This window comes from Silene latifolia, chromosome 2, assembly GCF_048544455.1.
Source record: "Silene latifolia isolate original U9 population chromosome 2, ASM4854445v1, whole genome shotgun sequence".
NCBI classification, from domain to species: domain Eukaryota; kingdom Viridiplantae; phylum Streptophyta; class Magnoliopsida; order Caryophyllales; family Caryophyllaceae; genus Silene; species Silene latifolia.
In genome coordinates, this window is record NC_133527.1 from 140711065 (window position 1) to 140783153 (window position 72089).

General features: G+C 38.4%; 1 protein-coding gene, 1 long non-coding RNA gene and 1 other non-coding gene across 3 annotated transcripts; 1 reads left to right on the top strand and 2 right to left on the bottom strand.

Annotated features, from left to right (window-relative positions):
- Nucleotides 1-20019: 20019 nt before the first annotated feature.
- Nucleotides 20020-23635, bottom strand: LOC141641389 (uncharacterized). Its single transcript, XM_074450052.1, has 4 exons — nt 23290-23635; nt 21289-22987; nt 20837-21191; nt 20020-20699 (listed from the first exon to the last, which is right to left on the bottom strand). Exons 2-4 carry the CDS (start codon nt 22780-22782, stop codon nt 20020-20022), a joined length of 2529 nt encoding a protein of 842 aa, XP_074306153.1. The 5' UTR covers nt 22783-22987; nt 23290-23635.
- A 1723-nt stretch (nt 23636-25358) lies between these two features.
- LOC141630418 (uncharacterized) lies at nt 25359-25880 on the top strand. Its single transcript, XR_012537483.1, has 3 exons — nt 25359-25454; nt 25577-25706; nt 25814-25880. It is a non-coding gene; the product is annotated as an uncharacterized LOC141630418 (long non-coding RNA).
- A 19371-nt stretch (nt 25881-45251) lies between these two features.
- Nucleotides 45252-45358, bottom strand: LOC141644512 (small nucleolar RNA R71). The gene has a single exon (XR_012544127.1). It is a non-coding gene; the product is annotated as a small nucleolar RNA R71 (small nucleolar RNA).
- Nucleotides 45359-72089: the final 26731 nt, after the last annotated feature.

Below are 72089 nucleotides of genomic sequence, written 5' to 3' on the forward strand. Positions count from 1 at the left end.
TCCTCGTGATCGAGTGCCATTGACTTGGATTAGCTTCCTGAGACGGTTCCCGGGACTTTAGCAACCTCCCATGTTCATGCTCGGTTTGGGGAGGTCCCTTTATTCGTGTATCTTGTGAGTTTTTCCGCATTTCCTCTCTTTCTCTTTCAGTTTGCATTTCCTTTCCATGTTTTGGTACAATGAGGGCATTGTACGGTTTGGTTGGGGGAGGTTATGCATCCATATCTGTGTCTGCATATTGTTTTTAATGCATTTCTGTTATCACGTTTTATTTATGTTTGCATTGTTGTTTATTTTTGTTTAAATGCATAAAATTCCAAAAAAATTGAAAATTCAAAAATTCACGTTTATTTTAGCATATAGGTTGAGTCGGAACGGTAGATTTCAATGATGAAATTGCACTACAATTTGTCTTTCTGCTTAAGCCTTGCAATAAACTATTATTCTTTTTAGCTTTGTTTTATTGCATGCCTACGAATTAATGTTTAAATTTAACTGAACGAATAGACTTGACCTGAAATTTTGGCAACCTACTTATAATTTCTAAGATTTAGAGCCTTATAAACTGGTGTCATTTGTGACCAGTTTCATGTAGGATTGTGAGTAGTTACTCCTTGCATAACATGTTCATTAATTTGCACGTATATGAAATTCAATTGCTTTTTGCCTTCATACATTCGGGTTAGTGGTTGGTGTCACATGCAGGGAGGTGCTTACATTCCCTTTTCTTCCATTTTTACCCATTTAACTCCACATTAGCCAAATTTGTCTGTTGACCTTTAGCTACATTCCAAATTTATCCTGCCTTGTCAAGCTAGTTTAGTGTATATTTTTCATTGTGCCATGTTTGGCTTGTATTTGATGATTCGGAGTTGGTAATCTCTGAAGAAAAGGAGGATGATGAAAAAAAAACGTGAAAAAGAAAGAAACCGAAAAAAAAAAGAAAAAAAAAAGGTATGAAAAAAAAAAAGATTACGAAAAAAAAAAAGATGTTGTTTGATGAGATCGGTTTCGCTCCTATGCTTTATTTACATTTTTTGAGGAGTAATTCCAGTTCGGTTTGGTGAGTTTTATGCCAAATGAAGGGCATTGTGCTTAATTCATAATTGCTTAAGAAATGGATGTTGATATATGGTTTTGTTTAGGTACTAGCTTGGCCGCCTATACCTCCACATTCCCATAAACGTTTTGCCTTTTCTTACCCATTGCCTCACTTTACCATATCTTTGTAAGCCCTCGGCTGTGACAGGACCTTGTTTGGTTGGAATGTATGTACGGTATCTAGAATTGTCTATCATATTAGGTGCATGCATGTTTATGTGGGTCGTAGTCTAGGTGAGCGACTATTTTTCTTTCTCTCTTACATATATATGTTCACCCTTTTCTTCATGAGAGAAGAGTGACCCGTGAGAGTCCATTATCAAAGGTCTTGCAAGGTCGACGGTTCAGCTTTATTATAAATATCTTATAACTCGTTTGCATTTGACTGTTTGCTATAAGTGTTAGTTTGCTTGCATTAAATTGGCTTAAGTGGGCATTTGTAGCTAGCTCTGAGTTATCTTTTCCGTTCCATTAGTTTGCATTTAGTTTACTCGAGGACGAGTAAAGGTTTGGTGTTGGGGAGATTTGATACGTGCATTTTATATAGTCTTTTTAGCCTATTTTATGCACGTATTTCTTTGCTTTTATCGTGGTTTTATGCTACGAAATGCCCCGAATATGCTACTTTGGGTTATTTTGTCTTATTTGCAGGAATGAACCCAAAAGTAATTAAATCAAGCCATTTACCGTCCGTTTTGCATACATTTGGAGGAAGAGTGGATTTGGAGCGGAAATATTGCTGTCTTGGGATGCGTGAAGCTATTTCGGGAGCTAAAAGGACAAGTCAAAGTCTATCTAACGTGAATAATGAGCCGCTGAAGTCAAGATCCACTAGATCGAGTAGTTTTCCACTCGATCGATGGTTTTAGGTTTAATAAATAGTCGCTCGAGCAGTTTTATGGTCGATCGACCAGTTCAATAATAGCGTTTACTCGATCGAGCACTAATCTTGGTCGATCGAGCAGTTTTTGGCTGAGTTTGCTCGATCGAGTGGTTTTATTCTACTCGATCGAGTGGATTTATCTACGGGCTGGGCTTTTTAGGTTTAATTCCGTCAATTAGGTTAATAAATCCTATTTTCTTATAAATAGGAGGGAGCACGACATAATTAAGGGGGCTTCTCCTCTCGAGTTATTCTTGACACTTTGTTACTGTTACTTTCTACTGTTACTTTCTGCCGGATCTAGTTCAGTATTTCTTTCTTCCCTTTTCTCTCTTTAATTCAATGTTTATTGTTTCTTCTTCTTCTTTATTTCTTATTCTTACTTATTCCATGTCTAGCTAATTCCCCTTAGTATGTTAGGATTAGGGAAGCCGTGGTAGTGATATGATAGGACCAACTTGATTAGATTAGTCTTGCGTTAATAATTGTATTAGGCAATATAATTGTTATTAGGTTGAATGAATGCATGCAGGAGACCATTTATCTAGTTAACCCCGACCTGGATCGAAAGATTGGAAGGGAAGGCTTGCTTTATTACAATAGGTGATACCTAATTAGGGCGAAAGCTAAGTTAGGAGAACCTAGGGCGGTTCAAGGACCGAAAGGTGACGACCATAGTTCTTCTTATCAATAGTTTAATTGACTCAGTTGACCCGTTAGTGTAGCTGCCACGGTAGACCGACCCCTAGCATATTCCCTTCTCTTACTGTTAATTTCTCGCATTCTTTTCCCTCTCGCTTTAGTCTCTTTAGTTTAATCAAAACATTTCAAACCCTCATTAGTGACATTAGACAGATAAAATAGACAAGTAGATAGTAAACCGCCTCCCTGTGGAGATCGACCCTACTTACCGCTGACTTCTGTTAGTAGTACTTAGGTTTTTATTTTTGGTACGAAACGACAGTATCAAAAACTAAGTAGGGGAATGATATGGTAGCTGAGTCAGCGGTAGATAGTAAACCGCCTCCTCTGTGGGTCAGCGGTAAGCCGTTTTGGATGACGATATGGACGAAGACAATGGTTATGGTGAATCCCTCATTTTCAAAGCCGAGCTGGATGCCTTGGAGGCTACGTTTTATGGGATATAACCCACAGAGGAGGGGAATGATATGGTAGCTGAGTCAGAGAATGCTTTTAGCACGAAAGAGATAATAAATTCTTTTATCAATGATTCCGACGTTAGGAGCGACCGACCTGAGGTAATTAAATATGATTTCATGATTATTGCTATGACTAAAAGTAAATTACCTCGTATGACTTATGCTATATATTTCAATACTCCACCCCATCCCAGTTGGATAAATAAGCTTATAAAGTTTCACCATATTTGTCATCGAAAATTTGTTAGGCTGAGACGGTACGTACTTTATATTGCTTTCATATGCTCTTTCTTTATTATGGTGCTACTTACAGTTTTGTGTAGCACATGCACAGTTGTTTGATCGGCTGCTAAGAGCTTTGAGTTGTTTTTATCGTGACTAATATGGGTGGGCTCGTGCCCACCCTGAAATTTGAGAAATAAATATTTTTGAGTGCATATATAATCATATTGCTAATATCGCTCAGTTGGTTAAGGATCAGATTTGCAAACAGCAGGTGCCATGTTCGATTCCTTGTGTTCTGTTTTTTTGTGCCCATCTCATCGCTAGTTATATTCTGTAGGCAAAAATTGATAGTTATGGGCTTCGAGCCTTAGACCTCAAGGTAGTAGGTTAACTTATTAACCATTGAGCCACTTGTGTTTATTGTTTATATTTGTACTAGAAAGTAATATAACTTATAATTTATCATTAACTATAACCTAGGTAGCACCAAAATGGACATGGACACGTGACACGGCATCCCATGAAATTTAGGACACGCGACACGTCATTTAAATTTAATAAAATATATATTTTATAGTTATATATGAGTGATTTTATTTTTGAAAAAGTATGTGAATATTAAATTTAAATAAGTGAAGGTAAAATTTACATTAATTATAACACATTCTCATTTCCAAAACCAAAAACCAACTTATAATCAATCTATTTCGACATCTCATTACTAGTCTAAAGAACATCATTTGTCTCCAATTTGTTGGAGTTAGTGTCCTCCACAATAGTGCGTTTACATAATAAATCTCATTAATGAAATATCATCAGATATTTAATTATTTGATCCTCGTTAGTCGATTAACGTAAATCGAGAACGGTTGGTTGACTAGAGTTTGACGTTATTGTCGTGAGACGGCGGTGATCAACTGACCCCTTTCGGTCACACCTAAAGGAACGAACCCCAATTGACAACTAATTAATTGTATGAGATACAATTTATTTAGTCCCTTGATTTATAGACTAAAAGGTTAGTCGATAATTGTTAGAGAGATTTCGAGTTCCGAACTCGAGGCACGGCAGTTATTATTTAATTATGTGATAATTGAATAATAAATTTTGGGAGACGGGTTTTAGTTAATTAATTGTTAATTCACAAAAATTGTACTAATTGATTAATGTGATTAATATTAGTACGTAAATAATATGTGTAGTGGTACACGTATATTTACGGAGTGATTTGGACGATTTAATTATGGAAGTATTTAAACATGAAACGATGTTTAAAATAAAATTACACATATTTGTGCGACAAATATAAGAACCAATATGGACGCGTAAATGGACAAGTGGACCGTGTAAAATAGAGTAGTGGATGATTAGGAACATAATCATTTCACCTTACTTTATATACTACCATAAGTTATCTTATATAGATTTTGCATGTGATGTAAGATTAAAAATATAAGACAAATTGAACACTCTGTAGGGTTATATCCGTATAAGACCCACTAAATTTAGGACTATAACGTAAATTTAATATGTGATTATCGTCATAAAACATAAATACAATAGAGAAACGATAAGGAACAAGAATTAACCTCGGGTCCTTTGATGCACGGCGTAAAGAACAGAAATCAAACGAGATTCCCTCCTAATTGTTGCACCCAAGATTTGTCCGAGATATGCCCTTGTGCTAGAACGTGTTCTCCGATTGCCTTGCAATATTGGGAGAACTTGATGTGAGTTTTTCTCGAGATGTGAGATCTCGGTTTCAGAGAAAATTTAATCTTCAAAACCCTAATTTTAATTCACTAATGATGATTAGGTTAAACAAGAGGAGGAGCTCTCCTTTTGTTCTCCTAATCTCGGTTTGGCCGAGTGGATCAAGGAGGAAATGGGCTTCCATTTTCTCCTTAAGTTTAACTCGTGGTTCGACCCGAAATCCGCTAAATGTATATGACACGGTTTCATTGTAAATCGTCATCGGTTATCGGCTATTAAAACATTAACTAATAATACGGGTTAGTTAAAGTATTAATACATGTCCGACAAAGACGATATTGTATAATTTATTCAATATACATTAATCAAATAAAAATCGCTTATATTTGATTTTACGAATTAACTGGTTAATTCGCCTTAGCCCATATAATTTAATCCGTATTAAATATAATATCTCAACATCACATTTTTGACTAATTAATAGTCAAATAACTCGGACTAATTGGTTAGTCAATTTTGGCATCTACATGACAGTATTTTCATACCGTCACATCTCTCGAACGTATCCTATAGGTGTGACTTTTAGGGACCAGTTGATCACCGCCATCTGTATGACAATAACGTCAAACTTATCTAGCAAGCCAACCGTTATTGATAAACGTGGATCAACTGATAATAATACCAAAAGTATGCCCTTTGATCCTTTTAGAGATTTATAAGTCCTTGCACTAACTGTTAAGGACACCAACCCCAACAAGCTCCCACTTGTCCGTACAAGTGTGTGTGCAATGACGTTATCCGCACTAACTGGAGGACACAAGCTCCAACAAACTCCCACTTGTCCGTACAAGTGTATGTGCGATAACCGATTCTCATATTCATTTAAAATTTCTCCCACTCAATGTAAAACAATTTGCAGATCTGGATCCACAAAGGTCGTATTTTACAATCGATCTGTATCTAGAGCGGTTTCCCCGACTAGAGAGTAACTTAACTGATAAAACGAATCCGTATCCGAGCATGGCCATGCATTTCGATTCTGACTCCTCGAGTGGCCCTGAGAAATATCGAGTACCCGATAAAGGCTGAATATTTCCTTCAACTCGACTCCTTCCGATCTAAGCACAACATGAAATGACTCAGAAAAAATCTACTTGGCCCCCTGTTACGGATGACCGTGAGAAAAAAAACCAAAGTCACCCAAAATCTGCCTTAGTCTCAAGAGACAGTCGATAGTCAAAAGAATCGACTCTTAGGATCACCATGGAGGTCCTATCCACGACCGGGCACGGAATGTTATAAAACATTTAGGACTCCACGTCGATGTCACAATAGTGTCCTACGAAATATCCGTATAAATCGCCTCTCGTGATTGGTCGACAACCGGTTGACTTATGGCTCGTTGAACCCACCATCAACCAACGTCACAAAATAATTGCCGAGTTATCACTCATGTGGGCAATTAAGGACTAAAAAGATATGATGTTTGTTCAGTTCACTTTGTGGTGTTCAAAATTGTCGTACAAATCCACATGAAAAACAAAATATATATATAAAATATCAAAACGATGATGTCGTATAGAGTACAAAGGAGAATGAATTTAATCCATAAAAGAGTACTACAACTCAGGAACACGTTTGATTCCCATGGAATTTACGTGCCCTTCATGCTTATCTTGTCGTAATGCTTTAGTGAGAGGATCTGCTATGTTATCATCTGTAGCAATCTTTTCTATCACTACTTCCTTTTGCTCCACGTAATTCTGGATTAGATGAGCTTTCCGTTGTACATGTCTAGACTTGTTGCTAGACTTTGGCTCCTTAGCTTGGAAGATGGCACCACTATTGTCGCAATAGATGGTGATCGGGTCATTCGAACTAGGCACTACAGATAGCCCATGTAAGAATTGACGCATCCATATCGCTTCCTTTGTAGCTTCGGACGCGGCATAGTACTCGGACTCGGTCGTAGAATCTGCTTTAAATGTGATTTGTTTCGAACTCTTCCAAATGATCGCAGCGCCATTAAGAGTAAAAACGAATCCAGATGAGATTTCGAGTCATCACGATCCGTTTGGAAGCTAGCATCTCACGAACCTTGCGCATAGCTTTTGTTCGCCTCCATAAGTCAATGCCCAATCTTTAGTCCTCCGTAGGTACTTAAGAATGTTCTTGACAGCCCACCAATGTGGTTCACCTGGATGCTGTTGGAATCGACTTGTCATACTCAATGCATATGCCACGTGCGGACGTGTGCATATCATGGCATACATGATTGATCCTATTGCCGAAGCATAAGGAATCCGTGTCATGCGCTCTTTCTCTTCCGGTGTCTCTGGTGCCCGAGACTTGCTCAAATGCACCCCTGGAGCCATAGGAAGAAACCCTTCTTGGAGTTAGTCATGCTGAATCTCTCTAGGACTTTGTCTATGTAAGACTCTGATCGAGAGATAACATCCGTCGTGATCTATCTCGATAGATACGGATGCCTAGAATTCTTTGTGCCTCTCCCAGGATCTTTCATCCGGAACTGGTTTTTCAACCATACTTTCACCGAAGTTAAGAGAGGTATGTCATTCCCAATCAGGAGTATGTCGTCAACATACAATATTAGGAAGACAATCTTGCTCCCACTCGACTTGATATATAGACATGGTTCCTCGACAGATCGAGTAAATCCATTTTCTTTTATCACTTGGTCGAAGCGATGATTCCAACTCCTTGATGCTTGCTTAAGTCCATAAATGGAACGCTTAAGTTTGCATACTTTCTTAGGATGTACTGGATCGATGAAACCTTCGGGTTGTACCATGTACAACTCTTCCTCCAAAAAGCCGTTTAAGAAGGCGGTTTTCACGTCCATTTGCCAAATTTCATAGTCATGAAAAGCGGCAATCACTAAGATAATCCGAATGGAACGCAGCATGACTACGGGTGCAAAAATCTCATCGTAGTGCAAACTGGGCACTTGAGTGAAACCTTTAGCAACTAGTCGTGCTTTGTAGATATCTTGTTGACCTTCCACAGAATGCTTTATCTTGTAAAGCCATTTGCATTGAAGGGGACGAACCTTAGCAGGTAAGTCAACAAGATCCCATACGTTGTTCTCATACATGGAGTCCATCTCGGATTGCATGGCCTCAAGCCATAGCTTTGAGTCAGAACTAGTCATGGCACCTTTATAGGTTGCGGGTTCACTACTCGTTAAGAGTAGAACGTCATCTATGTCATGTCCCTCGACCATACCAATGTATCTGTCCGGAGGAATAGAGACTCTTCCCGACCTCCTAGGTTCCTCAGGAATATTCACCGCAGCCGGGATTGAAGGAACAGGTTCCTCCAATGGTTGCTCGGTGTTTGGTTCTGGAATCTCCGACAGGTCGAAGGTTCTATCACTCTTTGCATTCTCGAGAAATTCCTTCTCTAAGAATGTCGCACTAGCCGCAACAAAAACGCGTTGTTCGGTTGGCGAATAGAAGTAATGACCAAGTGTTCCTTTAGGATAACCTATAAAGTATGTCTTGACCGATCGCGGGCCGAGCTTATCCTCGTGTCTCCACTTGACATAAGCCTCAAAGCCCCAAACCCGTATAAAGGACAAGTTAGGGACCGTTCCCTTCCATAGTTCATATGGAGTCTTGTCAACAGCTTTAGACGGACTTCGGTTAAGTATTAGAGCGGCTGACAAAAGAGCATAACCCCATAATGAATCAGGTAAAACCGTGTGACTCATCATGGATCGAACCATATCAAGTAAAGTTCGATTTCTCCGTTCGGACACACCATTCAATTGAGGTGTTCCAGGTGTAGTTAACTGTAGGGCAATCCCACAGTCCTTTAGGTGTTGATCAAACTCGTGGGAAAGATACTCGCCACCACGATCCGAACGCAGTGTTTTAATCTTTCTACCCAATAGGTTCTGCACCCTATTCTGGTATTCTTTGAATTTCTCAAAGGATTCACTTTTGTGCTTCATTAAGTAGACATAGCCATATCTACTCAAATCGTCCGTGAAAGTGATGAAATACCTATAGCCTTCTCGTGCGGTGATTGACATAGGACCACATACATCCGTGTGTATGAGCCCTAATAGGTCAGCAGCGCGCATTCCAACACCTTTGAAGGAAATACGAGTCATTTTACCGATGAGACATGATTCACACGTGCCAAATGATTGAAAATCAAAGGCCGAGATAGCTCCGTTCTTGATGAGCTGTTTAACGCGTTTCTCATTAATGTGTCCCATGCGGCAGTGCCATAGATACGTTTGATCTTTGTCACCAACCTTTAACTTTTTATTCATTACGTGTAATATTTCGCTGGTCTGATCTAAAACATAAATTTCGTTCATGGAGACTGCCTTGCCGTAAATCATATCGTGTAATGAGAAAATGCAAGTATTATTTTCTATTACAAATGAAAAACCAAGTTTATCAAGTGCAGAAACTGAAATAATGTTTTTCGAAAGACTAGGTACATAATAGCAGTCATATAATGACAACTCAAATCTACCGGGAAGTCGGATCACATATGTCCCCTTTGAGACGGCAGCCACTCGTGCTCCATTCCCGACACGCAGTCCACCTCACCCTTTACGAGGGGTTCGATGTTTCGAGCCCCCGCACATGATTACACAGATGAGAACCACAACCAGTATCAAGTACCCAAGTTCCGTAACTTGCGTGGTTAATCTCAATCATATGAATAAAAGTAGAAGAAGAAGAAGACATACCAACAGGTTTAACACGACCTGCCTTTAAGTCCTCATGATAAACAGGACATGTGCGTCTCCAATGCCCAGTCTTGTTGCAATGATGGTATTCCATGTTTTCATTCTTGCTCTTTGTCGCGCCTGATGAGGTGCTCGACTCACCAGGACCACTCTTACCTGAACCCGACTTCTTAAACTTCGCCTTACCTACTGTTAGGTCTGCTTTAGCTTTGCCCTTACCCTTTCCTTTGTTTGACACAACGAGAACATCCTGTTTCAAGCTCCCACTGAACTTCATGTCCTTCTCGGTCTGTACGAGAAGGGAGTGCAGTTCATGTGGGGTTTTCTTCAAATCATTCATATAGTAATTCGCTCTAAATTGCGAAAAACCATCGTGGAGTGAATGAAGCATGCGGTCGATAACAATGTTCTCGCTGATGTTACAATTAAAGGTCTCCAGCTTCTCGACATTCTCAATCATGCTGAGAATGTGTGGGCTAACCGGTTGGCCCTTCTGGAGTCTCGCATCAAAGAAGCGAGTGGTATGCTCATAGGTCACGATTCTCGGTGCTTTCGAGAATTCCTTGGTGAGCGTGGTGAAAATCTTGTTTGCACCATGGGCTATGAAGCGTTTCTGCAAATTGGGTTCCATTGCAAAAATGAGTACGTTTTTAATCGCACCCGCTTCCATACAGAAATCATTAAACTTGGTGATTTCAGCAGCTCTAGCCGTGGGACCTGGGTTTGCCGGGATGGGCTCTAATAGATATTTGAGCTTCCCGTCAGCAGCAGCAGCATTCCGTAATGCCGCCTCCCAGTCCGCGAAGTTTGATCCATCATTCTTCAGTCGAGTAGACTGATTCATCTGATTCATGAAGATCCGAAGCCAGGACTCACGGTCCAATGTGGCACTTGGCATTGGGTTATCAGTAGAACCAGCCATTTGTTATTAAGCAGTTTAAAAGTCGTGATCTACACTGAAAAGAAAGAAAAACAAAACGAAATAAGCAACTCATCGAGGTGATTTAAGTCTATTTAAAATACATTTTAACATGTAGACTCTCGCACTTGCATAATTGATCTCTCTCAAGAATGATACAAGTGATCCCAAGACTCAATTTCTGTAAATTGATAAGCCAACTGTTTAGCTAATTCTTCCGGAAGAACTCTTGGTCGATAGATTTCCGTAAATCCTATCTATAGTCCACCATAGTCACAGGATCGTACGAGTGACCATAGTGTTGAGATAAAATAGGTCAATCGGTTCCAACTTACCCGACGTAGAAGGGGTCATATTATGCCTACCGACGAAGAAGGGACTCATTGGAGTTTGACCTATAAAGACCGTTCTCAATTTTTGTTTATACGAGGAAGATCCCATCAACTTAATTATAATTCATTTTAAGTGAACGAATAACTAGCGTCTGCGTGAATGAATCAATTTGGGTGATGGCTTAAAATCGTGTGACATGAGAATGTCAATGAAAACTAACTCGTGACCTCTATATGTGTCAGTTTTCATGCAATAATTAGGTGGTTTGGTTTTTAGGCGGAATATGATGCATATTATCGTTACGAAAAATAAATAAAGGAATGCAATACGTAAATAAAATTCCTAGTGTGGCCTATCCTAGTAAAATAAAACATAAAACAACTTTGGAATCCACCGTTGGACCCGAGAAGCTTATCTTGATGTTCCATCTTGATCCAAGTAGCGGGAGTGAGCATCCGGTCTCCATCTTTGGTCTTCTCAAAAATTACAATTTAAAATTACAAATATAAACCTATTTACATTCTAATTAAAAAACTGTAATTAAAAGAAATAAAATTGAGATACGAGATCTCAAAATACAACCAAGACCGTGTTCCATCATTACGGTAACACGTTCTACTAAGGCCACACTAAGTTACAACCGTTTGCAAAAAATAAATAAATAAGTAATAAAAGCATTCAAAAACATTCATAATTAACGATAAATAAAATGCATCAACTAAAAACAAATTCATTCGTGACATAATTCCGTAATTATGTGAAATTTATCCAAACCACCTTTTAATGATTAAAATTCATGTGATAAAACCGCTTCTATCAATTTAATTTTAATCTAATACAGTCCGTTACTTTAAATACACGTTAAAATAACTTAATGGTACGTGTGTGAACCGTTTCACAATCATAGCGAGTGTACAATATCCGTATAAAGTACATTTTGTAGCCAAAAGAAAATTTAAAGCAAAAGGAATAAATTTTCAAAGTCATGTCAAAACAAAATCCTCGATCCAGGGACACAGTGTGCTCGATCGAGGAACGAAAGGGCTCGATCGATCAACTCGCAAGTCGATCGAGAGGGTTGCCAAACAGAAAGTGCTCGATCGACTAAACTGGTGGTCGATCGAGTACCTTTATCAGCAAATCTACTCGATCGAGTACGAGGACAACTCGATCGAGCAGTAGGGTTTTGAAAAGGGGTCGATCGAGTACAACAGGGACTCGATCGAGCAAAAACAAGACAGAGATGGCACTCGATCGAGTAGAAATACGCTCGATCGCATGCAAACATGGCTGAAAACTTCAAAACCCTCGTGAAAACAGTTTGTCGAGACAAAATCAATTGCAATTTTGATCAAAAACGCATCAAAACAATTTAACAATTGACAAAACTTGACATGTTGCTATAATCTCCGTATAAAATAACAACATGTAAAAGAACAAAATCGAAAAACAACCCAAGACAAACCGTAAAAAACAGCAGTAGCACGGTTTTAACAAAACGCAACATCCGTGTATACAAGGCACGGATTTCGAGACAAACATAGCCGTTTCAAAATCGTTTTATGAAAAACACATAGAAAAATTTACGTGGCCTCGCTCTGATACCACTTGTAGGGTTATATCCGTATAAGACCCACTAAATTTAGGACTATAACGTAAATTTAATATGTGATTATCGTCATAAAACATAAATACAATAGAGAAACGATAAGGAACAAGAATTAACCTCGGGTCCTTTGATGCACGGCGTAAAGAACAGAAATCAAACGAGATTCCCTCCTAATTGTTGCACCCAAGATTTGTCCGAGATATGCCCTTGTGCTAGAACGTGTTCTCCGATTGCCTTGCAATATTGGGAGAACTTGATGTGAGTTTTTCTCGAGATGTGAGATCTCGGTTTCAGAGAAAATTTAATCTCCAAAACCCTAATTTTAATTCACTAATGATGATTAGGTTAAACAAGAGGAGGAGCTCTCCTTTTGTTCTCCTAATCTCGGTTTGGCCGAGTGGATCAAGGAGGAAATGGGCTTCCATTTTCTCCTTAAGTTTAACTCGTGGTCCGACCCGAAATCCGCTAAATGTATATGACACGGTTTCATTATAAATCGTCATCGGTTATCGGCTATTAAAACATTAACTAATAATACGGGTTAGTTAAAGTATTAATACATGTCCGACAAAGACGATATTGTATAATTTATTCAATATACATTAATCAAATATAAATCGCTTATATTTGATTTTACGAATTAACTGGTTAATTCGCCTTAGCCCATATAATTTAATCCGTATTAAATATAATATCTCAACATCACATTTTTGACTAATTAATAGTCAAATAACTCGGACTAATTGGTTAGTCAATTTTGGCATCTACATGACAGTATTTTCATACCGTCACATCTCTCGAACGTATCCTATAGGTGTGACTTTTAGGGACTAGTTGATCACCGCCATCTGTATGACAATAACGTCAAACTTATCTAGCAAGCCAACCGTTATTGATAAACGTGGATCAACTGATAATAATACCAAAAGTATGCCCTTTGATCCTTTTAGAGATTTATAAGTCCTTGCACTAACTGTTAAGGACACCAACCCCAACAAGCTCTCACTTGTCCGTACAAGTGTGTGTGCAATGACGTTATCCGCACTAACTGGAGGACACAAGCTCCAACACACTCCACCTCACACACACTCCACCCGGTTTTCCCCCCTTTTATAGACCAAATTGTTGTTCATTTATCTAGTGTGTTCACTTGTACACTTTGAATGTGATATCTTTATTTGGTCTTCCTCTCTCTAAAATAATATACATCTTTACTAAGATTGTTAGTATACAAATTAATATTTACTAAGAGAGTTAGTAATATTAAAATATTATCAAGGGTATAATTTTAACAACTTTCTAGTTAAATACTTGTTATTATTTTTGGGTTAAGTTCTTGGGTTCATCTTGAAGGAGATATTCTCTTTGAAGATTTGTAAGGAGGATCATCCATTTGTTATAAGCTCAAAAACAAACTAGTAAGGCGTACTAGTTTGTGCCCATTTTACCATAAAATCAATGTAAGAAAATTGTTTTTCCTTAAACTTTCATTTTTATGCTTTTATATTTGCATTCATGTTACATAGATCACCTAAATGATAAATTATGAGAAAATTTAATTTTTATTAGAGTGTCTAATATGAATCTATGATCTTTCAAGTGGTATCAGAGCTTAGGCTTGTAATTTGCATGTTGATTTTAGGCATTTTAATGAATTTTGAGATAATTTATAAAAACTCAAAAATTGTGTTAGAAGAGGTTTTAGCATGAAATTTTTGGGGCATGCATACCTACTAATCTTAAAAGGTTTTTGGTTAAGTTTTGTGATTTTTGAAGTTATTTTGCTATTTTTAATGATTTTTGGTAGAAAACCGAGTCAAAATGCCGTATTTAGTTAAAAATTGACTAAAAATAGTTATAAGTTGATTCGGTCCATGGAATTTTTATGGCATTTCATGAATGTTTTCTAATGATTGTATGCAAAAGGTTGAAGGTTGGTTCGAATTTTTTGCATGTTTATTGATTTTATGAGATGAAAGTTGATAAAAGTGAAATAAAATAATCATAATTTTGAAACATTTGGTTCTGCCCTTGATAAGTTTATGTACATTTAAAAATATTATTTAAATGTTAAAAGTGAATTTCAATATGTGTTTTCACTTTGTTTTGATGTTTATTGGTTTTAGTGGTTAAAAACCAATAAATAATGATCTTTTATTCATAAATTTTATCCGTTTTTTTGGGGCCATTTTTATGACATTTTGGTGTTCTTGGGAGTGTTCCAGAATACTCAAATTTTTTGTTTCATTTTTTTGGGTAATTTTTCAATTATTTTGGATTTTTACTTAAATATTATGATTTTACCGATTAAATTAGCAAAATATCACCAAATCAAACTAATTATTCATCATAAAATTAGTGAGGACTAATTTTGAGGTTCAAAACAGTTTGGAAAATTAGTATGGACTTAAATGAGATTTAAGAGTTGATTATTGATTTTTACATGTTAAAAATCGATTAAATCCACAAAACCCGAGATGGATACCAACGATTGTTAGATAGGGCGATTTTGGCATGATTTTACAGAATTTTAAGCATATTTATTTAATTTGAATGAATAATTGTCATTTAGTTAAAGTATTTATCTTGTTGTAGCTAGTATGGCCTAGTTTATTTTTAATCGTTATTACCCGAAATGAATGGGAATATCGATTTCTTTGTAATTAAATATGATCTCGTATCGTCGGTTTGTAATTAATTAATAGTTTTATTTATTTTATTAATTAATGTATAATAGGAATAGCTATGTAATTCAATTGTAATAATTTATTCTTACCGGCGTTTCCAAAAGACGGATTACATCGAGACGGAGTCTATTTTTGGAAGGTATTCCAAATCCCACAAGAAGGAGCCACTTATGGAATGAAGAGGCAAGGAACCAAGGAGTTGGTTTCCGAAATGTAATAGACTAGTTTTTATTAACTAAGTGGCCATACTAGGATTTATTCATATGCTTACTTGTTTGCTTGTTTTATTTTCGCGCATGCCAAAATCGTCATTCACATGCATTTTATTTTTCCGCGGTTGTCAATTCACGTCATTTACATTCACCGAATTAATTCATTTATAAGGAATTTATGACTAAATTGACAAGATCTCTCACATGACTAAAATTGAGATTAGCCTTACCAATTAGTAACACATATGAATCTCTTGTTCATTAGAGCCACGCTCGCCCAAGCGGGGTGTTCTCTTTTTACCTTGGGTAAGTAGGGTGGTAAACGGTTATCACACGCTAAAACTGGTTGGACTCAACGGGATATAAGACGGTCTTGTGTTCTGAGGCTAGTAGATGGATTTAAGGAAATTCGTCGACCAAGAGTTCTAGAGGTAGAATTAGTCAACGTGACTTACCGGATTTACACAATTATGGGATGTTTCGCCCAAGCGATGCTCATTTTTTATTAATATTTGGGTCTTGGAATCATTTATATAATTTAGTGGGAGATCATTATATAAATGCTAAAACTTGTTAAACATGTTTTCATAAGTAAATTTTTTTAAACAATGGATGTTGATTTTTCCTTTTTGTTGTAGCATTTTAATTAGCAATGGCAACTTCATCAACTCCATCGACTACTTCACTAGGCAAAGATTATGGGTAAGGTCCGTAATGGACAAATGTATCTTAAAAGATGACGGTAGTAACTTTCTTGATTGGGAATCCAACATCAAAAGTGTCGCGTTGTCCGACAATGTGCTCTCACTTACTTGACCGATGCTCCTCCTATCGAGCCCGGTGCAAGGGCTCCATCGGCGGTGCGGACCGCCTATGATGACCATGTGAGGATGTCGAATGATATCAAGAATGTATTGATATGGTCAATGTCCCCAAATCTCAAGCTATCAAGCATTTCTTTAAATGCGAACGATATATTCACTCGTATGATCACTATGTTTTCACAAACACCTAAAGTCCGTCAATACGATGCGGCGGAACGCTTCTTTGAAGCTAAGCTTGAGAGGGGCCAAAAGGTTGGTCCCCATGTACTCAAAATGGTCGAATATGTTGACATCCTAGAGCGTCTAGGGTGTAAGATTCCTAAGACTCTTGTGGTGGATCGTATCCTCCACTCACTCCCCACCAAGTTTGCCCACTTTAGGGTAAACTATAACATGAATGACATGGATAAGAGTTACCATGAAATTCACGCATTCCTCACCCAAGCGGAGAGGGATATGGAAGCTAGTGGGAGTAAAAAAGGAGATATTTTAACCATGAAGTTAAAGAACATGTCCCTTGAAGTCAAGAAAGGAAAAGGGAAGGAGGAGTCCAAATTCAAGAAATCGTCAAAAAAACATGACAAGGGAAAGGGAAGGCCGTTGAGAATGGCAATCCCAAGGCAAAAAGTGTCAAACTCGCCGAGGCCGAATGTTTCCTTTGTAATGGGAAGGGGCATTATAGGAGGAGTTGTCCCAAATACTTGGAGGATCTCAAGGAAGGGCGTGTGATGCCTATTGGTATGATTTCCTCTCTCTATGTGATATACGTTAATTATGCATGTACTTCCACTTGGGTACTTGATACCAGAAGTGGCTCTCACCTTTGTAATCATTTGCAGGGTTTAAGGGGCGTGCAAGCACTAGCAAAAGGTGATGTGGATCTCCGCATGGGCAATGGAGCTAGAGTAGCCGCCGTTTCCGTGGGGACCTATGTGCTCACTTTAGCTAGTGGTTTAGAGTTGTATTTAAATAAGTGTTATTTTGTACCAACTTTAACTAAGAACATCATCTCCATTTACGCATTAGACGCGGAAGGCTTTTATTTTATGATTAAGGACAAGTGTTGTACTTTTTCTTTTAATGATGTGGTTTATGGCAAGGCCATTTCAATTGGAGGCATTTATTTTTTAAATGATGTTAATGACGTTTATCATGTGGAAACTAAAAAGCTCAAAACGGGTGATCCAAACGAATCCTACCTTTGGCATTGTCGTTTAGGCCACATAAACGAAAGACGCATTAAGAGACTTGCTTCATCAAAAGTGCTCAAACCATTTGGTTTCGAATCTTATGGTACATGCGAGTCTTGCGTTCTAGGCAAGATGACTCGTGCACCTTTTGCGGGAAAAGGGACACGAGCTAGTGAGGTTTTGGCCCTCATACATACGGATGTGTGTGGACCATTAACCATCACCGTTATAGGAGGTTTTCACTACTTCATTACTTTTACTGATAACTTAAGTAGATAAGGGTATGTCTACTTAATGAAGAACAAGAGTGAAGTTTTTGACAAGTTCAAAGAGATTCAAAATGAAGTAGAGAACCAATTGGATAAAAAGATTAAGACCCTACAGTCCGACCGTGGTGGTGAGTATCTAAATATTGAATTTGATTCACACCTAAAAGATTGTGGTATAGTATCACAATGGACTCCTCCTGGCACACCGCAATTAAATGGTGTGGCCGAAAGGAGAAACCGAACTTTACTTGATATGGTTCGGTCATAAGAGTCTAACTGAGCTTCCTAGTTCATTTTGGGGTTTTGCCCTCTTGTCTGCAGTATTTTCACTAAATCGAAGCCCGACTAAAGCAGCCGATAAGACTCCATATGAGATATGGACAGGAAAAGTCCCACATTTATCATTCATGCATATTTGGGGTTGCGAAGCGTACGTTAAGATCAAGTCTGACAATAAGCTTGCACCCAGATCTGACAAATGTCTTTTTATAGGATATCCAAGGGAAACACGTGGCTATTACTTCTACAATAAACACGAGAACAAAGTGTTTGTGGGTCGTGATGTTGTCTTCCTAGAAAAGAAGTTTATTTCTAGGAGACAGAGTGGGAGAAAATTTGAACTTGAAGAAGTTCGAGAGCCACAAACCGAGAATGAGGTAGAAGAGAACGTGGAGGATAGCATTCCCTCTTCCTCTGAAACGGCAAGTAGGATTTCTAATCCACCTGATCGCTACCTTGGTAACATCGAAGAGGATGGTGTTTTGTTACTTTTTGAAAGTGATGAACCCACTACCTACAAATCGGCCATGTCTAGTCCCGACTCCTCGCTTTGGCTAGAAACCATGCGGTCCGAAATGGATTCCATGTACGAGAACCAAGTATGGGACTTGGTTGATTTACCTGAGGGAGTGCGACCTCTTCAGTGTAAATGGATATATAAAATTAAGCTCGGCGTGGATAAACATGTGGATGTTTACAAAGCTAGATTGGTGGCAAAAGGTTTCACCCAAGTTCATGGTTTACACAATGATGAAACCTTCGCTCCAGTCGCTATGCTTAGGTCCATTAGGATAATCTTAGCGGTTGCCGCATTTCAGGATTATGATATTTGGCAAATGGATGTCAAAACCGCCTTCTTGAATGGGATTCTAGAAGAAGAGGTGTACATGATACAACCTGAAGGTTTTGTGGATACATCTAACCCTAAGAAGGTGTGTAAGCGCAAGAAGTCCCACTACAAGAAAAACTAAAACAGGCGACCGAAATTTGGCGACTGATATTGGTAGTCGCCAAATTGGCGACTGATTCACAAATTAGCGACTGAAATCAGTCGCCAATTTGGCGACTGATTTTTTTAAAAGGGGAATCTAATTTGGCGACCGATAATCAGATTTGGCGACTGATTTAAAAGTAGTCGCCAAATTGGCGACTGAATTTCAGTCGCCAAATGTGTTTTCGGTCGCCAAATTTTTTTATAGAAAAACGGAACTCCTCTCTCCTGCTTTACTCTTTCGAAACAAAAAAAAAAGGGATATTCTCACTTGTACCCCTTAGGTATAGACTAATCTCACTTATACCCTCACTTTTCCGCAAAACCCACTTGTACCCCCCAACTATATAATTATACATATTCCGTGACCATTACCTTACACTGTCAACATTAACGTTAAGTCACACGTTGGTTAATTAAAATAGCTAACATATTTGTTCTCATCCCCTCCCATCATTCCCTGCAAATTCCTTCATTTTATACAAACCCACTTTAATTTCCTTACTGCAACATTCATTTTCTTCCTTTCTTCCCTATACTTCATCTTTAACATTCATTTTTAACCATTCATTTATCATCTATCTTTATTTACCTATGTTTTCTTCATCCTATTTTCACTTCTTATAGTGCTTCTAGTGAATAACTATAAGCAGCAAGCAAAATTATACGATGGAATAGTAAAATACTTCGTAGTCAACATTAATGAGAAAACAGAATTTTTTTCAAACAAAATGCTTCACCATTTCCAGCCCAAAATTAACGAGCAGTAGCAATATTTGACACATTACAATGTTCTCAAGATCTATGCTAATAACGCAAGCTAGTAGAAAAAAACTTAAGCCAAAAAAAAAGGAATGGTGATTGAGTGCATATTTCCATACTTGAAAAAAACTTAAGCCGTTGTCTTCCTTTTTGTCCCCTTGCTTGAAGTAGAAGCTTGAGTGCATATTTCCATACTTGCAGAAGCTGATTTGGTAATCTTGCATAGCATCTGCCTTTTCTCCTTTGCGGTGTACCCTCCTTTACACGTCCTTGTGTTGTGTCCAAAACAATTACATTTCTTACACTTGACTGTAGTAGACCTCTTCCCCTTTCTTTGTTCCCCGGGTTCCCTTCTCCGGTTTCTAGAGGGTCTCCCAATCGACCTTTTTAACGTAGGTGGTTCCAAGGTAGGAATATCGTCAAAGGAAGGCCATTGCTCAGAATCGGGAATAGGATTAATGCATAAGCTATACGCTTCCTTGTATTTCCTAACAGAATACCATTCAGAGACATACTTATTTGGATCCTTATTAGCCACCAATATAGCTCTAACGGCATGTTTGCAAGGTATGCCACTAATTTGCCATAAACCACAAGCGCAAGTTTTGTTAGACAAAGACACTGAAAATTGTGTCCTACCATCAAGTACCTCATACTTGCCAGGGCCAGAATAATATGTTTGACATCGTCTTGAATTTTTTCTCACCTCTTTCAACCACTTCTTTACATTTGGACATATTCCATCATCAGGCCAAGTTTCAGCAACGTGTTGTCGAGTGGCATGCCTCACCATAGATATTCTTCTTACACCTACATGTATGAAATTTTGTTAGACAACTAAAAGACGTTAACCGAGTCAATTAAAAGACCTACATGAATAGTAATTTGTGAGCAAAAAAACACACATATTATGAACTAAACTGAGGTATAATTGAGTAATTACCCACCTTCAAGTAGAGCTAGTACTGGTAAGCTTCTATGCACTCCTAATGTGCTATTGAAACTTTCCACAAAGTTTGAAGTGTTCTCGTCAGTTGCTAAGTCCGGATCAAAGCAGTGTTTGGTCCAAGTCTCTTTATCTCCTATGTCAAGTAACCACCTAGCACATCCTGCACCTCCTGCTTTAGCCACCGTTTCAAGAGCTTTCTTGAATGTGGACTCAGACGTAGAGTTAACCACCCTCCAAAACAGCTGGTGCATCAGGACACCTGGATACTCTTTCTTGAAGTTACTGCACAAATGTCGAGCACAATACCTCCTACGTGCTTCTGGCCACACAACTTGTAAAGCTGGCTCCACGCCCTATAAGTAGCATGAAATAAGAAATGATTGAGTAGTATGTATATTTGAGTAATTACTAAGGTAGTATATAAGTAAGTTTGTAAGTAAAAGTGCTTACTTTCTGTCTGTCCGATATGATAGTCCAGTTAGACCTCTCACTATCTTTTAGAAGTTGCTTCAATTGCCAAAAGAAGTTCATCCAAGTATCTTTGTTCTCAGACTCAACCACCCCTACTGCAATTGGGAATAATTCATTATTGGCATCAAGTGCCACAGCTGCTAACAGAACACCACCATAATGTCCTTTTAGGTGAGTACCATCAACCCCAATAAGACCTCTACATCCAGCAATGAAGCCCTTAACCTGAGCATCAAATGCCACAAACAAGCTTTTGAACTGAAGAGGTCTTTCTGGAGTGTCCATGTATGCCCATGTGCATTGAGCAACACTCCCAGGATTTGTTAGCTTAACCATCTCACAATACTTACCCATTATCTTATAAGATTCATCATGTCCACCATTTATCACTTTCAAAGCTGTATCCTTCATTCTGTACAATGTAGATGACTTCATTTCCAGCCCATATCTGGTTCTTAGTAGATCTTGAAGTGAAGTGGCAGGAATATCCGGGTTTGCTCGTATATCGTCCATTAGTTTAGATGCAACCCAAGGAGCATTGGCCATAGGATTATGATTTTTCACCCCTTTACACCCATGATCAGGATTATTTATCGACTTTATGGCCCAAGTTATGTTATCTGGTAGAATACTTGCATGAATTCTCCAATCACAATCAAGGGTGGCACATTCCGCCGTGTACCTCTTTGAGTCTGCCTTAAGAACGACGACAAAGAATCCTTCTTGAATGCAAAAATCTCTTAAGACGTCTTTGAAATGCTCCTTATCCATGAAAAGCATCCATGGCCTTAGTTTAATTGACCCAAATTCTGTGTCCTCGAACATCTCACCATTTGCATAAACTCGAGAACACTCACCTTCATCCTCAATTAGCCACTCATTCTTTTGAAAAGGAACATAGCCGTCATCTATATAATTCAAAGAAGACAAAATACACCCATCTTCCTCCTCTAAATCATTCATGTCGTCCTCCTCTTCTACATCATCACTATCTGACGGCTCATAATGTCGATCTGTTTCATCAGAATCACCATCATCTTCATGTCTATAAGATACTCTTACGCTTCTTGCTACCCGTGTATCACTCCCTTCTCTGTTTTCTGACAATTTGGTCTTAGGAACATAAATCCCCTTCAATTTCGCTGTAGCCTTGGGCAATTTATACCTCTCATGAGTGACAATTGATTGAGTCACACTAACATCACCACTACCAGCACCTTTAACACTAACTTGATTCCTCCTAACTTGTAACTTTTGCCTACCGATAACACCATCAAATGTCAGAGAGCCCAACATAACTTGTGAGGAAATGGTATTGTGGATATTTGGTTCAACCATGCTTTTGTCATTGTTCATACTATTATCTCTAAGTTGTCTAGCCATTGTAAGAACATGGGACGGGGTTGGGGTTTTACCTATCCAAATATCAATTTCATTCTTTCCCTCATCCTCAAACCTTCTAAACATCTCCATTAAACCCCTATCATCCAACAAAATTACAGAATTATTTTTCTAATCATACCATAGAGATGGATGTTTTGGCAGACGCATATCCGCTTTCTCCGCCTCATCATACAAGTCATTTATCACATCCATTAGAAGACTCTTATCAGTGTCCTCTACCCTAATTACAACACTTTTACCAGCAAAATGCATATTGATATGAATTGATTCCATTCTGCAAAAAACATGCAATACACACAGTTTAAAGTATAAATCATCAATAAAAAGTGACAAAAAATTCACCTAAAAATACGAGAAAATGAACAGCCAAACATTGATCATACAAACTTGGGATTCACTATAAGATATTCATTACAAATATGAAAAAGATTCAAACTTTACGACTATACAACAATATATAAACAAAAAATACTCTGATTTAATTGATTTTTAACCGAATAATTCATAATATCTTGCAGTCATGAACGATATATCATATGAAATTGGGGAAAAAACGTAGAAGAAGAGATTACTTACATAATATAGCAAAAGAGGAACAACAAGAGCAACTTGACTACTAATTTGGCAGATTGTTAGATGATAGGATGATTATAAGTGAGAAGGAGAAATAAGGAAGCTTAAGGGTTTTTGAAATTCTGAAGCAGAGTATGTTTGAGTAAGGGTTTGGACTTTGGAGCGTAAAATAGAGAATGCTCTTTTAATTAGCCAAGTGTGAGTTAACGTCAGTATTAACGGTGTAAGGTAATGGTCACGGATTATGTATAATTAGATAGTTGAGGGGTACAAGTGGGTTTTGCGAAAAAGTAGGGGTATAAGTGGGATTAGTTTATACTTAAGGGGTACAAGTGAGAATATCCCAAAAAAAAAAGAGAGGAAGCAGCAACGGGCGATTAAGGCGACGACAACAACCACACAACCACACCACCACTTCCACCACCGTGACCACCGTTCTCATTGCCTCCATCACTCTCTTTAATTAGGTTAGTGTTTTTTTGTTTAATTTTAGTTTAATTAGTTTAATTTGTTAGATTAATTTGTAGTTAGTTTGATTAATTTGTGGTTAGTTTGTTAGATTTATTTGTAGTTAGTATATTAGATTAATTTGTAGTTAGATTTAGTTTAATTTGTGTTTGAATTAAAAGGGAATGATTAAGGGGGTTTGTGTTTAGGTTTAGGGTTATGGGTTATGGGTGGGGGTTTGGTCGGCCGTGGGTGGCGGTGGGGGAAGGGTGGCGGTGGTCCGTGGGTGGCTGTGGTCCGTGGGTGCGGTGGGCCTTGGTGAAACCGTCTCATTATTATTATTATTAGTATTAGTATTAGTATTATTATTGTTATTATTATTATTATTATTATTATTATTATTATTATTATTATTATTATTATTATTATTATTATTATTATTATTATTATTATTATTATTATTATTATTATTATTATTATTATTACTAATTAAACCGTCTTATTATTATTAATATTAAGCTAAGTGAAACCGTCTTTTGCATTAATGGAATTAGCTAAGTGGAACCGTCTTTTGGATTAAGAGAAATTATCTATTAGCTAAGTAGAACCTTCTTTAGGACTTGATTTTGATAAATTTAGTTTGATAATTCATGTTATTGATGAATTGAGGTAGAATAACCTTGTTATTTTTGTTTTTCTTTTCTCTTTTCGGGTTGTCACATGGTGCTAGGCACCACCGTCACGCTGTAGTTGTTGCTTCTTGTTTTCTTTTCATTTTTGCTTTTACTTGATTAGGTAACCTCCTCTTACCAGTTACCTTTTAAATTTACTAATTTTAGTTCAAATTATGTTACGGACTTTAGGATAGAAGCCTTTATTATGTGGTTGAATTGGGCTATTGATTGACTTAATTAATTTAGTACTTGATTGTGTTGTTGTTTGATTTGATGTTGACTTAGTATTCGTTCAAGAATTACTCATTAGAGTAATTCTTGAATAGTCCCCATTTTGGGATCGTTTGTCTTTGTGCGTTCAAGTCATTTAGGTAGTAAACACGTACTTGTGATTTATTAATGAGGAATGAGTTTGGTGGCGATCCCTTTAATGTTCTCCGAATACATGTATATGTGTATTTGGAGAACTGAAGGGAATTGCTGCCGAATTTTTTCCTCATTAATAAATTACAAGTGTGTTTGCTAGTGACTTGAAACGTACATTGACGGGTTTAGGTTGGAGTGATAAGGACCCCATTCGAAGATGGATTACTTATTGACAATATTTATATATTGTTTTCATATGTTTATTGTATAATGTGGAGTATAATGTTTAAATTTTGTATGTAAAATTTTTTTATTATTTTTTAAAAATGTTTAAATTACTTTGGGGTCTTCTTTAGATTAAAATGAAGAGATTGGAACGTTCATGGATGTATGAAGGAAGATTAGACCATTCCAATAAGAAAAGACGTCCTACCGCTATTTTTATTTCTTTTTTTTTTTTTTACATGTTCAAAAGACGTCCTACCGCTATTAGTCTACTATTTTTATTTCTTTTTTTTTTTTTTTGTAATTTTACATGTTCAAAATAAATGCAGGTTTATGGACGATTGCGTGATACGAGGTGACACGAAAAGCACGAAGACTAATTTCGTGGGTCCAATTCCTACATCGTGGACACAAGCTTCTCATGCACAAAGAGAGGCGTGGTTCAATAACTTTCGGGTATATATTTTCCGTAATTCTTTGTTTTAGAAACCAAATAATTAATTTTGATTAATTTTTTAAGAACCAAGGTTATACTTTTATTTTATACTAATATGAAATTTTGTCGCTTTTTTTTGTAGTTATCATTTGCTTGGTCACCGTCTCAAGAACAGAATGTCCGTATCAGGTACAATGACGTCGGTACTCGACGATATCGGGACGTGATTTGGAAGGTAGTTAGGCGCCCAAAGGAACCAGACCACATGAAAGGTATTTAATTAACTTGTTTTGTTATTTGTATTAATTAGCTTATACTCTCTTATATTATAAATAATATCAGTAACTTATTAGTTATGATTTCATATGTGTAATTGCAGGTGACAAGTATGAAGGCTTAATAAAGCATACCAAAAGTGAAGCTTTTCAGAAGAAGTCTAAGCAAGCATTCCTCAACAAAAGAGGAGGAAAGGAAGACGCCGTGAACGAGCCTACTCATTACGCGGGTTCGTGGATCGTTCGGAATCGTATGTTGGGTGTAAGTACTTTGTCTATTATTTTACACTTTTTTTTTTGTTTTCAATGCAACATGTTTATTTTATGTTAGATTTTTTGTTGATTTTATAACATGTATGTTTTTTTTTTTTCATTCGAGAGAGGAAAGAAGAAGTCACGACCAATTGCGACGATGCGAACTCAAGTTTCGGACACGCATTCCAGAGTTGACGGAAAAGGGGTTAGAACTTGGACTAAGCCAAAAGACAAGCAATTATATGTAAGTTTTCCGTAACACTTAATTTTTGTTAGTTTATTCTCTTTTAAAATGTCGTATATAAGGTGGTTACCATATTAACTTACTACCATTTGTTTAATATTGTAGGAAGCATTTGAACGAGAAAAAGCCGCCAATCCAGAAAGACCGGACAATGACATATGGTATGAGTTGGTGGATGGCTTCAAGAAAGGGCACGTGTATGGTACCGGAAGTTCAACACCGGCTTTCTATGAGAAAACGCGTAGAAGATCGACTTCAAAAATTCCCAGCAACACGTATCAACCGGGAGTTATTAGTCAACTTCAAAGTCAAATAAGAGAGCGTGATGAATGTGATGCCAAACGTGATGAAGAACTTGCCAAACGTGATGAAGAATTCCGGCAAATGAAGGAAAGAATGGAAATGTTTGAGAATTGGTGGCAAGGTTGTAACCCCGGACCTAGATCCAACTACGATCCAAATGATCCGCATGGTCCACATGGGGGGAGTGGAGCCGGTGTTGGCTTCCAAGTAAGATGATTTTAGCATGTAAGTTTGTAAAACTTGAACACTTTAGACTTGAACATTTAGAATAGCTTAGCTTGTAAAACTTTCATTTTCAATATATGAAATGAAGTTTGAGAAATTGGGAGGTGTTGGTTTGAAATGTATGGTGTTGTGTGTGTTGAAATGGGATGTATGGTGTTGTGGAACATCGGTTTGTATGCAGGTTGTAAATATTTAGCTAGCAATGAAAACGAAAAAAACCACCAAAACATACAAAAGAGCTTTGGCGATCGAATTGGGATTTGCGATCGCAATTGATCGCCAATTTGGCGACTGATTTCAAGGTAGTCGCCAAAATGGCGACTGAATTTCAGTCGCCAAATCCCAATTCAGTCGCCAAATTACATCAGCCAAACTGGCTACGTCACCCAAAAAAGGAGACTGAATTGGCATTTGGCGACTGCTATTCAGTCGCCAATTTGGCGACTACCTTTAATCAGTCGCCAATTTGGCGACTACCCTATCAGTCGCCATTTTTGGCATTTGGCGACTGATTAGGCAGTCGCCAAATTTGGCGACCGACTTTAGTCGCCAAAGCTAGAAAAGGAGACTAAGGTCCGCGACTGACGTTTGGCGACTGATTTCAGTCGCCAAATTGATTTTGGCGACTGATTTCAGTCGCCAAATTGATTTTGGCGACTGATTTCAGTCGCCAAAATCAGTCGCCTGTTTTAATTCTTTTTGTAGTGTTCATTTATGGTCTTAAGCAAGCATCTATGAGTTGGAATCATCGCTTTGATCATGTTATTAAACAATACGGTTTCACTAGAAGTGTGGAAGAACCGTGTTTATACATGAAGTTTAGTGGGAGTAAGGTTGCATTCCTTGTCCTATATGTGGATGACATATTGCTCATTGGGAATGATATTCCATCACTCACTTCCGTTAAGGAGTGGCTAGGGAAACACTTCCAAATAAAGGACTTCGGAGAGGCACAACGAATCTTGGGTATCCGGATCTATAGGGATAGGTCCAAAAGGATACTAGCATTGAGTCAAGAAGCTTATATTGACAAAGTTCTTTACCGGTTCAATATAAAAGACTCCAAGAGAGGATTTCTACCTATGGGCCAAGGGATTACTTTGAGCAAGTCACAGTCTCCCTCTACTCCTAAGGAGATTGAACACATGAAGACCGTCCTTTATGCTTCCGCTGTTGGGTCAATCATGTATGCTATGATTTGCACTCGTCCCGACGTTGCGTATGCCTTGAGCATGACAAGTCGTTATCAAGCCAAGCCTGGTGAGAGTCACTGGATAGCCGTAAAGAACATCCTTAAGTACTTGAGAAGGACTAAGGATTCGTTCTTAGTGTTTGGAGGAGACACTGAGTTACGTGTAAGAGGTTACACGGACGCAAGTTTCCAAACCGATCGGGATGACATGAAATCCCAATCCGGCTATGTGTTTATGCTAAATGGAGGAGCATGTTTGCTGGAAGAGCTTCAAGCAAAGCGTTACCGCGGATTCTACAACAGAGGCTGAGTACCTTGCAGCGTCTGAGGCTGCGAAGGAAGCTGTTTGGATTAGGCAATTCATGGAGGGACTAGGAGTAGTCCATTCCGTCAAAGATCCTATCACTCTATATTGTGATAACAGTGGAGCTATTTTTCAATCCAAAGAGCCGAAGTCTAGTAACAAATCTAGACACATTGAAAGGAAATACCATGTAATTAGAGATTATGTGGAAAGGAAGGAAATTGACATTTGTAAGGTTGGGACAGATGATAATATTGCTGATCCTTTAACCAAGCCTTTATCAAAGGCTAAGCATGATGGTCATGTCGTCACTATGGGATTGAGACGAGTACCAAATTTTCTTTAGATTATGGATATGTAATAATTGGATAGTGTATCTCTTATTATATATATGATAATCACATTCATTGTTTTCGCATTCATTCTTTTATGAATCTTTTATTTAGTGTGACTAAATTTTAAATACCTTGTTTATCTGAATAAGTTGTGGAGACAATGTTGAACACTATTCAAGTTAATAAGATGAACATTGTATTTTGTCCCTAGTCACTTAATGAGGTAACGACTCGGAGTGACTAGACTGTAAGTCGATTGATGGTTGTTCAACACCATAAGGTCATATGTGATGAATGGTCGATTACATAGGCAGAGTGTGTGACACTTTGCCGGACAGTGACCATTTAGAGAGTCCCTAAGTTCTGTTATAGACGCCTGGTCGTGGCGGGGATCTCTAAGATGTTCTAATGAGTCGATTCTTTTGACTGGAGACTATTATCTGAGCAAGTGCAGTTTTCGAGTGACTTTGGTTTTTGTCCTAGGTCGTGCCGTGAAAAGAGGCCAAAAGAGCATTTACTTGGTCATGGTGAGCTGTATTGTACAAAAGGATAGATATGGCATACAGGAATTGTCCACCCACGTTGGGTAACTATATCTCAAGGCCACTCGAGGAGTTAATGACTACAAATGCGTGGACACGCTCGGAAGTAATCTGTGAGAGATTTTTCCGGTCAGGTAGTCACACTCCCGATCGAGAAAACCACTCGCGATATATTCGTGTGCAAGTGCGACCTGAAAGACACCTTGCATTGAGTGGGAGATTAAAACGGACAAGAGAATTGGTAGCGCACACCTTGTGTCGGACAAGTGGGAGATTGTTGGAGTTAGTGTCCTCCACAATAGTGCGTTTACATAATAAATCTCATTAGTGGAATATCATCAGATATTTAATTATTTGATCCTCGTCAGTTGATTAACGTAAATCGATAACGGCTGGCTGACTAGAGTTTACCGTTATTGTCGTGAGACGGCGGTGATCAACTGACCCCTTTCGGTCACACCTAAAGGAACGAACCCCAATTGACAACTAATTAATTGTATGAGATACAATTTAATTAGTCCCTTGATTTATAGACTAAAAGGTTAGTCGATTATTTTTTGAGAGATTTCGAGTTGCGAACTCGAGGCACGGCAGTTATTATTTAATTATGTGATAATTGAATAATAAATTTTGGGAGACGGGTTTTAGTTAATTAATTGTTAATTCACTAAAATTGTACTAATTGATTAATGTGATTAATATAAGTACGTAAATAATATGTGTAGTGGTACACGTGTATTTACGGAGTGATTTGGACGATTTAATTATGGAAGTATTTAAACTTGAAACGATGTTTAAAATAAAATTACACGTATTTGTGCGACAAATATTAGAACCAATATGGACCCGTAAATGGACAAGTGGACCGTGTAAAATAGAGTAGTGGATGATTAGGAACATAATCATTTCACCTTACTTTATATAATATCATAAGTTATCTTATATAGATTTTGCATGTGATGTAAGATTAAAAATATAAGACAAATTGAACACTCCACCTCACACACACTCCACCCGGTTTTTCCCCCCTTTATAGACCAAATTGTTATTCATTTATCTAGTGTGTTCACTTGTACACTTTGAATGTGATATCTTTATTTGGTCTTCCTCTCTCTAAAATAATATACATCTTTACTAAGATTGTTAGTATACAAATTAATATTTACTAAGAGAGTTAGTAATATTAAAATATTATCAAGGGTATAATTTTAACAAGTTTCTAGTTAAATAGTTGTTATTATTTTTGGGTTAAGTTCTTGGGTGCATCTTGAAGGAGATATTCTCTTTGAAGATTTGTAAGGAGGATCATCCATTTGTTATAAGCTCATGAACAAACTAGTAAGGCGAACTAGTTTGTGCCCATTTTACCATAAAATCAATGTAAGGAAATTGTTTTTCCTTAAACTTTCATTTTTATGCTTTTATATTTGCATTCATGTTACATAGATCACCTAAATGATAAATTATGAGAAAATTTAATTTTTATTAGAGAGTCTAATATGTATCTATGATCTTTCAAGTGGTATCAGAGCTTAGGCTTGTAATTTGCATGTTGATTTTAGGCATTTTAATGAATTTTGAGAAAATTTATAAAAACTCAAAAATTGTGTTAGAAGAGGTTTTAGCATGAAATTTTTTGGGCATGCATACCTAATAATCTTAAAAGGTTTGTGGTTAAGTTTTGTGATTTTTGAAGTTATTTTGCTATTTTTAATGATTTTTGGTAGAAAACCGAGTCAAAATGCCGTATTTAGTTAAAAATTGACTAAAAATAGTTATAAGTTGATTCGGTCCATGGAATTTTTATGGTATTTCATGAATGTTTTCTAATGATTGTATGCAAATGGTTGAAGGTTGGTTCGAATTTTTTGCATGTTTATTGATTTTATGAGATGAAAGTTGATAAAAGTGAAATAAAATAATCATAATTTCGAAACATTTAATTATGCCCTTGATAAATTTATATACATTTAAAAATATTATTTAAATGTTAAAATTGAATTTCATTATGTGTTTTCACTTTGTTTTGATGTTTATTGGTTTTAGTGGTTAAAAACCAATAAATATTGATCTTTTCTTCATAAATTTTATCCGTTTTTTTGGGGCAATTTTTATGACATTTTGGTGTTCTTGGGAGTGTTCCAGAATACTCAAAATTTTTGTTTCATTTTTTTGGGTAATTTTTCAATTATTTTGGATTTTTACTTAAATATTATGATTTTACCGATTAAATTAGCAAAATATCACCAAATCAAACTAATTATTCATCATAAAATTAGTGAGGACTAATTTTGAGGTTCAAAACAGTTTGGAAAATTAGTATGGACTTAAATGAGATTTAAGAGTTGATTATTGATTTTTACATGTTAAAAATCGATTAAATCCACAAAACCCGATATGGATACCAATGATTGTTAGATAGAGCGATTTTGGCATGATTTTACAGAATTTTAAGCATATTTATTTAATTTGAATGAATGAATGTCATTTATTTAAAGTATTTATCTTGTTGTACCTAGTATGGCCTAGTTTATTTTTAATCGTTATTACCCGAAATGAATGGGAATATCGATTTGTTTGTAATTAAATATGATCTCGTATCGTCGGTTTGTAATTAATTAATAGTTTTATTTATTTTATTAATTAATGTATAATAGGAATAGCTATGTAATTCAATTGTAATAATTTATTCTTATCGGCGTTTCCAAAAGACGGATTACATCGAGACGGAGTCTATTTTTGGAAGGTATTCCAAATCCCACAAGAAGGAGCCACTTATGGAATGATGAGGCAAGGGACCAAGGAGTTGGTTTCCGAAATGTAATAGACTAGTTTTTATTAACTAAGTGGCCATACTAGGATTTATTCATATGCTTACTTGTTTGCTTGTTTTATTTTCGCGCATGCCAAAATCGTCATTCACATGCATTTTATTTTTCCGCGGTTGTCAATTCACGTCATTTACATTCACCGAATTAATTCACTTATAAGGAATTTATGACTAAATTGACAAGATCTCTCACATAACTAAAATTGAGATTAGCTTTACCAATTAGTAACACCTATGAATCTCTTGTTCATTAGAGCCACGCTCGCCCAAGCGGGGTGTTCTCTTTTTACCTTGGGTAAGTAGGGTGGTAAATGGTTATCACACGCTAAAACTGGTTGTACTCAACGGGATATAAGACGGTCTTGTGTTCCGGGGCTAGTAGATGGATTTAAGGAAATTCGGCGACCAAGAGTTCTAGAGGTAGAATTAGTCAACGTGGCTTACCGAATTTACACAATTATGGGATATTTCGCCCAAGCGATGCTCATTTTTGTTTAATATTTGGGTCTTGGAATCATTTATATAATTTACTGGGAGATCATTATATAAATGCTAAAACTTGTTAAACATGTTTTCACAAGTAAATTTTTTTAAACAATGGATGTTGATTTTTCCTTTTTGTTGTAGCATTTTAATTCGCAATGGCAACTTCATCAACTCCATCGACTACTTCACTAGGCAAAGATTCATGGCTAAGGTCCGTAATGGACAAATGTATCTTAAAAGATGACGGTAGTAACTTTCTTGAATGGGAATCCAACATCAAAAGTGCCGCGTTGTCTGACAATGTGCTCACTTACTTGACCGATGCTCCTCCTATCTAGCCCGGTGCAAGGGCTTCATCGGCGGTGCCGACCGCCTACGATAACCATGTGAGGATGTCGAATGATATCAAGAATGTGTTGATATGGTCAATGTCTCCAAAGCCCAAGCTATCATGCATTTCTTTTAATGCGTACGATATATTCACTCGTATGATCACTATGTTTTCACAAACACCTAAAGTCCGCCAATAAGATGCGGCAGCACGCTTCTTTGAAGCTAAGCTTGAGAGGGGCCAAAAGGTTGGTCCCCATGTACTCATAATGGTCGAATATGTTGAAATCCTAGAGCGTTTAGGGTGTAAGATTCCTAAGACTCTTGTGGTGGATCGTATCCTCTACTCACTCCCCACCAAGTTTCTCCACTTTAGGGTAAACTACAACATGAATGACATGGATAAGAGTTACCATGAAATTCATGCACTCCTCACCCAAGCGGAGAGGGATATGGAAGCTAGTGGGAGTGAAAAAAGAGATGTTTTAACCATGAAGTTAAAGAAGATGTCCCTTGGAGTCAAGAAAGGAAAAGGGAAGGAAAAGTCCCAATTCAAGAAATTGTCAAAGAAACATGACAAGGTAAAGGGAAGGAAGTTGAGAATGGCAATCCCAAGGCAAAAAGTGTCAAACTCTCCGAGGCCGAATGTTTCCATTGTAATGGGAAGGGGCATTATAGGAGGAGTTGTCCCAAATACTTGGAGGATCTCAAGGAAGGGCGTGTGACGCCTATTGGTATGATTTCCTCTCTCTATGTGATAGATTTTAATTATGCTTGTACTTCCATTTGGGTACTTGATACCGGATGTGGCTCTCACCTTTGTAATTATTTGCAGGGTTTAAGGGACGTGCAAGCACTAGCAAAAGGTGATTTGGATCTCCGCATGGGCAATGGAGCTCGAGTAGCTGCCGTTTCCGTGGGGACCTATGTGCTCACTTTAGCTAGTGGTTTAGAGTTGTATTTAAATAAGTGTTATTTTGTATCAACTTTAACTAAGAACATCATCTCCATTTACGCGTTACACGCGGAAGGCTTTTGTTTTATGATTAAGGACAAGTGTTGTACTTTTTCTTTTAATGATGTGGTTTATGGAAAGACCATTTCAATTGGAGGCATTTATGTTTTAAATGATGTTAATGACGTTTATCATGTGGAAACTAAAAAGCTCAAAACGGGTGATCCAAATGAATCCTACCTTTGGCATTGTCGTTTAGGCCACATAAACGAAAGACGCAATAAGAGACTTGCTTCATCAAAAGTGCTCAAACCATTTGGTTTTGAATCTTATGGTACATGCGAGTCTTGCGTTCTAGGCAAGATGACTCGTGCACCTTTTGCGGGAAAAGGGACACAAGCTAGTAAGGTTTTGGCCCTCATACATACGGATGTGTGTGGACCATTAACCATCACCGCTAGAGGAGGTTTTCACTACTTCATTACTTTTACTGATGACTTAAGTAGATATGGGTATGTCTACTTAATGAAGAACAAGAGTGAAGTTTTTGACAAGTTCAAAGAGTTTCAAAATGAAGTAGATAACCAATTGGATAAAAAGATTAAGATCCTACGGTCCGACCGTGGTGGTGAGTATCTAAATATTGAATTTGATTCACACCTAAAAGATTGTGGTATAGTATCATAATGGACTCCTCCTGGCACACCGCAATTAAATGGTGTGGCCGAAAGGAGAAACCGAACTTTACTTGATATGGTTCGGTCTATGATGGGTCTAACTGAGCTTCCTAGTTCATTTTGGGGTTTTGCCCTCTTGTCTGCAGTATTTTCACTAAATCGAAGCCCGACTAAAGCAGCCGATAAGACTCCATATGAGATATGGACAGGGAAAGTCCAACATTTGTCATTCATGCGTATTTGGGGTTGCGAAGCGTACGTTAAAATCAAGTCTGACAATAAGCTTGCACCCATGTCTTAAAAATGTCTTGTTGTAGGATATCCAAGGGAAACACGTGGCTATTACTTCCACAATAAACACGAGAACAAAGTGTTTGTGGCTCGAGATGTTGTCTTCCTAGAAAAGGGGTTTATTTCTAGGAAACAAAGTGGGAGAAAATTTGAACTTGAAGAAGTTCGAGAGCCACAAACCGAGAATGAGGTAGAGGAGAACGTGGAGGATAGCATTCCGTCTTCCTCTGAAACGGTAATTGTTCCTAGAAAGTCAAGTAGGATTTCTAATCCACCAGATCGCTACCTTGGTAACATCAAAGAGGATGGTGTTTTGTTACTTTTTGAAAGTGATGAACCCACTACCTACAAATCGGCCATGTCTAGTCCCGACTCCTCGCTTTGGCTAGAAGCCATGCGGTCCGAAATGGATTCCATGTACGAGAGACAAGTATGGGACTTGGTGGATTTACCTGAAGGAGTGCGACCTCTTCAGTGTAAATGGATATATAAAATTAAGCTCGGCGTGGATAAACATGTGGATGTTTACAAAGCTAGATTGGTGGCAAAAGGTTTCACCCAAGTTCATGGTTTACACTATGATGAAACCTTCGCTCCAGTCGCTATGCTTAGGTCCATTAGGATAATCTTAGCGGTTGCCGCATTTCATGATTATGAGATTTGGCAAATGGATGTCAAAACCGCCTTCTTGAATAAGATTCTAGAAGAAGAGGTGTACATGATACAACCTGAAGGTTTTGTGAATACATCTAACCCTAAGAAGGTGTGTAAGCTCAAGAAGTCCATTTATGGTCTTAAGCAAGCATCTAGGAGTTGGAATCATCGCTTTGATCATGTTATTAAACAATACGGTTTCACTAGAAGTGTTGAAGAACCGTGTTTATACATGAAGTTTGGTGGGAGTAAGGTTGCATTCCTTGTCCTATATGTGGATGACATATTGCTCATTGGGAATGATATTCCATCACTCACTTCCATTAAGGAGTGGCTAGGGAAACACTTCCAAATTAAGGACTTGGGAGAGGCACAACGAATCTTGGGTATCCGGATCTATAGGGATAGGTCCAAAAGGATACTAGCATTGAGTCAAGAAGCTTATATTGACAAAGTTCTTGATCAGTTCAATATGAAAGACTCCAAGAGAGGATTTCTACCTATGGGCCAAAGGATTACTTTGAGCAAGTTACAGTCTCCCTCTACCCCTAAGAAGATTGAACACATGAAGACCGTCCCTTATGCTTCCGTTGTTGGGTCTATCATGAATGCTATGATTTGCACTCGTCCTGACGTTGCGTATGCCTTGAGCATGACAAGTCGTTATCAAGCCAATCCTGGTGAGAGTCACTGGATAGCCGTAAAGAACATCCTTAAGTACTTGAGAAGGACTAATGATTCGTTCTTAGTGTTTAGAGGAGACACAGAGTTGCGTGTAAGAGGTTACACGGACGCAAGTTTCCAAACCGATCGGGATGGCATGAAATCCCAATCCGGCTATGTGTTTATGCTAAATGGAGGAGCTGATTGCTGGAAGAGCTTCAAGCAAAGCGTTACCGTGGATTCTACAACAGAGGCTGAGTACCTTGCAGCGTCTGAGGCTGCGAAGGAAGCTGTTTGGATTAGGCAATTCATGGAGGGACTAGGAGTAATCCATTCCGCCAAAGATCCTATCACTCTATATTGTGATAACAATGGAGCTATTTTTCAAGCCAAAGAGCTGAAGTCTAGTAACAAATCTAGACACATTGAAAGGAAATACCATGTAATTAGAGATTATGTGGAAAGGAAGGAAATTGACATTTGTAAGGTTGGGACAGATGAAAATATTGATGATCCTTTAACCAAGCCTTTATCAAAGGCTAAGCATGATGGTCATGTCGTCGCTATGGGATTGAGACGAGTACCAGATTTTCTTTAGATTATGGATATATAATAATTGGTCGTGGCGGGGATCTCTTGTTGGAATATGTGTCCTCCGACAATAATGCGATCACAACTGTCGATCATAATGATCACATGTTTAAATCTCATTTTAAGAATACATGTGGGATGTAATATTTTACAGTCAACTGGTCCACACATATCGGTAATGATTGGTCATCTAGAGTTTGACATTATTCTGTCGTGCGACGGTGGTGATCAGTTGATCCCCTTAGGTCATACCTATAGGGAAATACTCTTAATTGATTATTTAATTAATCGTATGCCGATACGAGTTAATTAAATTGCTTAAAATTGACGGATGATTTGTGAGTAAGATTAACGTGTCTTATTATAATTCGATTAAATTAGATACGGTCTAAGTAATCGAATTGTTTTATTACTTGGATAAAATTATTGTTTACGAAACAATTAAATTTGAAATTGAATGAATAATTTATTATAAATACAAGACGTTGTAATTTATAATTTGATAAACCATTTTGGCACAAGTAATTACGAATTACTAAGTCGATTTTGTATATGACATATTTTATGAGTATGTTGATTTTTAATATGTTAAAAATACATTACAAATTCACATGTCAAGTAACATGTCTCATATGTCACAATTGACAAATGACAAAATAAAATGGACCATCCATTTTATGTTAAATGTGCCGAAAATATGGAGGGAGTATAAGGTTTATATTGTGTTTTTATTTTAAGTGTAAAACATAATTATTACAACCTAATATAGCCTTGCATGCCTAGTTGTTCTTGGGAAGAAAGTTGGCCTCATGCATTGGCTATCTCCCCTCCCCCCAACCGGTTTATACATAGAAAAGGCCAAGGCCTTTTCTCTAATTATTCACTTCTTCAACATTATTTTTCTAGTGTAAGAAATATACTCCATTCTCTATCTTGTGAAGAAATTTTAGAGAAATAAAATCTCTCAAATCCTACTCTCTTGACCGAAAATTTTCAAGAGTACAAAATATTATTTTTGTGTCAATTTTATAGTAAGACTTATATTATTTCTAGTACAAAATAATATTAGTTATTAAGAGATTTCCTTGGGTATTCACATTTGGGAGGGATTCTAGCTTGAATCCTTGTTCATCCATATAAGAAAAGCTCAAGAACAAGTAAGAAGGAGATCTTACTTGTGCCCAAAATCCGAAATTAACATAGTAAGGGTTGATGATTTCTTCCCTTTTTAATTTAAGTTTGCATGCATAAGATCACGAATTAATTTTATGACTAAATTAATTATAACATATTTGAATATGTTGAGTATAATGAGATATAGATTTCTAACATCTCTAAGATGTTCTAATGAGTCGATTCTTTTGACTGGAGACTATTATCTGAGCAAGTGCAGTTTCCGAGTGACTTTGGTTTTTGTCCTAGGTCGTGCCGTGGAAAGAGGCCAAATGGGCATTTACTAGGTCATGGTGAGCTGTATTGTGCAAAAAGATAGATAGGGCATACAAGAATTGTCCACCCACGTTGGGTAACTATATCTCAAGGCCACTCGAGGAGTTAATGACTACAAATGCGTGGCCACGCTCGAAAGTAATCTGTGAGAGATTTTTCCGGTCAGGTAGTCACACTCCCGATCGAGAAAACCACTCGCGATATGTTCGTGTGCAAGTGCGACCTGAAAGACACCTTGCATTGAGTGGGAGATTAAAACGGACAAGAGAATTGGTAGCGCACACCTTGTGTCGGACAAGTGGGAGATTGTTGGAGTTAGTGTCCTCCACAATAGTGCGTTTACATAATAAATCTCATTAATGGAATATCATCAGATATTTAATTATTTGATCCTCGTCAGTTGATTAACGTAAATCGATAACGGTTGGCTGACTAGAGTTTGACGTTATTGTCGTGAGACGACGGTGATCAACTGACCCCTTTCGGTCACAACTAAAGGAACGAACCCCAATTGACAACTAATTAATTGTATCAGATACAATTTATTTAGTCCCTTGATTTATAGACTAAAAGGTTAGTCGATTATTTTTAGAGAGATTTTGAGTTGCGAACTCGAGGCACGGCAGTTATTATTTAATTATGTGATAATTAAATAATAAATTTTGGGAGACGGGTTTTAGTTAATTAATTGTTAATTCACTAAAATTGTACTAATTGATTAATGTGATTAATATTAGTACGTAAATAATATGTGTAGTGATACACGTATATTTACGGAGTGATTTGGACGATTTAATTATGGAAGTATTTAAACATGAAACGATGTTTAAAATAAAATTACACGTATTTGTGCGACAAATATAAGAACCAATATGGACCCGTAAATGGACAAGTGGACCGTGTAAAATAGAGTAGTGGATGATTAGAAACATAATCATTTCACCTTACTTTATATACTACCATAAGTTATCTTATATAGATTTTGCATGTGATGTAAGATTAAAAATATAAGACAAATTGAACACTCCACCTCACACACACTCCACCCTTCCCCCCCCCCCCCCCCCTTCTTTATAGACCAAATTGTTGTTCATTTTTCTAGTGTGTTCACTTGTACACTTTGCATGTGATATCTTTATTTGGTCTTCCTCTCTCTAAAATAATATACATCTTTACTAAGATTGTTAGTATACAAATTAATCCCCCTTATACTAAAAGAATAAGAGATCTCCTAAATTTTCCCGCTTAAATCAATTTGGCTATGGACTTTCATTATATCATATCTGTAATTGAGCTTTTATTATATCAAATATGTTATTGGGCTTTCATTATATCATAAATTTTATAATTAAATTTCAAATTAAGTTAAATGGATTATACCAAACTTTCCATTTTCCACTGATTAATGCAAAACATAATAACTATAAATTTTACAATTAAATTTCAAATTAAGTTAAATGTCAGTTGAATAATTGTTATTTTCTTTAATATTTCTATCTAAATAACCGCGCATTCGCGCGAGATCTATACTAGTATTTACTAAGAGAGTTAGTAATATTAAAATATTATCAAGGGTATAATTTTAACAAGTTTCTAGTTAAATACTTGTTATTATTTTTGGGTTAAGTTCTTGGGTGCATCTTGAAGGAGATCTTCTCTTTGAAGATTTATAAGGAGGATCATCCATTTGTTATAAGTTCAAGAACAAACTAGTAAGGTGAACTAGTTTGTGCCCATTTTACCATAAAATCAATGTATGGAAATTGTTTTTCCTTAAACTTTCATTTTTATGCTTTTATATTTGCATGCATGTTACATAGATCACCTAAATGATAAATTATGAGAAAATTTAATTTTTATTAGAGAGTCTAATATGGATCTATGATCTTTCACAATTCAACTTATTTCTCCGCCAAATTCAACCATATAACAATTCACGCCATTTACCATAAATTCAACTTGATTCCGTTTGGAGGTGTGTCCAAATACCATGGACACGGCTCAAAATACCATGGACACGTGTCGGACACGTACCCAAATAAAAGATGAAAGTTTACAAGTGTCCGACATGTTTTCACGTGTGTCTGACGCAGGGGCGTCTAAGATCCTATGCAACCACGGGCGGAGAAACCGGGCCTCCGATTTTGGACCCCGAATTTATAAGCTTTATTGATGAAATTCAATATAAACATCGAAGTATAGTACACTTGTACATTCATATTTAGGGCCTTATTTTTTTTGGCGGTATCCCGGGCCTCCGTTTGTGACAAGACGCCCCTGGTCCGACGAGTGTCGTGTCCGACACGGGAGTCCGACACGGGAAGGCCGATTAGGAGAAGTGTCTGTGCTACCTAGACTATAACTACATTTATTTTAAATTCAAAATAACATATTATTTATCAGATTACAAAATAACCCCGGATCAATTACTTTTCACTTTTACTTTATTCAACATTAGTTTAAGGGGAAAAATCGAAAATATTTATTTATCAGATTAATTTTTTTTTTGGGTGCCCCCCTTACTAAAAATTCCTGCGTCCGCCCCTGCCCGGAGTTTAAGCTTTTTAGTTGTTTTTCGAACATTTGAGTTTTTATTGTGTGTTTAATAATTGGTCTTCTCGATTGAGTACTAAATCCTCTCGATCGAGTGCTATCGAGTAAGTTGGCTGGATTCGCTTCCTGTGACGCTGATGGAGCTATTTAGTGACCTCCTATGTTGCTGGCTGGTTTGGGGAGGTCCCTACTTCGCGTATTCTTGTGAGTTTTCCGCATCTCTACTCTCTCCTTTTTAGTTTGCATTTCCTTTCCCTATTTTTGAGTACAATGAAGGCATTGTATGGTTTGGTTTGGGGAGGTTATTCATCCATATCTGTGTTTGTATTTATGTTTTTATTGCATTTCTGTTATCACGTTTAATTTCTGTATGCATTGTTTATTTTTATAAAATTCAAAAATCTCATAAAAAAAATAAAAAATTTATAAAAATCAAAAAAAAAATTCACGTTTATTTTAGCATGTAGGTTGAGTCGGAACGGTAGATTTCAATGATGAAATTGCACTACTTTTTGCCCTTTTACTTAAGCCTTGTAAAAATTAATATCTTTTAGCTTTGTCTTATTGCATAATCTACGAGTTAATGTTAAAATTTAGCTGAACAAATAGACTTGACCTGAAAAGTTTGGCAAACTACTTATAAATTCTAAGGAACTAGAGCCGTATAAACTGGTGTCATTTATGACGAGTTTCATGTAGGATCGTGAGTAGTATACTCCTTGCATAACATGTTCATCACTTTTGCACATTTATGAAATTCGATTGCTATGGTTGGTAGACTTGTGGATTGGATTGCAACTAAGAAGGAGTCGTTATGGGTCCAATGGGTGAATGCAAATTACTTAAAGGGGAGTTCCTGGCAGGAGTACACAGCTACTAGCAACTCCAGCTGGGTGTGGAGGAGGATTTGCAAGGTGAAGCAGGTGATTGCCAATGGCTACAGTCAGGGGGTATGGCAGGTCCAGCATACTGGTTACACTCCTGCTGGTTGCTATGAATGACTTAGAGGAGCAAGGACTAAGGAAGACTGGCATAATGAAATTTGGGACAGTTGGAATCTACCTAAACACAGGTTCATGGGATGGCTTATAGCTCACAAATCCCTGCATACTAATAGTAGACTGAAAGGATTTGGGATGAATGTGGATGGAATGTGTTTCTTATGTGGTCAGGCAGAAGAGACACAGGAACATTTATTTTGTGAATGTGCCTTTAGCAGACGGGTAATACAAGAACTGATGAAAATTTCTGGCTTAAAACTTCCTGATTCTTGATGTCCTGCACTGGTGCATTCATAACACTGGCCTGAAAACGCAGAGGAAGGTAAAGAATGCTATGGTGTTGAGTGCCATGTATCATGTGTGGCAGCAGATAAACAAGAGTCGTATAGAGCAGCTGGTACTGAGGCCTAGTCGTACCGCATTGCTGATCAATGATGATATGAAGAGGAGGATAAAAGAACGGGATAAGAGGAAGTTGAATACACAAGAGTTAGATTGGCTATGGCGCTTGAATTTCCTTTAACCATTGGAAAGGTTTAGGCCTTATTTTGTATTTGAAACTCTTTTTTATATATATATAATACACTCACATTTTACCAAAAAAAAAAAGAAATTCGATTGCTTGTCACTTGCAGACATTCGGGTTTGTGGTCGGTGTCACATGCAGGGAGGTGCTTACAATTTCCCTTTCTTTAATTTTCATCCATTTTGCTCCACATTAGCCAAATATAGCCTTTTTGACCCATTAGCTACACCCAAATTTAGCCTGTCAGTCAAGCTAGTTTAGTATAATTCTTGTGGTATATCGTTCATTGATGCGAGTTTGGCTCATTCCTTATTTGTACGGAGTTGGTAGAAAAAGGAAGAACGTGGAAAGAAAATGAGAAAAGAGACGTGGAAAAAGAAAAATGAAAAAAAAAAAAAGAAAAAAAAAAAAAGAAAGACTTGAATACAGGAAGAAGGAAAAAGGAAAAAAAGATGTTGAGTTGAGTTTGAAAAATAAGGAGATCGTTTGTGCTTATCTCTATCTTGTGACGGTCTTGCTCCTCCGTTTTATTCATATCTTTTAAAGAGATAGTGTATTGGGTAGTGAGATTTGTGCCAAAGAAGGGCACTTGTGTTCGATTTCTAGTCAGTTGAGAATTCGATAGTTTTAAATGGTCTTGTTTAGGTTCTAGCTTGACGCTTTACCTCCTGATGTGACCATAATTAGCGCATATTTAGCCCCCGAATTAGCCTTGTTCCCATGCTTCTTAGTGCATATTTGGGTCATTTCTTATCTTTAGTTCTTTGTTTTGCATATTCTTTGAGATTTTGATCCCTTGGTAGGAAAGGAGTAAGAATCTTGCATTTTCATGGCAAAACGAGACTAAATTGATCGAATTCAATGACCAAGCATCAAGGAGAGACAAGATTAGAAGGCCTTTGTACATATTATAGTAGAAGAGCAAAGTTGAGAAAGGATCCTTGAGTCCCCAAGGAAATCCCCAAGGAATTTATGAAAAAAAGGGAAGAAAAGAAGAAGATATGTTGCTGAGTGACAATCCGAGCGGATTGTCACCAATCCGTCCGTCCCGCAGCTGCACAATCCGTGCGGCTTTGCTAGAATCCGCTCGGATTCCACCTCCACAATCCGACCGGATTCCCTTGAATCCGCTCGGATTCCAACGCCAGAATCCGCCCGTCCCGACCTTATTCCGCCCGGATTCGGCTCCAAAGACGAATGTCTTCTCCAAGCTACGAAGAAAGAAGCCCTTCTCTCGAAAAATACCGGCTCCTCCTTGCTCAATCTAAAAAGTGTAATTACTAGTTTAGCCCTTAGTTAACCCTAATGCATCCTCCCTAATTTCCACTATAAATACCCCATTAGTCTAATTAGAGGAGCATGTTCTTCTTATCAATAATTAGTGTAGTTAATATCAATCAAATCTCTCTTTAATATTGTAATCAAGTATTAATCAAGTTTTAATCCAAGTTTTAGTTCTTTAATCTCTCTTTTGTTCATCCTTTATTTTGGGTAATTGAAGATTATTTGGGTTATTGTTGGGAGATTGACAACCTCTCAATCAAGCATTCAAGTACTTATTTTATCTTTGCTTTATTATTGGAATCATTAGTAGGTATAATCTCTTAATCCCTTTTTAATTATTGTTAATTACTTTCATTTATTCATCATGTTTCATATTGTTGGTATGATTGACAACCTTGCTAGCATGATCAACATGATAATGAGTGAGTAGTCTCTTAGCTAGGGTTAATGGGTGATTAGGGGAAACCAACATGGGGAATGATTCATGCTTAAATTAATATGCTTTCATGTTTTATTTACTTGCTTGTTTTGATCTCAACTCATGCACATGTTATATTTGATGAAATGCTAAGCCTATGAATCCTTGCATTTACTATCATCTTCTATCTTTTCAATGAGACTTGTAAGACATAACCCAACTCGAGTCTCACTAGACCATGCATGTTGTTGAGTAGGGAAGATTAAGTCGACTTGTAGGTGTTTTAAAATATAATCGATTCGGCTCCGGGACGCAAACTTTCCTAGGATTGTAAGATATAACCCAACTCAATCCATCACAACAATAATTGCTTGCTTATAATTTGAGAACATGTTTGTATGATCATATCCCATGATTCCCCTATGATCCCATGACACCCTAGTGCCTTTAATCAATTGTTTACACCCCTTTAATTCATCTTGCTTGTCTATTTTCATTGCTATTTTAGTTTAGTGACCTTCTACATCAACCCAATTTGTGACACCCCTTAGACACCACTAGTTGCAATAGAAATCTCATTTCAATACCCGTCCCTTGGGATCCGACCTTTACTTGCCTCTTTACTAATTTTAGAGTTGTTTGTGAAGCTATAAATTGTGTTTTGATTCGACCGTGACCCAACGACCACATCTTAATTTGTGAACACGAAACGGATTTCGCATCAAAAATGGCGCCGTTGCCGGGGACGGTGTTTACTTGATTTAGATTTCTTTTTATTGTTATTAGTTGTGTCTTTCTTCACCTTGGGGAAGTAAAACTCCTCAAGGTTTGTTCTAATTGTTTTCGAGTTGTTTGATATTTTGCATGTCTAGAAGGTTACAAGGTGATTTGTTACCTTTTGATCGTGAAATCGAAAGAACCTTGACGAACAATAGGAGACTTGTTAGGAGGAATTTAAGAGGTATTAGTGAAGTTGTTCAACCCACTAGTGAGTTTGTCAATCCTTTCGCAATAGAAGGAGAAGAGAACCCATTACACAATACCCCACAAAATCCACCTACAATGCCTAAATTCTCGTCACACTCCGTACCCACCGAGGAGAATCTACCAAATGGTACTCCTACACCGCAACATCTAACCGGAAATTTTATTGCCAAGTCCGCCTTCATCCAATTAGTTGAGAGGAGCCAATTTGGGGAGATGCCTAGTGAGGACCCTCATTCTCATATGGAAACCTTTTGCGACTATTGTGATGCAATCTCTCAAACGGGCGTGACTCAAGACCAAATTAGATGGGTCTTATTTCCTTTTTCCTTAATCGGCACCGCGAAGCAATGGTTGAAGAGCCTTGATAAGGCCACCCTTGGAATAGATTCTTGGAAGAAGTTGGCTCTAGCTTTCTACAAAAAATTCTACCCACCGGAAAAGACTAACATGCTAAGAGCTCAAATTACGGGTTTTAAGCAAAGGGATGAAGAGTCTTTGTATGAAGCTTGGGAGCGGTTTAAGGGAATTTGTCGCTCATGTCCTCACCATGGACTTAGCGAATGGTTTTTGGTACAACAATTTTGGAATGGTTTATATGAAGATTCTAGGAACATTCTCAATATGGGATCAAATGGAATGTTCACCGAAGTTGATGACAATCAAACATGGAACAAGATTGAGGAAATGGCGGTCCATAACTCACAATATAGTAGACCTCGCAAGGCTACTAGAGGAGGAAAGCATGAAGTGGACTCCGTTACTCAATTGGGTGCTCAACTTAGTGCTCACATTGACACAATCAACTTGAAGTTTGAACAAGCTATGGCTAGACTTGAGGAAAACTCAAAATCATCAAAGCATCATGTTAATGCCATGACGGCATCCTCATCAATCCCAAGTGGGATATGTGAGAATTGTGGAACTTTGGGACATGACCAAGGTGAATGTAGGGGAACAAATGAACAAGTGAATGCTTTCCAAGCATACAAGAGTGGTACCCCTTATTCCAACTTTTACAATGAAAACACCAAATTCCGTCCAAATCTCTCATACAAAAGCCAAAATGTTCTAAACCCTCAAACAACATACACTCCACCACCCATGAGAAACCAAAATCAAAGACCCTTTTACAATCAAAACCAAGGTTACCAAAATCAAAATCCATACAATCACCAAAATGACCAAGGTTTCGATGTCCAAAAAGCGGTCCTCCAAATGCAAAAGAATCAACAAGAATTTTTCACTCAAATGCAAAAAGATAGCCAAGAAAAGGAAACCACCATCAACAACATTCTAGCTCACACCAAGATGTTGGAAACACAATTGACTCAACTAGCATCTTCAAGCTCACAAAGACAAAAGGGGCAATTATCACCTCAAAGTAATCCCCCTAGACATGAAACGGTTAGTGCCATTCACTTGAGAAGTGGTACAAGGTATGAAGCACCGAAGAAGCAAGTTTAGGATGAAGTTGTGGAAGCTAGTGAAAAGGAAGAAATTGTGCAAAGCTCCAAAGATGGAGAATCATCAAAAGAAGAAAGTTCAAAGAAAAATGAAGACAAGGCCAAGGAGAAGGAGCCCATTGTGATTAGACTCCCTTTTCCAAGTCGTCAAGCCAAGCCCAAATTTGATGATCAACTTGGAAAGTTCATGGAAATTGTGAAGAATTTGGAAGTCTCAATTCCTTTCACGGAATTAATCAATCACGTCTTACCTATGCGAAATACATGAAAGATATCCTCACAAAGAAGAAGTCGATCCGGAAGCTTGAGACTATCGCCTTCACTAAGGTGAGTAGTGCAATACTTCAAGGGAGTTCACCTCCAAAGTTAAAGGATCCGGGAAGCTTCTCAATACCGTGTACCATTGGCGACACAACGATCAACAAAGCCTTATGTGATCTAGGGGCTAGTGTGAGTGTCATGTCGTACTCGGTGAGTAAAAGGTTGGGGATGGGAGAGCTTAAATGCACCAATATCACTGTAGATACCCGTATCCGTTGATATTGGAATTTATAGAGAACCCGACAAACACCCGATGATGATAGGACACGTGTATTCTTTAGTTGTCATTGTCATTATTTGGGTTCGTTTTACGATGTAGAATGGGCGTCGTCGATGAAGTATTTTATTAATTTAAATGATATTTAAATTAATGTTTTTTTAAGTGAGTTCATTTTATTAATTTAAATGATATTTAAATTATGGCTTTTTTTAGGTGAATTCAACTTATTTTATTTTATTTTGAATTTATTTTCCCAAGTTTATTTTGTCGAAAATAAAATAAATAATTGATTTGAAAAATCATTTTATGAATATATTTGATTTGAAAAATCATTTATTTTAATGTGTTAATTGATTTGAAAAATCGATTTTAAAAGCGAAGAAAACTCGTTTTTAAACATGTTTTTTGAGCTCGTTTTTAGCTCGGTTTTTGAGCCCGTTTCCTTTACGAATTGGCACGAATCTCGAGTATACTAACCAACCTAAGCCTCTACCCATCCACCCTTGTTCGAACCCCCTATCCACGGCCCAAATTCCATCCCCAAACACCTCACAAACAGCCCGCAACAAACAAATTTTGTTTTTTGCGTGCCAATTCCCAAGCCCAAAACCCGCTCCAAACACTAACAAAACCCGTATCCATTAACCCTAACCCATACCCTAGTATCCTACCCATATTATCCTAGCTTAATCACCAAGAAAACCCCTCTCAAACCCTCACAAAAACTGCTGGACAGCAGCCATACGTGATGAAGCCCGATTGCCTCTCCCTCTCTTTTAACCTACTTTAACTCCTTATAAATACCACCCCTTCACCATACACTCATTCCTCGAAGTTCTACATACATCCAACCATCACCCACAAGCTTAAAACCTCAGAAACAAACCCTAATTGCCTCCCAAAAACCCTAAACAAAACCGACACACAAACTGAAACTGTTTGTGTGTCCTCCTCGAAAAGCAACTCGTTCCTCTATCAAACCTCCATCAAAATTCGATTTTCTTGTTCCTAATTAACCACATAACATCCATCTACACATTAGACAAATATTTACGAGCCAAATTGCCCTTGAGAGTACACGAAATCCCTCGAAAAACAGAGTGTTATACACTCTGTTTTCGCGGTTTATTCTTGTCTGTCCAGTTCTGTTTGTGCTCGTTTTTTTTAAAATCCAATAACTCAAAACGAGCAGGGGTTGCTTTAAGATCCCTGTTCTCCTATCTATCTAGTTTTCAAAACATCTTTTAAATCGAATTTTCGTCGTGAAACGAGGGAGATATCATCGTTTGAAAGTTGCTGTCCAGATTTGTCAAAAAACGCGTGTTTGCTTTGTTTCTTCGTCGACGACGGCCTCTCGAGATAAAATCTACCATCGATTACGACCCAAGACGGTGTCAACGATACATGTAGGTTGAGGGTGCATCAAATCCTCCTCTTCTCCCTTTTATTTCGTTTTTTTTTTATGTTTGTTTTTTTATAGTTCGTTTTATTTCGTTTATCGTTTTGTTTATCGTTTAATTAACTATGAAACTAGTTTAGTCCGAGTATGAGTTAAAGTACCACCATGAATACCCGCGTTGACTTGAGATGGGAAAATAAACCGCTACTTCAGTCGGTCGTACACCCCCGTCTCATTTACATATCCTCGTGTTCAAGGTAGGGCATAAATAAAACGAATTTCTAACTTCGCTCTTCGCTTTTGACCCCTTTGTTATTTCGGCCAATTCGACACACCCTAGGATCCGTTGTATGTTAGTTTAACCTCTGATTGTTAATATATGACGTATTTAGATGACATTCGATCGTTTTAATAACCTAATTAGACATGTTAGGTGGCATCGACATAGCTTTTAAAATCGATTAACAATTCTATAACCTAATTGAATACATCTTTCTTATCACTTGATTTCTCGCTAGCATAGGAGTGCGTGATTAGCACCTTCCTATTGACACTCGACGAGTAAGCATTAATCTTATGATACCTGACCTAATTGGACCCTTTAGGCCGTGTAGAATAACACACTCGCGCGTTTCTTCTCAATCGATCAACCTGTTTCCTAACTTGTTTTCTAACTCGTTTTCTAATCCGTTTCGCAATCATTCGATCTAACCAATGAACCTAACTTAGGAACTAGGTTGGCCTTGTCTTGGCCGTGAGGGTGGCCGTTGGTTTGGGCCGTGAGTTGGCCGTGTGTTTTGTCTTTCTTATTTCGTTTTCCTTTCCTTGTTTATCGTTTGTTCTTTGTTGTTTTGTAGCTTGTAATTTATAGTTTGTTTATCGAGTTGTAATTTTCGAGTTAGTTTTCTTTTATCGAGTCAAAAAAACCTCTTTCAAAAACCTTAGTCTCGTTTGGTTAGACGGTTGTTCCCCAATGCTTGTAAGTGCGTAGTAAACCGCATGTTGTTTAAAGCAACATGGCCCGGTTTATGCTAATGCATGCTTTGGTGCGTAGCCCTATGTCTAATTCGATAAGATTAAGTGAAAGCACGCATTACGAGGAGTGACCCAAGGCCGTGTGTCATGTAGGCCGTGAGTCACCCCCATTGTGCACGGTTTCTAGGCCGAATGGTCGTGTTTTGTGTCGTGTATGGTTCCGTATGTAGCAATTGTATTTAGATCGAGTTGTATCTTTAATTTATTGTTGTGTCGGCATGAAATGCCTGGTTTGTAATAGGTAGATCCCAACAGCTCCCCCATTCCCCTTTAAGCCTTGTTTGCTTTTACTTTGTATGTTGTTAGATTAATCAACCCACATGCTAAATTACAACTTTGACAAAGTTAGTTTAGTTGCATCTAAAACGACATAGAAATTGTTGTCACATGATAGGGTTAAAACAACGTTTGCATATCATATATCGTAGTAGCTATGACCTTGTTTGAAATCCGACACTTGACTTAGTAGAGGCCGTTATCGACGGGCGGGGTTAGGTGTCCTTATGGGCTTCCTAACACGTACCCTCACCCCTTACTCAAGATCTATGGTTTGTGGATCCGTCTAAATACCATTGGATTACGAGAGTCATTCAAATCGAGTGATATAGGGTACAAGTCTTTATCTTTAATCACTCGTAGTCGATTGGCTTTATGCTTTTCGATGAAAGGTGTAAAGTTGACTTGAACGGTTCCAAGTTCCCAAAAAACTTGGTGGCGACTCTAATTGGTCTTAATTCGATTCGAAAGAACCTCGAGTCGATTATGCCTAGTGTGGATCCCGCGGACGCAATTCCCGAGGGCCTTGTCCACAGTTTGGCGACTCCGCTGGGGAAAAGAGGACTAGTTACACTTTGTTTCTAGGGTCTTTTCCTCCGAGGTGAAACTTGAAAAGAAAGTGTTGGAAAGTAAAACATTACTCATAGTGCTACGATTCATGCATAAACCCTTAAGGACTTGCCCGGGCCGTCCCAGCGTTTCTTCGTGATGCGTGGGGGGCGACGTCCCACTATGCTAGGAAGCTGCACATTGCTCGCTTCCACTTCGCCTCGCGTGGTTCTTGATGGTGGGGACGATCTTCTAGGTACTTTACCTTAAGACACCTTGCTCTAAAAGACCGGAAAAGGATGGAGGGCATAGACCTTCTTATAGAAGACTTGCCGAGACTTAGAGATGTCTAGGAGCATACATCCTTATAACATGAGAATGACAATGTGCAATGTGCTTTCCCGAGTCTTTTTTTTCGAAAATTCCCATGTCCTTTTCAAAACCGAACTTTTGAACAACTTATTTTCAAAATAGCATGGTTTTAAAAACGCGGAACGCTGCCCAAATAGGACTAGAAATTTCGGCCCAAAATGAGCCTTTATAGCCGGCATGCTGCCCATTTCAAGTCTCATTTTCAAATCAATCCTTCTTTTTTTTCAAAATCAATCCAAAATGTTTCTCGAACCTCAACCAAGCATGAAATGCGTCGAGTCGTGTCCGAGTCATGGCCGTGTTAGGCCGGGTGTGTTTCGTTCTAAGAGTCTAGAACACGACCTTGTTGGGTCACCCAAGCTCACCTCTTGGGCCTTGAGTCATGTTGGTCGACCTTTTGGTCTAGGATAGTCCACAAAAACGCCCAAGCTAGGCCATTTAGGGCGTTTCACCCGAACCTATGGGCCATGTTAGTCCAATCACGGGTTTAGTCACACCGAGTCCAGTTTAGAATCGAGCTATGACCACTTGAGTCATGTCGTCTTGTCGAGTCTAAAATGAATCAAGGTCTAAATCCAACCGTGAGTCGAACCTTTGGTTAGTCAGTCTCAAGTCGAGTCTTTGTTTGAGTCAAGTTGGGGTCGTGTCCTTAAGTGTGCAGGGGCTCTTACTTTAAATATTGACTCAGTACGGGGTTTTCTTGTAGAAAGGCCGCCAAAAACCCGACGTCAAGCAATGGAAGATGCTGTTAACAAGCTTACTGAGGCCGTGAACCTCATGATGACCCGAATGGATGCAATCGAATCTAAGCTGGGTGAAGATTCCCCTCCACCACTGACTGATCTGGAAAAACGGTTCAAGTTCATCGAAGACCGTTTGAAACTCTCCCAGGGGAAGAACATTCACTATGAGAATGCTAGGGCCTATGTCCCAGTTCAGGATAAGTTGCCCACGAACATGGTACTCACTGACATCCCAAAGTTCAAGGGCACCGAAGATCCAGTCCACCATGTTAAGGCCTATAAAGGGTACTTAGCACTGAAGGGAGTACCTGCTGACATGCTCTCTGAAATTTTCGCTCAATCTCTGGATGAACACCCGAAGGCGTGGTTCTATAATCTGGACCTTAAGAACTTCCCCACTTTCGAAGATATTACGGTGGAGTTACTCAAGCACTATCTTTGATAATGTCGAGATTCAAACCAACATAAGAACTTTGGAGGTTATGACACAAAAGGAAAAAGAGGGCTTTACTGAATTCCTCGCAAGATGGCGCGCTGAAAGCGTGAAACTAGCTAAGAAGCCTGATGAAGTTGAAATGGTAGATAAGTTCGTAAAGAATCTACGACCCATTTACCGCAATGCTCTGAAATACCAGAATTTTGGCTCTTTCAAAGAATTGATAAGAATCGGGATAAAGGTAGAAGATGATGTCATAAGGGCAAAGGCTGAAAAGCCGAAAGGATACCAAGGGGCCTCGTCGTCTAAGGCCAAGGCCCCAGCAACGACCCATATTGATGAAGGCATCAATCTCTTAGAAGGGCAATCGAAGAAGTCGCAGCGCCAAACACCTAGGGCATTCACCGATATCGGATGCACTTATACATACGCTCTCCAAAGGCTCATAGCCCAAGGAAAGCTGAAGCCTATTGGTCCAACTCCGGACCCTCCTGCTGATCAACAAGGTAAATGGTATAAACAAAATGCCTACTGTGCCTTTCATCAAGGGAAAGGCCATGATACTGAAAGGTGCTATCGACTGAAGCACGAAATCCAAGACATGATCAAGAATGGAACACTCCCGATCCCAGCTGTCAAACCCAATAACATCTCCAATCCATTTGCCGATCACGCCAACTTTGTTTCTGTCGAAGACAATGTCGATTATTCCCATCTTATCCGCCCATGTCACTGGAAAGGAGTGTTTATCGGGAATATATTTGTGGATTGCTCTGAATTCTTGCCAAGCCCGAAGAATGAAATTCGAGTCGGGAGTCTTGCCCTAGAATGTACTCCTCTCATTAACGAAGTTAATAAAAGACAATTGGATTCACCAACCTTCATCATTGGCGTAGATCCTCAGAGGACTACCTCGGGATGGAGGCAAACCATCACAGGGATCAAGGACAAGAGCCGAGCATCTAAGTTGACAACTGAACAAGGGAAAGCTCAAAACTAGATTTAAAAATTATGAGTCGGGATCTGTTTTCTTGTCTTACTCGAGTCGAGTCTAGGACTTTCTTTTCTTGAAGTTGAGTCGTTTGTTCCGCGATGACCTAGGATGTGTCCTAGGAATCGTTCCTTCGAGTCTGTTAAGCATTTGTCATTCCAATAAAAGTTGCAGTTTCGTTTCCAAATATGTCTTGTTTCCAATCCTCAATCATTCCGAAAGCATGATAAAATGCACAACACACTCAAAGGCATCCCTGGGGTAGAAATATGTCCTGTTTCAAAATGTAAGGTACACTAGGATCCCGTGTTTGATTCCTTTACCTATTCCATGTCTGGTGGTAGAAAACCTCCATCTGAACCAATGTTTATGACAAGCCTTTAGATGATTCTATGACAAACCCGGACTAGCTCCTTGTTTCCCCTATCGATGATGGAAGGCAAGCCTTTTCCCCAACAAAATCATCCCATCTCGAAGAGAGAAGACATCAACCCGTTCTAACAAGGAATAGTTAGTTCTTACCCAAATTAGTTGGCGAAGCCCATTTTTGACTAAGAGAATGAATCGAAGATCATTTTCAAAGGAGAAAAAAAATGAAAAAGAATGAAAAATGAAAAAAAATGAAAAAAAGAAAAATGAAAAAAAAGTGATAAAAGAAAAAGAAAAAGAAAAAAAGATGTTGAAGTTATTGCGGAATGCATTTTGGTTGAATGTCGAAGTTACGGAAGCCAGAATTCAAGTCAAGTACCCATAGTTGAAGTTCAATGGGCGAAGCCCAAAAGCGTAAGTAGTGACCTCTTTACCCTCTAAGTCCTTCCTGAGACAGTTACAAGGGGATAGTCAGGAATTTTGAGAATCATTCCGCTTGTTCTGTTAGTACACCCAAGCCTTTAGGATCCAGACATGGAAATTTGAACCCACATCGATTCCCAACCCATTTTGTACTCGGGTTTCATCAAACCTGAGACACCATTTCCAACCACGTTATAAGCCATAGCCCTTGGCCTTAACACCACAAAACGAACCTTCAGAATGATGGTTTACCTTGCGAACCTATTTTCACCAAGCTCCACATCCCAAAGAACTACAACCTTTCGTACCAACCCTAGACACGGGATTTAACGGTACTTTACAGGCTAGAATGGGATATGACATGATACCTTAGGTGAAACCTTAGAGTGTGTACACACAATCAAAATGCCATGTTTATGCACCATGATCGAACTACGTCGGATTTGATTTCGCTCCACGCGAATACGTAGGCAGTCCTTCAGAATAAAGGATTCAATCCACTCATCAACCAAGTTGTCGTCTTGTCGGTTTCTTACGGGTCCTAACCAAGTCCAAATGAAGCCACCTTTGTTTGAGTCGGTCTTAGCACTCGATGTAGACTAGGATAAGGATATAGGTTCAGATGAATAGTATCAAGTCTCAGAATGAGCTTTATCTAACGGTTTAGGCAGAGATGCTGAGTCACATAGTTGTGGGTTTGTGTTGGGAACAGAAAATATGAAAAAACCCGCTGAAAAGAAAGAAGGCGTGGAAGAAAAATAGTAAAAGCCCGCTGAAAAGAAAGAAGGCGGTGGCAAGAAATGATGAAAACTCGCTGAAAAGAAAGGAGGCAAGGAGAAGAGTGACAGAATGTTCCCAACAAGAGTGATGTGTGATGTCTAAGTGTTCTCATAAAATCAGTCTGTGTTTAATGTCCGGGCGAAGCCAACGTTGTTGCTCCGTGAGTTTAATCCACCCTGTCAATGCCAAGTGATCTTGATTCCCATGTGCCCTCGGGAGCACGACCATGCCATACGATTTCGCCTTCCCAAGTCGACGACCTTGGGATTCCCATTTGCCATCTTTTGACGCCAGAACAGCCAATTTACCTTTCTACCCCCAACAAGTCCATAATTGAATTAAAACCCGTGCACACTTAGGGTTTTATTTTCCTTTTTTGTTTTACGGTAGCGGGCTACGCCCATGTGGTTTACAAGTCATCCGGAGTGTCTGAGTCATATTTCATGCTCACCCATCAAGGTTCGATTTCAAAAAAAAAATTCCAAATTTCAAAATTCCAAAACTTTTTGCGAATTGTTGATAGATGATCCAAGTAGTAGAATCTTTGTGGGTCGATGATCCAATCCTTCGAAATTCAAAATTCAAGGTTCAATTCTTGAAGGGCCGATGGCCCAACATTCCAAGTGATGTCAAACTCAAACTTCGGGTCGATGGCCCAGTTTTTCAAAATTTTCAAATTCAATTTTCGGGTCGATGACCTAATCCTTCAAATGATCCAATTTCAAGATCGATGATCCAAATGTGCTTATGTGATGATTATTGCTAGTACGTTTTCTGTGTTTCAAATATAGCAGGATATGCTTCAACTGGGGGCTCTAAAGTCTTCGACTTTAGAGCCATTGCAAACTGGGGGCTCTAAAGCCGTTGGCTTCAGAGACCATTATCAAGATGTAAAGGATGATATCCACCAAGAATTCAATTCAATACAAGAGTTTGAAATGGAAGAATTCCGTAGCTGAAAGCAAATGATGAAAGCGGCGGCAACCTCCTCGGAAAGTCCCGTCCCATTCGGACAAGCGCCAACAGATGATAAATTTTGGGCAAATGTCAACAGATGATGAATTTTGGACAAATGCCAGCAGATGATAAACTTTGGGCATGTGTCAGCAGTTGCCGAACTACGACGCGGGTTTGATTCCGTTAGAAACGGATACGTAGGCGCCTGAGGATAAGGCCCAATCCACCATATATGCAATTTTATGGGTCGACGACCAACGACGATAATTTGACACAACAGAAGCAAGAGTCAATCCCCAACGAAGTTTCAGGTATGATCTCTTCTTATGGCTGGCGAGCTTATATACGCAAGTCTAATGGACTAAAAACGACCCGCAGAATCCTCAGGTCGAGAGGGACCTGGGGTATACTTTGACTTTCGCCTTGTCCAAGCCTCAGTCAAAGTGGGGGCTCTGTAGATACCCGTATCCGTCGATATTGGAATTTATAGAGAACCCGACAAACATCCGATGATGATAGGACACGTGTATTCTTTAGTTGTCATTGTCATTATTTGGGTTCGTTTTACGATGTAGAATGGGCGTCGTCGATGAAGTATTTTATTAATTTAAATGATATTTAAATTAATATTTTTTTAAGTGAGTTCATTTTATTAATTTAAATGATATTTAAATTATGGCTTTTTTTAGGTGAATTCAACTTATTTTATTTTATTTTGAATTTATTTTCCCAAGTTTATTTTGTCGAAAATAAAATAAATAATTGATTTGAAAAATCATTTTATGAATATATTTGATTTGAAAAATCATTTATTTTAATGTGTTAATTGATTTGAAAAATCGATTTTAAAAGCGAAGAAAACTCGTTTTTAAACATGTTTTTTGAGCTCGGTTTTAGCTCGGTTTTTGAGCCCGTTTCCTTTACGAATTGGCACGAATCTCGAGTACACTAACCAACCTAAGCCTCTACCCATCCACCCTTGTTCGAACCCCCTATCCACGGCCCAAATTCCATCCCCAAACACCTCACAAACAGCCCGCAACAAACAGCCCCCCCCCTGTTTTGCGTGCCAATTCCCAAGCCCAAAACCCGCTCCAAACACTACCAAAACCCGTACCCATTAACCCTAACCCATACCCTAGTATCCTACCCATATTATCCTAGCTTAATCGCCAAGAAAACCCCTCTCAAACCCTCACAAAAACTGCTGGACAGCAGCCATACGTGATGAAGCCCGATTGCCTCTCCCTCTCTTTTAACCTACTTTAACTTCTTATAAATACCACCCCTTCACCATACACTTATTCCTAGAAGTTATACATACATCCAACCATCACCCACAAGCTTAAAACCTCAGAAACAAACCCTAATTGCCTCCCAAAAACCCTAAACAAAACCGACACACAAACTGAAACTGTTTGTGTGTCCTCCTCGAAAAGCAACTCGTTCCTCTATCAAACCTCCATCAAAATTCGATTTTCTTGTTCCTAATTAACCACATAACATCCATCTACACATTAGACAAAGCTTTACGAGCCAAATTGCCCTTGAGAGTACACGAAAGCCCTCGAAAAACAGAGTGTTATACACTCTGTTTTCGCAGTTTATTCTTATCTGTCCAGTTCTGTTTGTGCTCGTTTTTCGTGCCCAATAGCTCAAAACGAGCAGGGGTTGCTTTAAGATCCCTGTTCTCCTCTCTTTCTAGTTTTCAAAACATCTTTTAAATCGAATTTTCGTCGTGAAACGAGGGAGATATCATCGTTTGAAAGTTGCTGTCCAGATTTGTCAAAAAACGCGTGTTTGCTTTGTTTCTTCGTCGACGATGGCCTCTCGAGATAAAATCTACCATCGATTACGACCCAAGACGGTGTCAACGATACATGTAGGTTGAGGGTGCATCAAATCCTCCTCTTCTCCCTTTTATTTCGTTTTTTTTTATGTTTGTTTTTTTATAGTTCGTTTTATTTCGTTTATCGTTTTGTTTATCGTTTAATTAACTATGAAACTAGTTTCGTCCGAGTATGAGTTAAAGTACCACCATGAACACCCGCGTTGACTTGAGATGGGAAAATAAACCGCTACTTCAGTCGGTCGTACACCCCCGTCTCATTTACATATCCTCGTCTTCAAGGTAGGGCATAAATAAAACGAATTTCTAACTTCGCTCTTCGCTTTTGACCCCTTTGTTATTTCGGCCAATTCGACACACCCTAGGATCCGTTGTATGTTAGTTTAACCTCTGATTGTTAATATATGACGTATTTAGATGACATTCGATCGTTTTAATAACCTAATTAGACATGTTAGGTGGCATCGACATAGCTTTTAAAATCGATTAACAATTCTATAACCTAATTGAATACATCTTTCTTATCACTTGATTTCTCGCTAGCATAGGAGTGCGTGATTAGCACCTTCCTATTGACACTCGACGAGTAAGCATTAATCTTATGATACCTGACCTAATTGGACCCTTTAGGCCGTGTAGAATAACACACTCGCGTGTTTCTTCTCAATCGATCAACCTGTTTCCTAACTTGTTTTCTAACTCGTTTTCTAATCCGTTTCGCAATCATTCGATCTAACCAATGAACCTAACTTAGGAACTAGGTTGGCCTTGTCTTGGCCGTGAGGGTGGCCGTTGGTTTGGGCCGTGAGTTGGCCGTGTCTTTTGTCTTTCTTATTTCGTTTTCCTTTCCTTGTTTATCGTTTGTTCTTTGTTGTTTTGTAGCTTGTAATTTATAGTTTGTTTATCGAGTTGTAATTTTTGAGTTAGTTTTCTTTTATCGAGTCAAAAAAACCTCTTTCAAAAAACCTTAGTCTCGTTTGGTTAGACGGTTGTTCCCCAATGCTTGTAAGAGCGTACTAAACCGCATGTTGTTTAAAGCAACATGGCCCGGTTTATGCTAATGCATGCTTTGGTGCGTAGCCCTATGTCTAATTCGATAAGATTAAGTGAAAGCACGCATTACGAGGAGTGACCCAAGGCCGTGTGTCATGTAGGCCGTGAGTCACCCCCATTGTGCACGGTTTTCTAGGCCGAATGGTCGTGTTTTGTGTCGTGTATGGTTCCGTATGTAGCAATTGTATTTAGATCGAGTTGTATCTTTAATTTATTGTTGTGTCGGCATGAAATGCCTGGTTTGTAATAGGTAGATCCCAACGGCTCCCCCATTCCCCTTTAAGCCTTGTTTGCTTTTACTTTGTATGTTGTTAGATTAATCAACCCACATGCTAAATTACAACTTTGACAAAGTTAGTTTAGTTGCATCTAAAACGACATAGAAATTGTTGTCACATGATAGGGTTAAAACAACGTTTGCATATCATATATCGTAGTAGCTATGACCTTGTTTGAAATCCGACACTTGACTTAGTAGAGGCCGTTATCGACGGGCGGGGTTAGGTGTCCTTATGGGCTTCCTAACACGTACCCTCACCCCTTACTCAAGATCTATGGTTTGTGGATCCGTCTAAATACCATTGGATTACGAGAGTCATTCAAATCGAGTGATATAGGGTACAAGTCTTTATCTTTAATCACTCGTAGTCGATTGGCTTTATGCTTTTCGATGAAAGGTGTAAAGTTGACTTGAACGGTTCCAAGTTCCCAAAAAACTTGGTGGCGACTCTAATTGGTCTTAATTCGATTCGAAAGAACCTCGAGTCGATTATGCCTAGTGTGGATCCCGCGGACGCAGTTCCCGAGGGCCTTGTCCACAATCACACTCCAAATGGCCGATAGATCGACGAAGACACCATTAGGGATATGGGAAGATGTCCCCGTGCGAATTGGGAAGTTTTTCATCCCGGTGGACTTTGTCATTGTTGATATGGAGGAAGATTCCAACATTCCAATCATCCTAGGAAGACCTTTCCTACACACCGCGGGTGCGGTGATTGATGTGAAACATGCTGAGCTCACTCTAGAAGTGGGAGATGAAAGCATAACTTTTAATCTTGACAAAACTATGAGAGCTCCTCGTTTGCATGAACCATGTTTCATGATTGAGCATTATAACCGAAAGGATGAAAGGAAGAAATCGGAACTCCAATGGAAGAAGAAAATTGAAGATGCTCCATTCAAAGATCAAGTGAATTGTGACAAGGAGAGCTTGCAAAGCTCATCAAAATCAACCAAGGAAGAAGAGGATGGCCTCATTGGCCAAGAGAAGAAATTGGGAGAGTTGTCTCCATCTAAGCAAGAGATTTTCAATGATCAACTTAATGAAGTTTGTGGTCTTTGGGACGACGAATTTGAAGGGATTTTTAATCCCTACATTAGTAATGCCATCGATCAAGACCAACAACAAAGGCCAAGGTCTATTGAAAGCCTCTACCATGATAATGAACAAGCCTTTGATTACTTCTTCAAGGTGTTGAGCAACATCAACAACACCTTGGACATGCCCCCTTGACATCTCATCAAGAATGAGAGTTTGGTGGAGTCCTCCCTAAACCACCACTTGTAAATATTTCTAACCCCCTAACTTACATTTCAATTCTTGTATTGCATTTTTTGTCATCTTTGGATTTTTATTTACTTTGATCAAAATAATTGTCATGTTTGAGAGAAGTGAGGGTGGGACTAACAATTTCAATTGATGTGTAGTGCTTTTAGATTAGTGTGGGGATGACAATTGCCTAGGCTATCCATGCCTAGTAGTGCCCCCACAATGAAGAACACAAGACTTGAAGAAAGAATGGAAGAATGGTAAGGGAAATGCATTGTGCATGGATGGAACTGAATCCTTGTACACAGGGGAAGAATCCGAGCGGATTCCACAGAATCCGCCCGTCTTCAGTAATCCGAGCGTATTGCAGAAAAGACGCCCGTCCTAAACTGAGCTGAATTTTGAAAATTTCTTGACTGTGACTGAATCCGGGCGTCCTGAGGAAGAATCCGCCCGTCTTGAAGAATCCGCCCGTCTTGAAAGAAAGACGTCCGTCTTTGCAGCTGAGGAAAACAAGCAAAATTTTCTGGACTGAAATCCGTCCGTCTTTAAGCAAATCCACCCGTCCCGTGTCAAACAAATCCGAGCGTCTTCATCAGAATCCGCCCGTCTTTAGGCGAGTTTTGTAAAGCCCAGAAAGAGCAGAATCCGCACGGATTGAGCAGAATCCGCACGGATTGCCCCTTCAGATTCGAAAATTTCGGTCTCTTTAAAACCCCTCCCACCTTCATTCATTCATTCATTCATTCATAAACACTACCCACAACATCAAAACCCTCATCCTCTCCATCACAAAAACAAAAACCCTCAACAACATTCACCAAAAACAAATCAAATCATCCTTCCAACAACAAATCAATCAATCCTTCTTCAATAAAAATCAAAACCAAGCACAAAATCTTCAACCTTTGAGTCAATTTTTGATTTCATAAAGGCAAAGCCTTTCACCTTCAAATCGATTTGGGTATACTACAAATTGAAGATTTTTCATTCTTTTCTTGGTTAGTTCATCAATGGCAAGGACTAAGGGAGCAACAAAGGCAACAAAGGCACCAAAGGCTAAGGCACTCTCACAAAGGCAAAAGGCTCTTCAAACAAAGAAAGCATTGGCTATGGTGGTAGCAACACCAAACTTGGAAGTGCAACAACAACAACAACCTTCTATGGGAGCAACAACACCTTCTACTCCGGAAATTGATCAACTTTTGCATTATCCGGAGGTAACTTTTATTTCCGATACCCATAGAAATACCTTTGTCAAGTTTGCTATGAATTCATTCAATCCACCAAATTTATATGTGAAGATACCTTAGAAAAATTGGGTGTTCTTGAGCAAACTAGAGCCTTTTTCAATGCCATGGGGTTGAAGAAATTGTTTGAAACAAGGGAATTGACATACCCCTCCCTTACCTTGGAATTTTTGAGTTCCTTGAAAGTCACCAAAGTTGAGAATAGGGAGAATCTCGAGTTTCGTCTAGCTAATGTTAGTAGACGCATTACCTTTAGGGAATTGAGTGAAATTTTGGGTCTTAGTGATGAACCGCGTTATTTTAAGAATTATGGAAAGTATGACCCCGAACCTCTTTGGGAGGCAATCTCCGGGAAGAAATTTGAGGATTTTCATGCAAGTCGTGCTCTTTTGGTCCACCATCCGGGCATAAGAGTATGGCACAAGGTCGTGGGTAACACCATAATTGCAAGGAAAGATACCAACCATTTCACAAAACTTGATTTTATTCTCCTTGAATCGGCTTTGAACATTGGAAGAGTACACACCAAGCCTTAAAATTCTTTGAGGCTCTTGGTAGATAGATGGCTCAACATTGATTGTGGGAAGAAGGGCACAACCGTTATTGTGAATGGCGGCCTAGTCACTATCCTAGCTAAGCACTTTAATCCTAACTTCAATAAGGATAACAAGTACAAAGCAAAGGAGGGTGGCCATCTTGTTGATATGCATACTATGATACACAAGTTTAAGTGGGTTGCCCATAACCCCCTTGATACTAAGTATGGATGGCTCACTAGTGAAGCTAGATCGTTCACTTTGCCTTCAAAGATTTGTCGTCTAAGCGTCCACCGGACCAATTATCTACTTCCCCTTTCTAAAGAGGCCGAGTATATTATTCAACAACAAAAGGGTGATCTTGAAATGCCCTCCTCTTCCATTGTCATACCACCTTACCCATTTGAGTATGAAGAGTTCAAGCCGGAAGGAGTTGAAGCTAGAAAAGATTATGTGACTCTTCTCATGCAAGCAATGCACAAGCAAGCCTTTGAAGATCGGAAAAATGCTTACTTGGCTCAATATCCACCCCTCCTACACTTAGCTAGGCAAGGACTACTTGATCCATCTTGTCCTTTGCCTAGTTGGGCGGATAGAGAAGTCCTATTTCCGGGTGCATCTAGGGTCGTTTTGGGTGACAATGAGGTTGTTGGTAATGATGAAGAAGTTGATGACAACATTGATGAAGAAGCAAGTTAAGGAGAAAAGGATGGTGAAGATGATGATGAGCAAGATGAGGAAGAAAGTGAAGAAGCAAATGACAAGGGAAGTGGCGATGTGACCACTTCTAATGAGGGAAGTGATGGTGATAGCATGATGGAAGATTAGCAAGCCTTGGAGACTCCTACCCTCCCATGGTTTGTCTATTTCTCTCTTTGTATTTTATTTAATTTTGATCATTGTTGGAGTAGTTCTAGCACCATTAGAGGACTCACACCTCGGTACCATTGAGGTGTTCTCATTTTATTGTTCCCATTTTCAAAATCCAAAATGACAAATTAGTTTCATGCATAGCATAGTGTGTGCATGAACTACACCCATCCTTGGACATTAGCAATAGTGTCTCACTCGGTTTGGGGAAGTTAATGCATACACAACGGGAGGTAATCTAAATTATCCTCTCCGTCATAACAAAAACCATGCATCATGTAGTGTAGCTTAGTGTAGATTGCATTTAGTATAGAAATCATGCATCATCTTTGCATAATTTCCATCATTTTGGTCATTGAGGACAATGCCCATATTAGTGTGGGGATGGGAATTCTAACATTTAACTCTTATGCAAAAACCCAAAAAAATTGAAAAATCATAGAAATTTGAAAATTGAAAACCCAAAAATATGTTTATTTCCTTTTGTAGTCTTGTATATATTGTCTTGTATATATTCTGTTTGTTCTATCCTTGTTCACATTGATTGACTACGCAACATCCGAGACATGAGGATATTGAAGACCGCATGGTATGATCTTTCCAATCTCCTTTTTCCTCTTTATGTTGATGACTATGTGGCTTTATTTTGATTGATGCGGTATAACAATGTGAACTTAGGACTTGCATTTAGTTTATATGTCATATTAGTTGATAGAATCACTTGCATTAGGATGTTTATATTAGTTGCATCATGGCATGTAGTTGCATGTTAGAAATGTTTTGAAAAATGCCTATTTAGGAACTTTGACAAGAGCAACTAAGCCATTACAAATACTTGTTCAACTTAAGACTTTGCCTACTAGAATGGTTGTAAAACACCCTAGATAGTGTCAGACTAGTGTCTTTTGACCCATGACCCAAAGCCTAGTCAAGGGTTTGCATGTGAGTCACCTATCTAACCCCGTGATGCGATGTGGACTTGGTTAACTTGTCTAGGTGACCTTGTTTGACCTTGTGGTAAGACAACCCAAAAATATTTTCTATCAATAAGCTTAAAGTGCTCATTTCAAAGAAATTTTGTCATGTGGAAGTAATGTAATGCCAAGGAAACCTCAAATGTTATGAATTGTCGAAAGTTGAGAAATTTAAGTTGTTTTGATGGAGGCGTACCACTTCGATGTGCGTTGGTGCGGGATCCATTGAATTGGGCCCCCATACGGTTGTGAATTCGGCCGCCCAGAGATAGAGTGACTATCACCCCGAAGAGCTATTGTCTAGAGGTTAACCGATTGCCTAATAAGCGATTGGCGAAAGCAAAGGACACTAACTCGGAAGGGACAAACCCCATCTTAAATTTTTGAAATGTGAAAGTGAAATGAGGACAATTTTGAATACTAGTCATATCCACCCGTTGTGAATAAAGATTTGAGCATTTCATTCCCAAAAATCCTTTTGTCAAGCCACTTGGTCGAGCTTGGGACGATCCATGACCTTTACTTTTGTAGAGAATTCGAGACTTGTCATGTCATATGCTACTAGCATCATAGGGATCATCATTCCACCACCATCCGATCGCTCTTGACGAAAGCATTTGAAAATTGAGGATGAAAGTAGTCTAGTTTAACACCATTTGGAGGTGATTTAGTGCCATCCTCTTAGACTTAGTAATTTGTTAAACTAGTATTTGTGAAGGATTACATGCTCTTAAATTTGTTCCTCTTTAGTGCCTCCGCCACTTGATGAGGGAGTGGCTATTCTTTTTGTAGATGCATCCATTATGTGTTTTTGTGTGCTTAATGTTTGGATGTGTCGCCATTTTGGCAAGACCCACCTTGCCTTGCAAGAAGGCATCCTACCTCATGGTTGTCTTGTTGTGAGTTGAAGGGGCGGAGTGAGACCCGCTAATTGTCTCATATCGGCTATATTATTAGGATAGGTTAGTATTGGTCCTAGTCTTTGTCACCTCTTTACTCGGGACGAGCAAAGGTTCGGTTTGGGGATATTTGATGTGACCATAATTAGCGCATATTTAGCCCCCGAATTAGCCTTGTTCCCATGCTTTTTAGTGCATATTTGGGTCATTTCTTATCTTTAGTTCTTTGTTTTGCATATTCTTTGAGATTTTGATCCCTTGGTAGGAAAGGAGTAAGAAACTTGCATTTTCATGGCAAAACGAGACTAAATTGATCGAATTCAATGACCAAGCATCAAGGAGAGACAAGATTAGAAGGCCTTTGTACATATTATAGTAGAAGAGCAAAGTTGAGAAAGGATCCTTGAGTCCTCAAGGAAATCCCCAAGGAATTTATGAAGAAAAGGGAAGAAAAGAAGAAGATATGTTGCTGAGTGACAATCCGAGCGGATTGTCACCAATCCGTCCGTTCCGCAGCTGCACAATCCGTGCGGCTTTGCTAGAATCCGCTCGGATTCCACCTCCACAATCCGACCGGATTCCCTTGAATCCGCTCGGATTCCAACGCCAGAATCCGCCCGTCCCGACCTTATTCCGCCCGGATTCGGCTCCAGCATGAATTGTCTTCTCCAAGCTACGAAGAAAGAAGCCCTTCTCTCGAAAAATACCGGCTCCTCCTTGCTCAATCTAAAAAGTGTAATTACTAGTTTAGCCCTTAGTTAACCCTAATGCATCCTCCCTAATTTCCACTATAAATACCTCATTAGTCTAATTAGAGGAGCATGTTCCTCTTATCAATAATTAGTGTAGTTAATATCAATCAAATCTCTCTTTAATATTGTAATCAAGTATTAATCAAGTTTTAATCCAAGTTTTAGTTCTTTAATCTCTCTTTTGTTCATCCTTTATTTTGGGTAATTGAAGATTATTTGGGTTATTGTTGGGAGATTGACAACCTCTCAATCAAGCATTCAAGTACTTCTTTTATCTTTGCTTTATTATTGGAATCATTAGTAGGTATAATCTCTTAATCCCTTTTTAATTATTGTTAATTACTTTCATTTATTTATCATGTTTCATATTGTTGGTATGATTGACAACCTTGCTAGCATGATCAACATGAAAATGAGTGAGTAGTCTCTTAGCTAGGGTTAATGGGTGATTAGGGGAAACCAACATGGGGAATGATTCATGCTTAAATTAATATGCTTTCATGTTTTATTTGCTTGCTTGTTTTGATCTCAACTCATGCACATGTTATATTTGATGAAATGCTAAGCCTATGAATCCTTGCATTTACTATCATCTTCTATCTTTTCAATGAGACTTGTAAGACATAACCCAACTCGAGTCTCATTAGACCATGCATGTTGTTGAGTAGGGAAGATTAAGTCGACTTGTAGGTGTTGTACAATCTAATCGATTCGGCTCCGGGACCCAAACTTTCCTAGGATTGTAAGATATAACCCAACTCAATCCATCACAACAATAATTGCTTGCTTATAATTTGAGAACATGTTTGTATGATCATATCCCATGATTCCCCTATGATCCCATGACAACCTAGTGCCTTTAATCAATTGTTTACACCCCTTTAATTCATCTTGCTTGTTTATTTTCATTGCTATTTTAGTTTAGTGACCTTCTACATCAACCCAATTTGTGACACCCCTTAGACACCACTAGTTGCAATAGAAATCTCATTTCAATACCCGTCCCTTGGGATCCGACCTTTACTTACCTCTTTACTAATTGTAGAGTTGTTTGTGAAGCTATAAATTGTGTTTTGATTCGACCGTGACCCAACGACCACATCTTAATTTGTGAACACGAAACGGATTTCGCATCACCTCCACATTTCCATAATCTGTTTTGACCTTTCTCACCTGTAACCTCACTTTCCCATATCATTTGTAAGCCCTTGGCTGTGACGGACATTGTTGGTTGGAATGTATGTATGGTACTTGAATCGTCTGTCATTTTGTTGCATGCATGTTATGTGGGCCGTAGTTTAGGTGAGCGACTATATTTCCTTCTTCTCTTACACTCATATTCTTACCCTTTGCTTCTTGAGAGAAGAGTGATCCGTGAGAGTCCATCATTAAAGGTCTTGCAAGGACGACGGTTCAGCTTTATTATAAATATCTTACAACTCGTTTGCATTTGACAGTTTTTGCTATAAGTGTTAGTTTGTTGCATTAAATCGGTTTAAGTGTTGTAGCTAGCTCTGAGTTTTCTTTTCTGTTCCATTAGTTTTTCATATAGTTTGCTTGGGGACAAGCAAAGGTTTTGTTTGGGGAAGTTTGATGCGTGCATTTTATATAGGCATTTTGTACTTCATTTGCACGCATTCCTATGCTTATTTAGTAGTGTTTAGCTACAAATGTCCCCCGAATTGTCTACTTTGATTTGTCTTGTATTATTTGCAGGTATGAACTGGAGAGGAGCATAATCAAGCCTAAAACATGTCCCTATGCATGCATTTAGGATATGAGTTGAGTTGGAGCTTGGAAACTACTATTTGAGGTGCGCAAAGAAGTAAGGTAGCTAGGCGAGCAAAGGAAGAACTTCAAGTTACTAGTGCCTACTTTGGAGAGCTATATCTCGCGTTCTACAATAGATTTTCAGGTGATTCCAATTGGGGATGAAATATTGTCCTCTTAGCTTTCCAATGCCACTGGAAACGCCCTGTTTTCCCAAGTAACAAATAAATGGCTGCCATTTGAAATTCAGTACACGAAGCAGGAATTGTGCGCTGGAAAGTACTCGATCGAGTACAATCTTGTTCGATCGAGTCCTTTTTCTGCTCGATCGATTTGCTTATTTTTGATGGTGTTAGATAGAGTACCTAAAGTCCTCGATCGAGAGGTTTTAGTTTGGATTTGTTCGATCGAGTGATATAAAGTTGCTCGATCGAGTAGTTTGTTTTAATACACAGGTTAGTTAGTCCGTGATTAAATTTATGCTTGTAAAATCTCGCTTCCCTATATAAAGGAAGTCGAGATTAGGTCATAGAGACTCTTTTTACATCGCATACACTCTAAAACATTGTTTTACCTCTCTTAATGGCTGCTACTTTTTCTGCTCTCTTTTCCGGATCTCTTAATCTGTAATTCTTTCTTTTACTCTCTGTTTCTTTACTCTCCCCTTAATTTATGATATTGATTATTCCTTTACCTTTTGCTCTTGCTTTATTTATCGTTATGCATAGCTAAATCCCTTGCTAGGATTTAGGGGATTCGATGATTATTGTTAGTTGCTAATTAGGTTTACAGATCTTTCGTTGTTATCATGTCTTTGTTGTTAATCATTGCAATTAACTATAACTAGCTACTTGAATCGATGCATTTAGCTTAATTAATCTTGGTAAGCCTTGACCTAGACCGGAAGGTTGGAAGGGGTGAGACCTGCAGTGAACATTAGGATGCTTTAGTGTGAGCGGAAGCTAAGCTAATAGTCGTTTTTTAGGTGAATTGAGACCGGAAGGAGATATTCGCTACCCCTTAGACTGATACACGCGACCGATCTGTGACCCTAACTGCAATTAACTGACGTTCATTGATGACCCGACAATCCTAGTTCTCTCTTTCTTCTATTAATTCCTCTTATTCTTTTCTCTCTTCCTTAAATCTCATTTAGTTTAGTTTATTCAACTCAAACCCCCCATCTTGTGACCTCAGACGGACTAAATTGACAAGTAGATAGTGACCGCCTCCCTGTGGAGATCGACCCTACTTACCGCTGACTTTTGTTAGTAGTACTTAGGTTTTTATTTTTGGTACATAACGACTGTATCAGTGCACGCACACCACATCTTACCAATACTTTTTAGAGGACCCATTTACACATACATAGAATTTTACATATACCACACTTGACTCATTAGTACATTGACTTCTACACAATTATATACTTGATACACACACACACACACACACACACTTTTCACGGTCACACTCCTATACACCTACCCTTCCATGGTGGTTGGCTTAAGCATGATTGGGGTTGGGATTATGAGATGAGGGCGTCTTCTCTCCCAAAACCGACATAGGAGCTCCTAACACACATACACCAGGTTCATTTTAATTTGACACCCTATATTCATTTGGTTTATTGGTTCAAGTTCCAAAATCGTCGCTCTGAGACCACTTTGTAACATCCCCATATACCAAGGTGCCTTACCAAGGACCACCCGGCCACCCCAGGGTATAAAGGCGTTACCATCTCGGTTTCCCAAGGTAGATAGATCAAATGAACAATAGTAGAACAGATACTCCCTCCTATTCCGAATAAGTGTCCCATTTGGACAATGGCACGAAAATTAAGGAATATAGTTAAAATAATGAAAATTATTTTATAGGGGTAAGAAAGAGTTAAATAATGAAAAGTATTGAATATGATGGGTTAGAGGTGGTAAATAAAGAAAAAAGTCAAGGGTAAGAAAGTAAAAAACCATGTCCAAATATGGCAAATGGGACAGTTATGTGAATTGACGGAAATGGCAAATGGGACATTTATTTAGAATAGGAGAGAGTATTAAATAGTTTTACACTTTACATCGTAGAACAGTGTGATAAAGATACAACATAACAATTAAAAGGACTACTAAACATGAGTGACAACTGTATTTATTTCGGTAGCGTGATCACTCGATTCCCCTCCATGCCCCGCTCGCATCAAGACTAGTTTTACCTGCTAAACCAACTCCTCACCATCCCCGAATGGATCACCACAGTTTTGAAACACAACACGGGGTCAGTTCACTAAATAATCAAAATAAGCAAAGGCAAAAGATAAAACAGCTGTTCCACCACCAATCTCCAACTCCCAATCGTATCTCGTAACTGATTACACACTAAACTGTGTAACCCTGCCAGTGGGGGACCGCAGCCTTGCCCACCTAAGCCCCTCTCATCAACGAGCGATAACCTTGTTCATTAATTTGCACATCCCCTCCTGTGGCGGGTTCCACAGAGAGCGAATCAAGGGCGTGAATCCACTCCCGTAAGTGACTCCACTCAGCCGAGGACGCACCTCGCGAACATCAACAACCATCAAAACACCCGCACCTCATACTCCAACCCACCAACAACAATCAATCCAATCACGTAATCACAATAATACATTGAATCAATTATACAGTTAACTGAGTAGGGAAACCCTACATTATCGCTAATCCATGAAAGTGCATCCAACAACTAGCCAGGCATGACTCCGAGGCGAATCCTACAAGTAGTAACCATATCCTATTACTAGACTGCCCCAAAAACCTACTGAGAGATAACAACGGAACACAAACTTACCTTGAGACGTGGACCGAAGTCGGCAACGATGACATCCCCACTCGAAGACTCCAAGCATTAACCATTCTTCCTTCTTGGGTTAGTGTCTAGGCCAGGTAAAGGAGTGGGAGAGGTGGGTGATAAGTAGGATAAAGGGAGATTAGGGTTAGAAAGATAAAAGAACCGTGGAAAATGAAATAAGGTTTACGATCTTGCGTTTTATAATAATGCGTTAACAGACGTGATACTCGGTCGAGTATAGTTTTACTCGGCCGAGTAAGCCCTACTCGGTCGAGTATTCCTACTACTCGGCCGAGTAACCTCCACTAGGTCGAGCAAACAGTAACGTAAGTCTCCTATCCTCTCCTATAACCCTTGCTAGATGTATCCCCTGGTCAAATGGCCAGTCAACAAGTCCTTAGACAGGGCGGGTATTACACTCACCGCTAGAAAGTATATCCTCAGGCCTAACTAGTACCGAATAATAAGAATCCACAGACACAAATGTACACATATTATTACTTGAACATAGCCTATTTTACAATAACATTAGAGAGAATACAAATAACCATGCTTTTCAGTATAAAGGAAGCAGCAGGTGTATGATGGAGTTTGGTGTTATCTGCTGCTGGAATAGGTTCCATCAGAACTTAATTATCAAGTTTCTTTTTACTTCTTGCAATAGCACTATTGTCGTGAAATTACTAATTAGCCATTATTTATATTTCAGATGTTTTCCTTGGTTTCTAACTTCTATTATTGGGAACTCCCTTCCTATTGTGTAACTGTGGAAAACCCAAGTATGTATTCAAATAAAATTTACACGCCTGTATACGATTTCTGAATTCGATAAAATTGTGTCATATTAAAACAGCGATGTCCAAGTCTGGCACAGTGCGCTAAATTTGATGGCGTTGGCACAAAGAACCCTTGTAATCTGATGCAGTTTGGGCAATTAATTAGTCCAATATTTTTGGTCTAACTTCGAATCTGCTTGTACTACTGCAGCCAAACGTTATGGCCGTAGGAAACTGTTTTGGATCGCAAGTGCAAACGAATGTTTGCATTTAACTCCAATCCATCACTTGCGTCTTTCACGAAAGATCCATGAGCCCGGGCACAACACGTACACTAAGACGCTTGTAGCTAATAATTGATCGTAGCAATTATATTTTGGTAAGTCCATCGAGAAAGGCTCAGTGCAGCAGTTCCGCTATGCATTTCTTAATCGCTCAATGTGTAATTTAAGAAGCCTTTATATTACCAGAAGTAATATGCTGACCCCTTTGTTTGTCAAAGACTATACAAAAATATATGAGAATGTATATAGCATAGTCGATCATAATGCATGAAATAGTTTTTAACATAGATGTCTTGTTGAGGCAGATAATAATAAAGGCTTAACAATACATAGTCTTAACAGTACGACCACCACCAATAAAATTACATCTAAAGGTCGCCTATTCGGAGATGGGTGTAATAGTGGGTAACACTGCCTATTCAGAAGCGATGTCCACAGGTGCACGAACACTTTCTACTTATGTCTCTATCGATCTTAGGTTATTTCATGTATTAGTGTGCACCGTCTACCATGTAATTCCTAAACGATTTCAACTAACGTTCACTTACTATTGCTGCTTATCTTTTTCTGTCGCAGCTGTTTTATTGTAATAGTCCTGTGCTAGAAGACGCGCCTCCAAAACCTGCTGAGCTTTAGCTGCCACCGTCTCCTCATTGGCCTTTCTCCTGTTCGCAAAACTGTCGGAAAGGAGATACTTGCAAAACTCGCGGTACCAAACAATCGTATAAGATCGTTAGAATAGCAGTTCGTGCTAAGCACGTAGTACATCAGCTTTCTCCCCTACTGGTCCAAACTTGAAAAATGCAGAGTTGGTAGTGGCCACTAAAAAATCTACACAAAAATGCACAAACAATCGTATTGTTAAATCTAGCGATGTCCAATTTAGGTTAAATTGTAAGAGGTAGATTACTGATTGCCATGAGTACCAGGCCTAGCGAGTACTTGGAAATTTACAAGACTCAAAGACACAAGGCATCCATTAATCTGATAATTAATCCTACAAATATGACTAAAAATACAATCAAGCCAATACATTCATGCTTTGGAGCACCAAAATTAGTTAGATAATTAGCATTCAACTATCAATATCTTAAACAATTGTCAAGCACCAAAAATGTTTTAACCTTTGAATAAAACAGTTATGGTCCTAATTATTTTTGAACATAAATATAACGATGTATGCTCTTTTAAGCTGCAGTATCATTCAAGAACTTCTGTCTATCTTTTCAGGCTACACACTCAATTCTGATATGCTAATAATAGTCGTATTTAGAACCTGACATAGCCGGATAAACAAAATGAGAATGAGACAGATCAGGGGCGGCCCATAGAATTTGGAGGCCCTGTTCCCAAATTTTATTTTGAGGCATGCTTCATACCTTTTACACTTTGTATTATTTGTAATTTTTTTCGGTACATTTTTATTATATATATTGTCTTTTTTCTGGGATAATTTAAGAGAAAGCAAAAAAATAACAACTTTACCATCCACTTAAGGAGATTGCTAATAAATAAGATAAAAAGAGTATTTAATTACATTAAATGGATTAAGTGAAACAAAAATCT

Excerpts from the sequence above, each read along its gene's own strand:
- LOC141641389 (XM_074450052.1), bottom strand. The coding sequence starts at position 22,782 with ATGGAGATGTTTAGAAGGTTTGAGGATGAGGGAAAGAATGAAATTGAT. Across the intron at positions 21,192-21,288 it reads TCATATCGGACAGACAGAAA|GGCGTGGAGCCAGCTTTACA; the intron begins GTAAGCACTTTT and ends TGCTACTTATAG. Across the intron at positions 20,700-20,836 it reads AGTACTAGCTCTACTTGAAG|GTGTAAGAAGAATATCTATG; the intron begins GTGGGTAATTAC and ends TCATACATGTAG.